Genomic DNA, 72,089 nt, shown 5'->3' with positions numbered 1-72,089 from the left:
AGTAATGCAAACTCAGTCAGAGACATAGATTTTCACTTGCAACTTGCTTTAACATGTTTAACAGTGCATGAAATGTTGTCTAAAACAAAAAGAAAATGCTTTTTAGTGGCTGGATCTGGTTTTATCACATTCTGAATTGAACGTTGAAAATGAGCTTTTCAGAGCCAGCAGAGGTCAAAATAAGCAGTAATGCAAACTCAGTCAGAGACATAGATTTTCACTTGCAACTTGCTTTAACATGTTTAACAGTGCATGAAATGTTGTCTAAAACAAAAAGAATGATGCATTTTTGTGAATGGATCTGGTTTTATCACATTCTGAATTGAACGCTGAAAATGAGCTTTTCAGAGCCAGCAGAGGTCAAAATAAGCAGTAATGCAAACTCAGTCAGAGACATAGATTTTCACTTGCAACTTGCTTTAACATGTTTAACAGTGCATGAAATGTTGTCTAAAACAAAAAGAAAATGCTTTTTAGTGGCTGGATCTGGTTTTATCACATTCTGAATTGAACGTTGAAAATGAGCTTTTCAGAGCCAGCAGAGGTCAAAATAAGCAGTAATGCAAACTCAGTCAGGGACATAGATTTTCACTTGCAACTTGCTTTAACATGTTTAACAGTGCATGAAATATTGTCTAAAACAAAAAGAATGATGCATTTTAGTAGCTGGATCAGGTTTTATAACATTCTGCATTGGATGTTGAAAATGAGCTTTACTCAGCCAGCAGAGGTCAAAACAAGCAGTAATGCAAACTCAGTCAGAGACATAGATTTTCACTTGCAACTTTCTTAAACATATTTAACAGTGCATGAAATGTTGTCTAAAGCAAAAAGAAAATGCTTTTTAGTGGCTGGATCTGGTTTTATCACATTCTGAATTGAACGTTGAAAATGAGCTTGTCAGAGCCAGCAGAGGTCAAAATAAGCAGTAATGCAAACTCAGTCATAGACATAGATTTTCACTTGCAACTTTCTTAAACATATTTAACAGTGCATGAAATGTTGTCTAAAACAAAAAGAATGATGCATTTTAGTAGCTGGATCTGGTTTTATCACATTCTGCATTGGACGTTGAAAATGAGCTTTACTCAGCCAGCAGAGGTCAAAACAAGCAGTAATGCAAACTCAGTCAGAGACATAGATTTTCACTTGCAACTTGCTTTAACATGTTTAACAGAGCATGAAATGTTGTCTAAAACAAAAAGAATGATGCATTTTAGAAGCTGGATCTGGTTTTATCACATTCTGCATTGGACGTTGAAAATGAGCTTTACTCAGCCAGCAGAGGTCAAAATAAGCAGTAATGCAAACTCAGTCAGAGACATAGATTTTCACTTGCAACTTGCTTTAACATGTTTAACAGTGCATGAAATGTTGTCTAAAACAAAAAGAATGATGCATTTTAGTAGCTGGATCTGGTTTTATCACATTCTGAATTGAACGTTGAAAATGAGCTTTTCAGAGCCAGCAGAGGTCAAAATAAGCAGTAATGCAAACTCAGTCATAGACATAGATTTTCACTTGCAACTTGCTTTAACAAGTTTAACAGTGCATGAAATGTTGTCTAAAACAAAAAGAATGATGCATTTTTGTGGCTGGATCTGGTTTTATCACATTCTGAATTGAATGTTGAAAATGAGCTGTTCTCAGCCAGCAGAGGTCAAAATAAGCAGTAATGCAAACTCAGTCAGAGACATAGATTTTCACTTGCAACTTGCTTTAACATGTTTAACAGTGCATGAAATGTTGTCTAAAACAAAAAGAATGATGCATTTTAGTAGCTGGATCTGGTTTTATCACATTCTGCATTGGACGTTGAAAATGAGCTTTACTCAGCCAGCAGAGGTCAAAACAAGCAGTAATGCAAACTCAGTCAGAGACATAGATTTTCACTTGCAACTTTCTTAGACATATTTAACAGTGCATGAAATGTTGTCTAAAGCAAAAAGAAAATGCTTTTTAGTGGCTGGATCTGGTTTTATCACATTCTGAATTGAACGTTGAAAATGAGCTTTTCAGAGCCAGCAGAGGTCAAAATAAGCAGTAATGCAAACTCAGTCATAGACATAGATTTTCACTTGCAACTTTCTTAAACATATTTAACAGTGCATGAAATGTTGTCTAAAACAAAAAGAATGATGCATTTTAGTAGCTGGATCTGGTTTTATCACATTCTGCATTGGACGTTGAAAATGAGCTTTACTCAGCCAGCAGAGGTCAAAACAAGCAGTAATGCAAACTCAGTCAGAGACATAGATTTTCACTTGCAACTTTCTTAAACATATTTAACAGTGCATGAAATGTTGTCTAAAGCAAAAAGAAAATGCTTTTTAGTGGCTGGATCTGGTTTTATCACATTCTGAATTGAACGTTGAAAATGAGCTTTTCAGAGCCAGCAGAGGTCAAAATAAGCAGTAATGCAAACTCAGTCATAGACATAGATTTTCACTTGCAACTTGCTTTAACAAGTTTAACAGTGCATGAAATGTTGTCTAAAACAAAAAGAATGATGCATTTTTGTGGCTGGATCTGGTTTTATCACATTCTGAATTGAACGTTGAAAATGAGCTGTTCTCAGCCAGCAGAGGTCAAAATAAGCAGTAATGCAAACTCAGTCAGAGACATAGATTTTCACTTGCAACTTGCTTTAACATGTTTAACAGTGCATGAAATGTTGTCTAAAACAAAAAGAATGATGCATTTTTGTGGCTGGATCTGGTTTTATCACATTCTGAATTGAACGTTGAAAATGAGCTGTTCTCAGCCAGCAGAGGTCAAAATAAGCAGTAATGCAAACTCAGTCAGAGACATAGATTTTCACTTGCAACTTGCTTTAACATGTTTAACAGTGCATGAAATGTTGTCTAAAACAAAAAGAATGATGCATTTTAGTAGCTGGATGTGTTTTTATCACATTCTGCATTGGACGTTGAAAATGAGCTTTACTCAGCCAGCAGAGGTCAAATCACAGTAATGCAAACTCAGTCAGAGACATAGATTTTCACTTGCAACTTTCTTTAACATGTTTAACAGTGCATGAAATGTTGTCTAAAACAAAAATAATGATGCATTTTAGTAGCTGGATCTGGTTTTATCACATTCTGCATTGGACGTTGAAAATGAGCTTTACTAAGCCAGCAGAGGTCAAAACAAGCTGTAATGCAAACTCAGTCAGAGACATAGATTTTCACTTGCAACTTTCTTAAACATATTTAACAGTGCATAAGATGTTGTCTAAAGCAAAAAGAAAATGCTTTTTAGTGGCTGGATCTGGTTTTATCACATTCTGAATTGAACGTTGAAAATGAGCTTTTCAGAGCCAGCAGAGGTCAAAATAAGCAGTAATGCAAACTCAGTCATAGACATAGATTTTCACTTGCAACTTGCTTTAACAAGTTTAACAGTGCATGAAATGTTGTCTAAAACAAAAAGAATGATGCATTTTTGTGGCTGGATCTGGTTTTATCACATTCTGAATTGAACGTTGAAAATGAGCTGTTCTCAGCCAGCAGAGGTCAAAATAAGCAGTAATGCAAACTCAGTCAGAGACATAGATTTTCACTTGCAACTTGCTTTAACATGTTTAACAGTGCATGAAATGTTGTCTAAAACAAAAAGAATGATGCATTTTAGTAGCTGGATATGGTTTTATCACATTCTGAATTGAACGTTGAAAATGAGCTGTTCTCAGCCAGCAGAGGTCAAAATAAGCAGTAATGCAAACTCAGTCAGAGACATAGATTTTCACTTGCAACTTGCTTTAACATGTCTAACAGTGCATGAAATGTTGTCTAAAACAAAAAGAATGATGCATTTTAGTAGCTGGATTTGGTTTTATCACATTCTGCATTGGACGTTGAAAATGAGCTTTGCTCAGCCAGCAGAGGTCAAAATAAGCAGTAATGCAAACTGAGTAATAGACATAGATTTTCACTTGCAAATTTCTTAAACATATTTAACAGTGCATGAAATGTTGTCTAAAACAAAAAGAAAATGCTTTTTAGTGGCTGGATCTGGTTTTATCACATTCTGAATTGAACGTTGAAAATGAGCTTTTCAGAGCCAGCAGAGGTCAAAATAAGCAGTAATGCAAACTCAGTCAGAGACATAGATTTTCACTTGCAACTTGCTTTAACATGTTTAACAGTGCATGAAATGTTGTCTAAAACAAAAAGAATGATGCATTTTAGTAGCTGGATCTGGTTTTATTACATTCTGCATTGGACGTTGAAAATGAGCTTTACTCAGCCAGCAGAGGTCAAAACAAGCAGTAATGCAAACTCAGTCAGAGACATAGATTTTCACTTGCAACTTGCTTTAACATGTTTAACAGTGCATGAAATGTTGTCTAAAATAAAAAGAATGATGCATTTTAGTAGCTGGATCTGGTTTTATCACATTCTGCATTGGACGTTGAAAATGAGCTTTACTCAGCCAGCAGAGGTCAAAACAAGCAGTAATGCAAACTCAGTCAGAGACATAGATTTTCACTTGCAACTTGCTTTAACATGTTTAACAGTGCATGAAATATTGTCTAAAACAAAAAGAATAATGCATTTTTGTGGCTGGATCTGGTTTTATCACATTCTGAATTGAACGTTGAAAATGAGCTGTTCTCAGCCAGCAGAGGTCAAAATAAGCAGTAATGCAAACTCAGTCATAGACATAGATTTTCACTTGCAACTTTCTTAAACATATTTAATAGTGCATGAAATGTTGTCTAAAACAAAAAGAAAATGCTTTTTAGTGGCTGGATCTGGTTTTATCACATTCTGAATTGAACGTTGAAAATGAGCTTTTCAGAGCCAGCAGAGGTCAAAATATGCAGTAATGCAAACTCAGTCAGAGACATAGATTTTCACTTGCAACTTGCTTTAACATGTTTAACAGTGCATGAAATGTTGTCTAAAACAAAAAGAATGATGCATTTTTGTGGCTGGATCTGGTTTTATCACATTCTGAATTGAACGTTGAAAATGAACTGTTCTCAGCCAGCAGAGGTCAAAATAAGCAGTATTGCAAACTCAGTCAGAGACATAGATTTTCACTTGCAACTTGCTTTAACATGTTTAACAGTGCATGAAATGTTGTCTAAAACAAAAAGAATGATGCATTTTAGTAGCTGGATCTAGTTTTATCACATTCTGCATTGGACGTTGAAAATGAGCTTTACTCAGCCAGCAGAGGTCAAAACAAGCAGTAATGCAAACTCAATCAGAGACATAGATTTTCACTTGCAACTTTCTTAAACATATTTAACAGTGCATGAAATGTTGTCTAAAGCAAAAAGAAAATGCTTTTTAGTGGCTGGATCTGGTTTTATCACATTCTGAATTGAACGTTGAAAATGAGCTTTTCAGGGCCAGCAGAGGTCAAAATAAGCAGTAATGCAAACTCAGTCATAGACATAGATTTTCACTTGCAACTTTCTTAAACATATTTAACAGTATATGAAATGTTGTCTAAATCAAAAAGAAAATGCTTTTTAGTGGCTGGATCTGGTTTTATCACATTCTGAATTGAACGTTGAAAATGAGCTTTTCAGAGCCAGCAGAGGTCAAATCACAGTAATGCAAACTCAGTCAGAGACATAGATTTTCACTTGCAACTTGCTTTAACATGTTTAACAGTGCATGAAATGTTGTCTAAAACAAAAAGAATGATGCGTTTTAGTAGCTGGATCTGGTTTTATCACATTCTGCATTGGACGTTGAAAATGAGCTTTGCTCAGCCAGCAGAGGTCAAAACAAGCAGTAATGCAAACTCAGTCAGAGACATAGATTTTCACTTGCAACTTTCTTAAACATATTTAACAGTGCATGAAATGTTGTCTAAAACAAAAAGAATGATGCATTTTAGTAGCTGGATCTGGTTTTATCACATTCTGCATTGGACGTTGAAAATGAGCTTTACTCAGCCAGCAGAGGTCAAAACAAGCAGTAATGCAAACTCAGTCAGAGACATAGATTTTCACTTGCAACTTGCTTTAACATGTTTAACAGAGCATGAAATGTTGTCTAAAACAAAAAGAATGATGCATTTTAGTAGCTGGATCTGGTTTTATCACATTCTGCATTGGACGTTGAAAATGAGCTTTACTCAGCCAGCAGAGGTCAAAATAAGCAGTAATGCAAACTCAGTCAGAGACATAGATTTTCACTTGCAACTTGCTTTAACATGTTTAACAGTGCATGAAATGTTGTCTAAAACAAAAAGAATGATGCATTTTAGTAGCTGGATCTGGTTTTATCACATTCTGCATTGGACGTTGAAAATGAGCTTTACTCAGCCAGCAGAGGTCAAAACAAGCAGTAATGCAAACTCAGTCAGAGACATAGATTTTCACTTGCAACTTTCTTAAACATATTTAACAGTGCATGAAATGTTGTCTAAAGCAAAAAGAAAATGCTTTTTAGTGGCTGGATCTGGTTTTATCACATTCTGAATTGAACGTTGAAAATGAGCTTTTCAGAGCCAGCACAGGTCAAAATAAGCAGTAATGCAAACTCAGTCAGAGACATAGATTTTCACTTGCAACTTGCTTTAACATGTTTAACAGTGCATGAAATGTTGTCTAAAACAAAAAGAATGATGCATTTTAGTAGCTGGATCTGGTTTTATCACATTCTGCATTGGACGTTGAAAATGAGCTTTACTCAGCCAGCAGAGGTCAAAACAAGCAGTAATGCAAACTCAGTCAGAGACATAGATTTTCACTTGCAACTTGCTTTAACATGTTTAACAGAGCATGAAATGTTGTCTAAAACAAAAAGAATGATGCATTTTAGAAGCTGGATCTGGTTTTATCACATTCTGCATTGGACGTTGAAAATGAGCTTTACTCAGCCAGCAGAGGTCAAAATAAGCAGTAATGCAAACTCAGTCAGAGACATAGATTTTCACTTGCAACTTGCTTTAACATGTTTAACAGTGCATGAAATGTTGTCTAAAACAAAAAGAATGATGCATTTTAGTAGCTGGATCTGGTTTTATCACATTCTGAATTGAACGTTGAAAATGAGCTTTTCAGAGCCAGCAGAGGTCAAAATAAGCAGTAATGCAAACTCAGTCATAGACATAGATTTTCACTTGCAACTTGCTTTAACAAGTTTAACAGTGCATGAAATGTTGTCTAAAACAAAAAGAATGATGCATTTTTGTGGCTGGATCTGGTTTTATCACATTCTGAATTGAATGTTGAAAATGAGCTGTTCTCAGCCAGCAGAGGTCAAAATAAGCAGTAATGCAAACTCAGTCAGAGACATAGATTTTCACTTGCAACTTGCTTTAACATGTTTAACAGTGCATGAAATGTTGTCTAAAACAAAAAGAATGATGCATTTTAGTAGCTGGATCTGGTTTTATCACATTCTGCATTAGACGTTGAAAATGAGCTTTACTCAGCCAGCAGAGGTCAAAACAAGCAGTAATGCAAACTCAGTCAGAGACATAGATTTTCACTTGCAACTTTCTTAGACATATTTAACAGTGCATGAAATGTTGTCTAAAGCAAAAAGAAAATGCTTTTTAGTGGCTGGATCTGGTTTTATCACATTCTGAATTGAACGTTGAAAATGAGCTTTTCAGAGCCAGCAGAGGTCAAAATAAGCAGTAATGCAAACTCAGTCATAGACATAGATTTTCACTTGCAACTTTCTTAAACATATTTAACAGTGCATGAAATGTTGTCTAAAACAAAAAGAATGATGCATTTTAGTAGCTGGATCTGGTTTTATCACATTCTGCATTGGACGTTGAAAATGAGCTTTACTCAGCCAGCAGAGGTCAAAACAAGCAGTAATGCAAACTCAGTCAGAGACATAGATTTTCACTTGCAACTTTCTTAAACATATTTAACAGTGCATGAAATGTTGTCTAAAGCAAAAAGAAAATGCTTTTTAGTGGCTGGATCTGGTTTTATCACATTCTGAATTGAACGTTGAAAATGAGCTTTTCAGAGCCAGCAGAGGTCAAAATAAGCAGTAATGCAAACTCAGTCATAGACATAGATTTTCACTTGCAACTTGCTTTAACAAGTTTAACAGTGCATGAAATGTTGTCTAAAACAAAAAGAATGATGCATTTTTGTGGCTGGATCTGGTTTTATCACATTCTGAATTGAACGTTGAAAATGAGCTGTTCTCAGCCAGCAGAGGTCAAAATAAGCAGTAATGCAAACTCAGTCAGAGACATAGATTTTCACTTGCAACTTGCTTTAACATGTTTAACAGTGCATGAAATGTTGTCTAAAACAAAAAGAATGATGCATTTTTGTGGCTGGATCTGGTTTTATCACATTCTGAATTGAACGTTGAAAATGAGCTGTTCTCAGCCAGCAGAGGTCAAAATAAGCAGTAATGCAAACTCAGTCAGAGACATAGATTTTCACTTGCAACTTGCTTTAACATGTTTAACAGTGCATGAAATGTTGTCTAAAACAAAAAGAATGATGCATTTTAGTAGCTGGATGTGTTTTTATCACATTCTGCATTGGACGTTGAAAATGAGCTTTACTCAGCCAGCAGAGGTCAAATCACAGTAATGCAAACTCAGTCAGAGACATAGATTTTCACTTGCAACTTGCTTTAACATGTTTAACAGTGCATGAAATGTTGTCTAAAACAAAAATAATGATGCATTTTAGTAGCTGGATCTGGTTTTATCACATTCTGCATTGGACGTTGAAAATGAGCTTTACTCAGCCAGCAGAGGTCAAAACAAGCAGTAATGCAAACTCAGTCAGAGACATAGATTTTCACTTGCAACTTTCTTAAACATATTTAACAGTGCATGAGATGTTGTCTAAAGCAAAAAGAAAATGCTTTTTAGTGGCTGGATCTGGTTTTATCACATTCTGAATTGAACGTTGAAAATGAGCTTTTCAGAGCCAGCAGAGGTCAAAATAAGCAGTAATGCAAACTCAGTCATAGACATAGATTTTCACTTGCAACTTGCTTTAACAAGTTTAACAGTGCATGAAATGTTGTCTAAAACAAAAAGAATGATGCATTTTTGTGGCTGGATCTGGTTTTATCACATTCTGAATTGAACGTTGAAAATGAGCTGTTCTCAGCCAGCAGAGGTCAAAATAAGCAGTAATGCAAACTCAGTCAGAGACATAGATTTTCACTTGCAACTTGCTTTAACATGTTTAACAGTGCATGAAATGTTGTCTAAAACAAAAAGAATGATGCATTTTAGTAGCTGGATATGGTTTTATCACATTCTGAATTGAACGTTGAAAATGAGCTGTTCTCAGCCAGCAGAGGTCAAAATAAGCAGTAATGCAAACTCAGTCAGAGACATAGATTTTCACTTGCAACTTGCTTTAACATGTCTAACAGTGCATGAAATGTTGTCTAAAACAAAAAGAATGATGCATTTTAGTAGCTGGATTTGGTTTTATCACATTCTGCATTGGACGTTGAAAATGAGCTTTGCTCAGCCAGCAGAGGTCAAAATAAGCAGTAATGCAAACTGAGTAATAGACATAGATTTTCACTTGCAAATTTCTTAAACATATTTAACAGTGCATGAAATGTTGTCTAAAACAAAAAGAAAATGCTTTTTAGTGGCTGGATCTGGTTTTATCACATTCTGAATTGAACGTTGAAAATGAGCTTTTCAGAGCCAGCAGAGGTCAAAATAAGCAGTAATGCAAACTCAGTCAGAGACATAGATTTTCACTTGCAACTTGCTTTAACATGTTTAACAGTGCATGAAATGTTGTCTAAAACAAAAAGAATGATGCATTTTAGTAGCTGGATCTGGTTTTATTACATTCTGCATTGGACGTTGAAAATGAGCTTTACTCAGCCAGCAGAGGTCAAAACAAGCAGTAATGCAAACTCAGTCAGAGACATAGATTTTCACTTGCAACTTGCTTTAACATGTTTAACAGTGCATGAAATGTTGTCTAAAATAAAAAGAATGATGCATTTTAGTAGCTGGATCTGATTTTATCACATTCTGCATTGGACGTTGAAAATGAGCTTTACTCAGCCAGCAGAGGTCAAAACAAGCAGTAATGCAAACTCAATCAGAGACATAGATTTTCACTTGCAACTTTCTTAAACATATTTAACAGTGCATGAAATGTTGTCTAAAGCAAAAAGAAAATGCTTTTTAGTGGCTGGATCTGGTTTTATCACATTCTGAATTGAACGTTGAAAATGAACTGTTCTCAGCCAGCAGAGGTCAAAATAAGCAGTATTGCAAACTCAGTCAGAGACATAGATTTTCACTTGCAACTTGCTTTAACATGTTTAACAGTGCATGAAATGTTGTCTAAAACAAAAAGAATGATGCATTTTAGTAGCTGGATCTAGTTTTATCACATTCTGCATTGGACGTTGAAAATGAGCTTTACTCAGCCAGCAGAGGTCAAAACAAGCAGTAATGCAAACTCAATCAGAGACATAGATTTTCACTTGCAACTTTCTTAAACATATTTAACAGTGCATGAAATGTTGTCTAAAGCAAAAAGAAAATGCTTTTTAGTGGCTGGATCTGGTTTTATCACATTCTGAATTGAACGTTGAAAATGAGCTTTTCAGGGCCAGCAGAGGTCAAAATAAGCAGTAATGCAAACTCAGTCATAGACATAGATTTTCACTTGCAACTTTCTTAAACATATTTAACAGTATATGAAATGTTGTCTAAATCAAAAAGAAAATGCTTTTTAGTGGCTGGATCTGGTTTTATCACATTCTGAATTGAACGTTGAAAATGAGCTTTTCAGAGCCAGCAGAGGTCAAATCACAGTAATGCAAACTCAGTCAGAGACATAGATTTTCACTTGCAACTTGCTTTAACATGTTTAACAGTGCATGAAATGTTGTCTAAAACAAAAAGAATGATGCATTTTAGTAGCTGGATCTGGTTTTATCACATTCTGCATTGGACGTTGAAAATGAGCTTTGCTCAGCCAGCAGAGGTCAAAACAAGCAGTAATGCAAACTCAGTCAGAGACATAGATTTTCACTTGCAACTTTCTTAAACATATTTAACAGTGCATGAGATGTTGTCTAAAGCAAAAAGAAAATGCTTTTTAGTGGCTGGATCTGGTTTTATCACATTCTGAATTGAACGTTGAAAATGAGCTTTTCAGAGCCAGCAGAGGTCAAAATAAGCAGTAATGCAAACTCAGTCATAGACATAGATTTTCACTTGCAACTTGCTTTAACATGTTTAACAGTGCATGAAATGTTGTCTAAAACAAAAAGAATGATGCATTTTTGTGGCTGGATCTGGTTTTATCACATTCTGAATTGAACGTTGAAAATGAGCTGTTCTCAGCCAGCAGAGGTCCAAATAAGCAGTAATGCAAACTCAGTCAGAGACATAGATTTTCACTTGCAACTTGCTTTAACATGTTTACCAGTGCATGAAATGTTGTCTAAAACAAAAAGAATGATGCATTTTTGTTGCTGGATCTGGTTTTATCACATTCTGATTTGAAGGTTGAAAATGAGCTTTTCAAAGCCAGCAGAGGTCAAAATAAGCAGTAATGCAAACTCAGTCATAGACATAGTATTTCACTTGCAACTTGCTTTAACATGTTTAACAGTGCATGAAATGTTGTCTAAAACAAAAAGAAAATGCTTTTTAGTGGCTGGATCTGGTTTTATCACATTCTGAATTGAACGTTGAAAATGAGCTTTTCAAAGCCATTAGAGGTCAAAATAAGCAGTAATGCAAACTCAGTCAGAGACATAGATTTTCACTTGCAACTTGCTTAAACATGTTTAACAGTGCATGAAATATTGTCTAAAACAAAAAGAATGATGCATTTTAGTGGCTGGATCTGGTTTTATCACATTCTGAATTGAACGTTGAAAATGAGCTGTTCTCAGCCAGCAGAGGTCAAAATAAGCAGTAATGCAAACTCAGTCAGAGACATAGATTTTCACTTGCAACTTGCTTTAACATGTTTAACAGTGCATGAAATGTTGTCTAAAACAAAAAGAATGATGCATTTTAGTAGCTGGATCTGGTTTTATCACATTCTGTATTGGACGTTGAAAATGAGCTGCACTTAGCCAGCAGAGGTCAAAATAAGCAGTAATGCAAACTCAGTCAGAGACATAGATTTTCACTTGCAACTTGCTTTAACATGTTTAACAGTGCATGAAATGTTGTCTAAAACAAAAAGAATGATGCATTTTTGTGGCTGGATCTGGTTTTATCACATTCTGAATTGAACGTTGAAAATGAGCTGTTCTCAGCCAGCAGAGGTCAAAATAAGCAATAATGCAAACTCAGTCAGAGACATAGATTTTCACTTGCAACTTGCTTTAACATGTTTAACAGTGCATGAAATGTTGTCTAAAACAAAAAGAATGATGCCTTTTTGTGGTTGGATCTGGTTTTATCACATTCTGAATTGAACGTTGAAAATGAACTGTTCTCAGCCAGCAGAGGTCAAAATAAGCAGTATTGCAAACTCAGTCAGAGACATAGATTTTCACTTGCAACTTTCTTAAACATATTTAACAGTGCATGAAATGTTGTCTAATGCAAAAAGAATGATGCATTTTAGTGGCTGGATCTGGTTTTATCACATTCTGAAATGAACGTTGAAAATGAGCTGTTGTCAGCCAGCAGAGGTCAAAATAAGCAGTAATGCAAACTCAGTCAGAGACATAGATTTTAACTTGCAACTTGCTTTAACATGTTTAACAGTGCATGAAATGTTGTCTAAAACAAAAAGAATGATGTATTTTAGTAGCTGGATCTGGTTTTATCACATTCTGCATTGGACGTTGAAAATGAGCTTTACTCAGCCAGCAAAGGTCAAAACAAGCAGTAATGCAAACTCAGTCAGAGACATAGATTTTCACTTGCAACTTTCTTAAACAAGTTTAACAGTGCATGAAATGTTGTCTAAAACAAAAAGAATGATGCATTTTTGTGGCTGGATCTGGTTTTATCACATTCTGAATTGAACGTTGAAAATGAGCTGTTCTCAGCCAGCAGAGGTCAAAATAAGCAGTAATTCAAACTCAGTCAGAGACATAGATTTTCACTTGCAACTTGCTTTAACATGTTTAACAGTGCATGAAATGTTGTCTAAAACAAAAAGAATGATGCATTTTAGTAGCTGGATCTAGTTTTATCACATTCTGCATTGGACGTTGAAAATGAGCTTTACTCAGCCAGCAGAGGTCAAAACAAGCAGTAATGCAAACTCAGTCAGAGACATAGATTTTCACTTGCAACTTTCTTAAACATATTTAACAGTGCATGAAATGTTGTCTAAAGCAAAAAGAAAATGCTTTTTAGTGGCTGGATCTGGTTTTATCACATTCTGAATTGAACGGTGAAAATGAGCTTTTCAGAGCCAGCAGAGGTCAAAATAAGCAGTAATGCAAACTCAGTCATAGACATAGATTTTCACTTGCAACTTTCTTAAACATATTTAACAGTATATGAAATGTTGTCTAAATCAAAAAGAAAATGCTTTTTAGTGGCTGGATCTGGTTTTATCACATTCTGATTTGAACGTTGAAAATGAGCTTTTCAGAGCCAGCAGAGGTCAAAACAAGCAGTAATGCAAACTCAGTCAGAGACATAGATTTTCACTTGCAACTTTCTTAAACATATTTAACAGTGCATGAAATGTTTTCTAAAGCAAAAAGAAAATGCTTTTTAGTGGCTGGATCTGGTTTTATCACATTCTGAATTGAACGTTGAAAATGAGCTTTTCAGAGCCAGCAGAGGACAAAATAAGCAGTAATGCAAACTCAGTCATAGACATAGATTTTCACTTGCAACTTTCTTAAACATATTTAACAGTGCATGAAATGTTGTCTAAAACAAAAAGAAAATGCTTTTTAGTGGCAGGATCTGGTTTTATCACATTCTGAATTGAACGTTGAAAATGAGCTTTTCAGAGCCAGCAGAGGTCAAAATAAGCAGTAATGCAAACTCAGTCAGAGACATAGATTTTCACTTGCAACTTGCTTTAACATGTTTAACAGTGCATGAAATGTTGTCTAAAACAAAAAGAATGATGCATTTTTGTGGCTGGATCTGGTTTTATCACATTCTGAATTGAACGTTGAAAATGAGCTGTTCTCAGCCAGCAGAGGTCAAAATAAGCAGTAATGCAAACTCAGTCAGAGACATAGATTTTCACTTGCAACTTGCTTTAACATGTTTAACAGTGCATGAAATGTTGTCTAAAACAAAAAGAATGATGCATTTTAGTAGCTGGATCTGGTTTTATCACATTCTGCATTGGACGTTGAAAATGAGCTTTACTCAGCCAGCAGAGGTCAAAACAAGCAGTAATGCAAACTCAGTCAGAGACATAGATTTTCACTTGCACCTTTCTTAAACATATTTAACAGTGCATGAAATGTTGTCTAAAACAAAAAGAAAATGCTTTTTAGTGGCTGGATCTGGTTTTATCACATTCTGAATTGAACGTTGAAAATGAGCTTTTCAGAGCCAGCAGAGGTCAAAATAAGCAGTAATGCAAACTCAGTCAGAGACATAGATTTTCACTTGCAACTTGCTTTAACATGTTTAACAGTGCATGAAATGTTGTCTAAAACAAAACGAATGATGCATTTTTGTGGCTGGATCTGGTTTTATCACATTCTGAATTGAACGTTGAAAATGAGCTGTTCTCAGCCAGCAGAGGTCAAAATAAGCAGTATTGCAAACTCAGTCAGAGACATAGATTTTCACTTGCAACTTGCTTTAACATGTTTAACAGTGCATGAAATGTTGTCTAAAACAAAAAGAATGATGCATTTTTGTGGCTGGATCTGGTTTTATCACATTCTGAATTGAACGTTGAAAATTAGCTGTTCTCAGCCAGCAGAGGTCAAAATAAGCAGTAATGCAAACTCAGTCAGAGACATAGATTTTCACTTGCAACTTGCTTTAACATGTTTAACAGTGCATGAAATGTTGTCTAAAACAAAAAGAATGATGCATTTTAGTAGCTGGATCTGGTTTTATCACATTCTGCATTGGACGTTGAAAATGAGCTTTACTCAGCCAGCAGAGGTCAAAACAAGCAGTAATGCAAACTCAGTCAGAGACATAGATTTTCACTTGCAACTTGCTTTAACATGTTTAACAGTGCATGAAATGTTGTCTAAAACAAAAAGAATGATGCATTTTAGTAGCTGGATCTGGTTTTATCACATTCTGCATTGGACGTTGAAAATGAGCTTTACTCAGCCAGCAGAGGTCAAAACAAGCAGTAATGCAAACTCAGTCAGAGACATAGATTTTCACTTGCAACTTGCTTTAACATGTTTAACAGTGCATGAAATGTTGTCTAAAACAAAAAGAATAATGCATTTTAGTAGCTGGATCTGGTTTTATCACATTCTGAATTGAACGTTGAAAATTAGCTTTTCAGAGCCAGCAGAGGTCAAAATAAGCAGTAATGCAAACTCAGTCATAGACATAGATTTTCACTTGCAACTTTCTTAAACATATTTAACAGTGCATGAAATGTTGTCTAAAACAAAAAGAAAATGCTTTTTAGTGGCTGGATCTGGTTTTATCACATTCTGAAATGAACGTTGAAAATGAGCTTTTCAGAGCCAGCAGAGGTCAAAATAAGCAGTAATGCAAACTCAGTCAGAGACATAGATTTTCACTTGCAACTTGCTTTAACATGTTTAACAGTGCATGAAATGTTGTCTAAAACAAAAAGAATGATGCATTTTTGTGGCTGGATCTGGGTTGATCACATTCTGCATTGGACGTTGAAAATGAGCTTTACTCAGCCAGCAGAGGTCAAAATAAGCAGTAATGCAAACTCAGTCAGAGACATAGATTTTCACTTGCAACTTTCTTACACATATTTAACAGTGCATGAAATGTTGTCTAAAACAAAAAGAATGATGCATTTTTGTGGCTGGATCTGGTTTTATCACATTCTGAATTGAACGTTGAAAATGAGCTGTTCTCAGCCAGCAGAGGTCCAAATAAGCAGTAATGCAAACTCAGTCAGAGACATAGATTTTCACTTGCAACTTGCTTTAACATGTTTACCAGTGCATGAAATGTTGTCTAAAACAAAAAGAATGATGCATTTTTGTTGCTGGATCTGGTTTTATCACATTCTGATTTGAAGGTTGAAAATGAGCTTTTCAAAGCCAGCAGAGGTCAAAATAAGCAGTAATGCAAACTCAGTCATAGACATAGTATTTCACTTGCAACTTGCTTTAACATGTTTAACAGTGCATGAAATGTTGTCTAAAACAAAAAGAAAATGCTTTTTAGTGGCTGGATCTGGTTTTATCACATTCTGAATTGAACGTTGAAAATGAGCTTTTCAAAGCCATTAGAGGTCAAAATAAGCAGTAATGCAAACTCAGTCAGAGACATAGATTTTCACTTGCAACTTGCTTAAACATGTTTAACAGTGCATGAAATATTGTCTAAAACAAAAAGAATGATGCATTTTAGTGGCTGGATCTGGTTTTATCACATTCTGAATTGAACGTTGAAAATGAGCTGTTCTCAGCCAGCAGAGGTCAAAATAAGCAGTAATGCAAACTCAGTCAGAGACATAGATTTTCACTTGCAACTTGCTTTAACATGTTTAACAGTGCATGAAATGTTGTCTAAAACAAAAAGAATGATGCATTTTAGTAGCTGGATCTGGTTTTATCACATTCTGTATTGGACGTTGAAAATGAGCTGCACTCAGCCAGCAGAGGTCAAAATAAGCAGTAATGCAAACTCAGTCAGAGACATAGATTTTCACTTGCAACTTGCTTTAACATGTTTAACAGTGCATGAAATGTTGTCTAAAACAAAAAGAATGATGCATTTTTGTGGCTGGATCTGGTTTTATCACATTCTGAATTGAACGTTGAAAATGAGCTGTTCTCAGCCAGCAGAGGTCAAAATAAGCAATAATGCAAACTCAGTCAGAGACATAGATTTTCACTTGCAACTTGCTTTAACATGTTTAACAGTGCATGAAATGTTGTCTAAAACAAAAAGAATGATGCCTTTTTGTGGTTGGATCTGGTTTTATCACATTCTGAATTGAACGTTGAAAATGAACTGTTCTCAGCCAGCAGAGGTCAAAATAAGCAGTATTGCAAACTCAGTCAGAGACATAGATTTTCACTTGCAACTTTCTTAAACATATTTAACAGTGCATGAAATGTTGTCTAATGCAAAAAGAATGATGCATTTTAGTGGCTGGATCTGGTTTTATCACATTCTGAATTGAACGATGAAAATGAGCTGTTGTCAGCCAGCAGAGGTCAAAATAAGCAGTAATGCAAACTCAGTCAGAGACATAGATTTTAACTTGCAACTTGCTTTAACATGTTTAACAGTGCATGAAATGTTGTCTAAAACAAAAAGAATGATGTATTTTAGTAGCTGGATCTGGTTTTATCACATTCTGTATTGGACGTTGAAAATGAGCTTCACTCAGCCAGCAGAGGTCAAAATAAGCAGTAATGCAAACTCAGTCAGAGACATAGATTTTCACTTGCAACTTGCTTTAACATGTTTAACAGTGCATGAAATGTTGTCTAAAACAAAAAGAATGATGCCTTTTTGTGGCTGGATCTGGTTTTATCACATTCTGAATTGAACGTTGAAAATGAACTGTTCTCAGCCAGCAGAGGTCAAAATAAGCAGTATTGCAAACTCAGTCAGAGACATAGATTTTCGCTTGCAACTTGCTTTAACATGTTTAACAGTGCATGAAATGTTGTCTAAAACAAAAAGAATGATGCATTTTAGTAGCTGGATCTGGTTTTATCACATTCTGCATTGGACGTTGAAAATGAGCTTTACTCAGCTAGCAGAGGTCAAAACAAGCAGTAATGCAAACTCAGTCAGAGACATAGATTTTCACTTGCAACTTTCTTAAACATATTTAACAGTGCATGAAATGTTGTCTAAAACAAAAAGAAAGATGCATTTTAGTGGCTGGATCTGGTTTTATCACATTCGGTATTGGACGTTGAAAATGAGCTTTACTCAGCCAGCAGAGGTCAAAATAAGCAGTAATGCAAACTCAGTCAGAGACATAGATTTTCACTTGCAACTTGCTTTAACATGTTTAACAGTGCATGAAATGTTGTCTAAAACAAAAAGAATGATGCATTTTAGTGGCTGGATCTGGTTTTATCACATTCTGATTTGAACGTTGAAAATGAGCTTTTCAAAGCCAGCAGATGTCAAAATAAGCAGTAATGCAAACTCAGTCATAGACATAGATTTTCACTTGCAACTTGCTTTAACATGTTTAACAGTGCATGAAATGTTGTCTAAAACAAAAAGAAAATGTTTTTTAGTGGCTGGATCTGGTTTTATCACATTCTGAATTGAACGTTGAAAATGAGCTGTTCTCAGCCAGCAGAGGTCAAAATAAGCAGTAATGCAAACTCAGTCAGAGACATAGATTTTCACTAGCAACTTGCTTAAACATATTTAACAGTGCATGAAATGTTGTCTAAAACAAAAAGAATGATGCATTTTAGTAGCTGGATCTGGTTTTATTACATTCTGCATTGGACGTTGAAAATGAGCTTTACTCAGCCAGCAGAGGTCAAAACAAGCAGTAATGCAAACTCAGTCAGAGACATAGATTTTCACTTGCAACTTGCTTTAACATGTTTAACAGTGCATGAAATGTTGTCTAAAATAAAAAGAATGATGCATTTTAGTAGCTGGATCTGGTTTTATCACATTCTGCATTGGACGTTGAAAATGAGCTTTACTCAGCCAGCAGAGGTCAAAACAAGCAGTAATGCAAACTCAGTCAGAGACATAGATTTTCACTTGCAACTTTCTTAAACATATTTAACAGTGCATGAAATGTTGTCTAAAGCAAAACGAAAATGCTTTTTAGTGGCTGGATCTGGTTTTATCACATTCTGAATTGAACGTTGAAAATGAGCTTTTCAGAGCCAGCAGAGGTCAAAATAAGCAGTAATGCAAACTCAGTAATAGACATAGATTTTCACTTGCAACTTTCTTAAACATATTTAACAGTGCATGAAATGTTGTCTAAAACAAAAAGAAAATGCTTTTTAGTGGCTGGATCTGGTTTTATCACATTCTGAATTGAACGTTGAAAATGAGCTTTTCAGAGCCAGCAGAGGTCAAAATAAGCAGTAATGCAAACTCAGTCAGAGACATAGATTTTCACTTGCAACTTGCAAGCATGTTTAACAGTGCATGAAATGTTGTCTAAAACAAAAAGAATGATGCATTTTAGTAGCTGGATCTGGTTTTATCACATTCTGCATTGGACGTTGAAAATGAGCTTTACTCAGCCAGCAGAGGTCAAAACAAGCAGTAATGCAAACTCAGTCAGAGACATAGATTTTCACTTGCAACTTTCTTAAACATATTTAACAGTGCATGAAATGTTGTCTAAAGCAAAAAGAAAATGCTTTTTAGTAGCTGGATCTGGTTTTATCACATTCTGAATTGAACGTTGAAAATGAGCTTTACTCAGCCAGCAGAGGTCAAAATAAGCAGTAATGCAAACTCAGTCAGAGACATAGATTTTCACTTGCAACTTTCTTAAACATATTTAAAAGTGCATGAAATGTTGTCTAAAACAAAAAGAAAATGCTTTTTAGTGGCTGGATCTGGTTTTATCACATTCTGAATTGAACGTTGAAAATGAGCTTTTCAGAGCCAGCAGAGGTCAAAATAAGCAGTAATGCAAACTCAGTCAGAGACATAGATTTTCAATTGCAACTTGCTTTAACATGTTTAACAGTGCATGAAATGTTGTCTAAAACAAAAAGAATGATGCATTTTAGTAGCTGGATCTAGTTTTATCACATTCTGCATTAGACGTTGAAAATGAGCTTTACTCAGCCAGCAGAGGTCAAAACAAGCAGTAATGCAAACTCAGTCAGAGACATAGATTTTCACTTGCAACTTTCTTAAACATATTTAACAGTGCATGAAATGTTGTCTAAAGCAAAAAGAAAATGTTTTTTAGTGGCTGGATCTGGTTTTATCACATTCTGAATTGAACGTTGAAAATGAGCTTTTCAGAGCCAGCAGAGGTCAAAATAAGCAGTAATGCAAACTCAGTCAGAGACATAGATTTTCACTTGCAACTTGCTTTAACATGTTTAACAGTGCATGAAATGTTGTCTAAAACAAAAAGAAAATGCTTTTTAGTGGCTGGATCTGGTTTTATCACATTCTGAATTGAACGTTGAAAATGAGCTTTTCAGAGCCAGCAGAGGTCAAAATAAGCAGTAATGCAAACTCAGTCAGAGACATAGATTTTCACTTGCAACTTGCTTTAACATGTTTAACAGTGCATGAAATGTTGTCTAAAACAAAAAGAATGATGCATTTTTGTGAATGGATCTGGTTTTATCACATTCTGAATTGAACATTGAAAATGAGCTTTTCAGAGCCAGCAGAGGTCAAAATAAGCAGTAATGCAAACTCAGTCAGAGACATAGATTTTCACTTGCAACTTGCTTTAACATGTTTAACAGTGCATGAAATGTTGTCTAAAACAAAAAGAAAATGCTTTTTAGTGGCTGGATCTGGTTTTATCACATTCTGAATTGAACGTTGAAAATGAGCTTTTCAGAGCCAGCAGAGGTCAAAATAAGCAGTAATGCAAACTCAGTCAGAGACATAGATTTTCACTTGCAACTTGCTTTAACATGTTTAACAGTGCATGAAATGTTGTCTAAAACAAAAAGAATGATGCATTTTTGTGAATGGATCTGGTTTTATCACATTCTGAATTGAACGTTGAAAATGAGCTGTTCTCAGCCAGCAGAGGTCAAAATAAGCAGTACTGCAAACTCAGTCAGAGACATAGATTTTCACTTGCAACTTGCTTTAACATGTTTAACAGTGCATGAAATATTGTCTAAAACAAAAAGAATGATGCATTTTAGTAGCTGGATCTGGTTTTATCACATTCTGCATTGGATGTTGAAAATGAGCTTTACTCAGCCAGCAGAGGTCAAAACAAGCAGTAATGCAAACTCAGTCAGAGACATAGATTTTCACTTGCAACTTTCTTAAACATATTTAACAGTGCATGAAATGTTGTCTAAAGCAAAAAGAAAATGCTTTTTAGTGGCTGGATCTGGTTTTATCACATTCTGAATTGAACGTTGAAAATGAGCTTTTCAGAGCCAGCAGAGGTCAAAATAAGCAGTAATGCAAACTCAGTAATAGACATAGATTTTCACTTGCAACTTTCTTAAACATATTTAAAAGTGCATGAAATGTTGTCTAAAACAAAAAGAAAATGCTTTTTAGTGGCTGGATCTGGTTTTATCACATTCTGAATTGAACGTTGAAAATGAGCTTTTCAGAGCCAGCAGAGGTCAAAATAAGCAGTAATGCAAACTCAGTCAGAGACATAGATTTTCACTTGCAACTTGCTTTAACATGTTTAACAGTGCATGAAATGTTGTCTAAAACAAAAAGAATGATGCATTTTAGTAGCTGGATCTGGTTTTATCACATTCTGCATTAGACGTTGAAAATGAGCTTTACTCAGCCAGCAGAGGTCAAAACAAGCAGTAATGCAAACTCAGTCAGAGACATAGATTTTCACTTGCAACTTTCTTAAACATATTTAACAGTGCATGAAATGTTGTCTAAAGCAAAAAGAAAATGTTTTTTAGTGGCTGGATCTGGTTTTATCACATTCTGAATTGAACGTTGAAAATGAGCTTTTCAGAGCCAGCAGAGGTCAAAATAAGCAGTAATGCAAACTCAGTCAGAGACATAGATTTTCACTTGCAACTTGCTTTAACATGTTTAACAGTGCATGAAATGTTGTCTAAAACAAAAAGAAAATGTTTTTTAGTGGCTGGATCTGGTTTTATCACATTCTGAATTGAACGTTGAAAATGAGCTTTTCAAAGCCAGCAGAGGTCAAAATAAGCAGTAATGCAAACTCAGTCAGAGACATAGATTTTCACTTGCAACTTGCTTTAACATGTTTAACAGTGCATGAAATGTTGTCTAAAACAAAAAGAATGATGCATTTTTGTGGCTGGATCTGGTTTTATCACATTCTGAATTGAACGTTGAAAATGAGCTGTTCTCAGCCAGCAGAGGTCAAAATAAGCAGTAATGCAAACTCAGTCAGAGACATAGATTTTCACTAGCAACTTGCTTAAACATATTTAACAGTGCATGAAATGTTGTCTAAAACAAAAAGAATGATGCATTTTAGTAGCTGGATCTGGTTTTATTACATTCTGCATTGGACGTTGAAAATGAGCTTTACTCAGCCAGCAGAGGTCAAAACAAGCAGTAATGCAAACTCAGTCAGAGACATAGATTTTCACTTGCAACTTGCTTTAACATGTTTAACAGTGCATGAAATGTTGTCTAAAATAAAAAGAATGATGCATTTTAGTAGCTGGATCTGGTTTTATCACATTCTGCATTGGACGTTGAAAATGAGCTTTACTCAGCCAGCAGAGGTCAAAACAAGCAGTAATGCAAACTCAGTCAGAGACATAGATTTTCACTTGCAACTTTCTTAAACATATTTAACAGTGCATGAAATGTTGTCTAAAGCAAAACGAAAATGCTTTTTAGTGGCTGGATCTGGTTTTATCACATTCTGAATTGAACGTTGAAAATGAGCTTTTCAGAGCCAGCAGAGGTCAAAATAAGCAGTAATGCAAACTCAGTAATAGACATAGATTTTCACTTGCAACTTTCTTAAACATATTTAACAGTGCATGAAATGTTGTCTAAAACAAAAAGAAAATGCTTTTTAGTGGCTGGATCTGGTTTTATCACATTCTGAATTGAACGTTGAAAATGAGCTTTTCAGAGCCAGCAGAGGTCAAAATAAGCAGTAATGCAAACTCAGTCAGAGACATAGATTTTCACTTGCAACTTGCAAGCATGTTTAACAGTGCATGAAATGTTGTCTAAAACAAAAAGAATGATGCATTTTAGTAGCTGGATCTGGTTTTATCACATTCTGCATTGGACGTTGAAAATGAGCTTTACTCAGCCAGCAGAGGTCAAAACAAGCAGTAATGCAAACTCAGTCAGAGACATAGATTTTCACTTGCAACTTTCTTAAACATATTTAACAGTGCATGAAATGTTGTCTAAAGCAAAAAGAAAATGCTTTTTAGTAGCTGGATCTGGTTTTATCACATTCTGAATTGAACGTTGAAAATGAGCTTTACTCAGCCAGCAGAGGTCAAAATAAGCAGTAATGCAAACTCAGTCAGAGACATAGATTTTCACTTGCAACTTTCTTAAACATATTTAAAAGTGCATGAAATGTTGTCTAAAACAAAAAGAAAATGCTTTTTAGTGGCTGGATCTGGTTTTATCACATTCTGAATTGAACGTTGAAAATGAGCTTTTCAGAGCCAGCAGAGGTCAAAATAAGCAGTAATGCAAACTCAGTCAGAGACATAGATTTTCAATTGCAACTTGCTTTAACATGTTTAACAGTGCATGAAATGTTGTCTAAAACAAAAAGAATGATGCATTTTAGTAGCTGGATCTAGTTTTATCACATTCTGCATTAGACGTTGAAAATGAGCTTTACTCAGCCAGCAGAGGTCAAAACAAGCAGTAATGCAAACTCAGTCAGAGACATAGATTTTCACTTGCAACTTTCTTAAACATATTTAACAGTGCATGAAATGTTGTCTAAAGCAAAAAGAAAATGTTTTTTAGTGGCTGGATCTGGTTTTATCACATTCTGAATTGAACGTTGAAAATGAGCTTTTCAGAGCCAGCAGAGGTCAAAATAAGCAGTAATGCAAACTCAGTCAGAGACATAGATTTTCACTTGCAACTTGCTTTAACATGTTTAACAGTGCATGAAATGTTGTCTAAAACAAAAAGAAAATGCTTTTTAGTGGCTGGATCTGGTTTTATCACATTCTGAATTGAACGTTGAAAATGAGCTTTTCAGAGCCAGCAGAGGTCAAAATAAGCAGTAATGCAAACTCAGTCAGAGACATAGATTTTCACTTGCAACTTGCTTTAACATGTTTAACAGTGCATGAAATGTTGTCTAAAACAAAAAGAATGATGCATTTTTGTGAATGGATCTGGTTTTATCACATTCTGAATTGAACATTGAAAATGAGCTTTTCAGAGCCAGCAGAGGTCAAAATAAGCAGTAATGCAAACTCAGTCAGAGACATAGATTTTCACTTGCAACTTGCTTTAACATGTTTAACAGTGCATGAAATGTTGTCTAAAACAAAAAGAAAATGCTTTTTAGTGGCTGGATCTGGTTTTATCACATTCTGAATTGAACGTTGAAAATGAGCTTTTCAGAGCCAGCAGAGGTCAAAATAAGCAGTAATGCAAACTCAGTCAGAGACATAGATTTTCACTTGCAACTTGCTTTAACATGTTTAACAGTGCATGAAATGTTGTCTAAAACAAAAAGAATGATGCATTTTTGTGAATGGATCTGGTTTTATCACATTCTGAATTGAACGTTGAAAATGAGCTGTTCTCAGCCAGCAGAGGTCAAAATAAGCAGTACTGCAAACTCAGTCAGAGACATAGATTTTCACTTGCAACTTGCTTTAACATGTTTAACAGTGCATGAAATGTTGTCTAAAACAAAAAGAAAATGCTTTTTAGTGGCTGGATCTGGTTTTATCACATTCTGAATTGAACGTTGAAAATGAGCTTTTCAGAGCCAGCAGAGGTCAAAATAAGCAGTAATGCAAACTCAGTCAGAGACATAGATTTTCACTTGCAACTTGCTTTAACATGTTTAACAGTGCATGAAATGTTGTCTAAAACAAAAAGAATGATGCATTTTTGTGAATGGATCTGGTTTTATCACATTCTGAATTGAACGTTGAAAATGAGCTGTTCTCAGCCAGCAGAGGTCAAAATAAGCAGTACTGCAAACTCAGTCAGAGACATAGATTTTCACTTGCAACTTGCTTTAACATGTTTAACAGTGCATGAAATATTGTCTAAAACAAAAAGAATGATGCATTTTAGTAGCTGGATCTGGTTTTATCACATTCTGCATTGGATGTTGAAAATGAGCTTTACTCAGCCAGCAGAGGTCAAAACAAGCAGTAATGCAAACTCAGTCAGAGACATAGATTTTCACTTGCAACTTTCTTAAACATATTTAACAGTGCATGAAATGTTGTCTAAAGCAAAAAGAAAATGCTTTTTAGTGGCTGGATCTGGTTTTATCACATTCTGAATTGAACGTTGAAAATGAGCTTTTCAGAGCCAGCAGAGGTCAAAATAAGCAGTAATGCAAACTCAGTAATAGACATAGATTTTCACTTGCAACTTTCTTAAACATATTTAAAAGTGCATGAAATGTTGTCTAAAACAAAAAGAAAATGCTTTTTAGTGGCTGGATCTGGTTTTATCACATTCTGAATTGAACGTTGAAAATGAGCTTTTCAGAGCCAGCAGAGGTCAAAATAAGCAGTAATGCAAACTCAGTCAGAGACATAGATTTTCACTTGCAACTTGCTTTAACATGTTTAACAGTGCATGAAATGTTGTCTAAAACAAAAAGAATGATGCATTTTAGTAGCTGGATCTGGTTTTATCACATTCTGCATTAGACGTTGAAAATGAGCTTTACTCAGCCAGCAGAGGTCAAAACAAGCAGTAATGCAAACTCAGTCAGAGACATAGATTTTCACTTGCAACTTTCTTAAACATATTTAACAGTGCATGAAATGTTGTCTAAAGCAAAAAGAAAATGTTTTTTAGTGGCTGGATCTGGTTTTATCACATTCTGAATTGAACGTTGAAAATGAGCTTTTCAGAGCCAGCAGAGGTCAAAATAAGCAGTAATGCAAACTCAGTCAGAGACATAGATTTTCACTTGCAACTTGCTTTAACATGTTTAACAGTGCATGAAATGTTGTCTAAAACAAAAAGAAAATGTTTTTTAGTGGCTGGATCTGGTTTTATCACATTCTGAATTGAACGTTGAAAATGAGCTTTTCAAAGCCAGCAGAGGTCAAAATAAGCAGTAATGCAAACTCAGTCAGAGACATAGATTTTCACTTGCAACTTGCTTTAACATGTTTAACAGTGCATGAAATGTTGTCTAAAACAAAAAGAATGATGCATTTTTGTGGCTGGATCTGGTTTTATCACATTCTGAATTGAACGTTGAAAATGAGCTGTTCTCAGCCAGCAGAGGTCAAAATAAGCAGTAATGCAAACTCAGTCAGAGACATAGATTTTCACTAGCAACTTGCTTAAACATATTTAACAGTGCATGAAATGTTGTCTAAAACAAAAAGAATGATGCATTTTAGTAGCTGGATCTGGTTTTATTACATTCTGCATTGGACGTTGAAAATGAGCTTTACTCAGCCAGCAGAGGTCAAAACAAGCAGTAATGCAAACTCAGTCAGAGACATAGATTTTCACTTGCAACTTGCTTTAACATGTTTAACAGTGCATGAAATGTTGTCTAAAATAAAAAGAATGATGCATTTTAGTAGCTGGATCTGGTTTTATCACATTCTGCATTGGACGTTGAAAATGAGCTTTACTCAGCCAGCAGAGGTCAAAACAAGCAGTAATGCAAACTCAGTCAGAGACATAGATTTTCACTTGCAACTTTCTTAAACATATTTAACAGTGCATGAAATGTTGTCTAAAGCAAAACGAAAATGCTTTTTAGTGGCTGGATCTGGTTTTATCACATTCTGAATTGAACGTTGAAAATGAGCTTTTCAGAGCCAGCAGAGGTCAAAATAAGCAGTAATGCAAACTCAGTAATAGACATAGATTTTCACTTGCAACTTTCTTAAACATATTTAACAGTGCATGAAATGTTGTCTAAAACAAAAAGAAAATGCTTTTTAGTGGCTGGATCTGGTTTTATCACATTCTGAATTGAACGTTGAAAATGAGCTTTTCAGAGCCAGCAGAGGTCAAAATAAGCAGTAATGCAAACTCAGTCAGAGACATAGATTTTCACTTGCAACTTGCAAGCATGTTTAACAGTGCATGAAATGTTGTCTAAAACAAAAAGAATGATGCATTTTAGTAGCTGGATCTGGTTTTATCACATTCTGCATTGGACGTTGAAAATGAGCTTTACTCAGCCAGCAGAGGTCAAAACAAGCAGTAATGCAAACTCAGTCAGAGACATAGATTTTCACTTGCAACTTTCTTAAACATATTTAACAGTGCATGAAATGTTGTCTAAAGCAAAAAGAAAATGCTTTTTAGTAGCTGGATCTGGTTTTATCACATTCTGAATTGAACGTTGAAAATGAGCTTTACTCAGCCAGCAGAGGTCAAAATAAGCAGTAATGCAAACTCAGTCAGAGACATAGATTTTCACTTGCAACTTTCTTAAACATATTTAAAAGTGCATGAAATGTTGTCTAAAACAAAAAGAAAATGCTTTTTAGTGGCTGGATCTGGTTTTATCACATTCTGAATTGAACGTTGAAAATGAGCTTTTCAGAGCCAGCAGAGGTCAAAATAAGCAGTAATGCAAACTCAGTCAGAGACATAGATTTTCAATTGCAACTTGCTTTAACATGTTTAACAGTGCATGAAATGTTGTCTAAAACAAAAAGAATGATGCATTTTAGTAGCTGGATCTAGTTTTATCACATTCTGCATTAGACGTTGAAAATGAGCTTTACTCAGCCAGCAGAGGTCAAAACAAGCAGTAATGCAAACTCAGTCAGAGACATAGATTTTCACTTGCAACTTTCTTAAACATATTTAACAGTGCATGAAATGTTGTCTAAAGCAAAAAGAAAATGTTTTTTAGTGGCTGGATCTGGTTTTATCACATTCTGAATTGAACGTTGAAAATGAGCTTTTCAGAGCCAGCAGAGGTCAAAATAAGCAGTAATGCAAACTCAGTCAGAGACATAGATTTTCACTTGCAACTTGCTTTAACATGTTTAACAGTGCATGAAATGTTGTCTAAAACAAAAAGAAAATGCTTTTTAGTGGCTGGATCTGGTTTTATCACATTCTGAATTGAACGTTGAAAATGAGCTTTTCAGAGCCAGCAGAGGTCAAAATAAGCAGTAATGCAAACTCAGTCAGAGACATAGATTTTCACTTGCAACTTGCTTTAACATGTTTAACAGTGCATGAAATGTTGTCTAAAACAAAAAGAATGATGCATTTTTGTGAATGGATCTGGTTTTATCACATTCTGAATTGAACATTGAAAATGAGCTTTTCAGAGCCAGCAGAGGTCAAAATAAGCAGTAATGCAAACTCAGTCAGAGACATAGATTTTCACTTGCAACTTGCTTTAACATGTTTAACAGTGCATGAAATGTTGTCTAAAACAAAAAGAAAATGCTTTTTAGTGGCTGGATCTGGTTTTATCACATTCTGAATTGAACGTTGAAAATGAGCTTTTCAGAGCCAGCAGAGGTCAAAATAAGCAGTAATGCAAACTCAGTCAGAGACATAGATTTTCACTTGCAACTTGCTTTAACATGTTTAACAGTGCATGAAATGTTGTCTAAAACAAAAAGAATGATGCATTTTTGTGAATGGATCTGGTTTTATCACATTCTGAATTGAACGTTGAAAATGAGCTGTTCTCAGCCAGCAGAGGTCAAAATAAGCAGTACTGCAAACTCAGTCAGAGACATAGATTTTCACTTGCAACTTGCTTTAACATGTTTAACAGTGCATGAAATATTGTCTAAAACAAAAAGAATGATGCATTTTAGTAGCTGGATCTGGTTTTATCACATTCTGCATTGGATGTTGAAAATGAGCTTTACTCAGCCAGCAGAGGTCAAAACAAGCAGTAATGCAAACTCAGTCAGAGACATAGATTTTCACTTGCAACTTTCTTAAACATATTTAACAGTGCATGAAATGTTGTCTAAAGCAAAAAGAAAATGCTTTTTAGTGGCTGGATCTGGTTTTATCACATTCTGAATTGAACGTTGAAAATGAGCTTTTCAGAGCCAGCAGAGGTCAAAATAAGCAGTAATGCAAACTCAGTAATAGACATAGATTTTCACTTGCAACTTTCTTAAACATATTTAAAAGTGCATGAAATGTTGTCTAAAACAAAAAGAAAATGCTTTTTAGTGGCTGGATCTGGTTTTATCACATTCTGAATTGAACGTTGAAAATGAGCTTTTCAGAGCCAGCAGAGGTCAAAATAAGCAGTAATGCAAACTCAGTCAGAGACATAGATTTTCACTTGCAACTTGCTTTAACATGTTTAACAGTGCATGAAATGTTGTCTAAAACAAAAAGAATGATGCATTTTAGTAGCTGGATCTGGTTTTATCACATTCTGCATTAGACGTTGAAAATGAGCTTTACTCAGCCAGCAGAGGTCAAAACAAGCAGTAATGCAAACTCAGTCAGAGACATAGATTTTCACTTGCAACTTTCTTAAACATATTTAACAGTGCATGAAATGTTGTCTAAAGCAAAAAGAAAATGTTTTTTAGTGGCTGGATCTGGTTTTATCACATTCTGAATTGAACGTTGAAAATGAGCTTTTCAGAGCCAGCAGAGGTCAAAATAAGCAGTAATGCAAACTCAGTCAGAGACATAGATTTTCACTTGCAACTTGCTTTAACATGTTTAACAGTGCATGAAATGTTGTCTAAAAGAAAAAGAAAATGCTTTTTAGTGGCTGGATCTGGTTTTATCACATTCTGAATTGAACGTTGAAAATGAGCTTTTCAGAGCCAGCAGAGGTCAAAATAAGCTGTAATGCAAACTCAGTCAGAGACAGATTTTCACTTGCAACTTGCTTTAACATGTTTAACAGTGCATGAAATGTTGTCTAAAACAAAAAGAATGATGCATTTTTGTGAATGGATCTGGTTTTATCACATTCTGAATTGAACGTTGAAAATGAGCTGTTCTCAGCCAGCAGAGACGTCAAAATAAGCAGTTCTGCAAACTCAGTCAGAGACATAGATTTTCACTTGCAACTTGCTTTAACATGTTTAACAGTGCATGAAATATTGTCTAAAACAAAAAGAATGATGCATTTTAGTAGCTGGATCTGGTTTAATCACATTCTGCATTGGATGTTAAAAATGAGCTTTACTCAGCCAGCAGAGGTCAAAATAAGCAGTACTGCAAACTCAGTCAGAGACATAGATTTTCACTTGCAACTTGCTTTAACATGTTTAACAGTGCATGAAATATTGTCTAAAACAAAAAGAATGATGCATTTTAGTAGCTGGATCTGGTTTAATCACATTCTGCATTGGATGTTGAAAATGAGCTTTACTCAGCCAGCAGAGGTCAAAACAAGCAGTAATGCAAACTCAGTCAGAGACATAGATTTTCACTTGCAACTTTCTTAAACATATTTAACAGTGTATGAAATGTTGTCTAAAACAAAAAGAAAATGCTTTTTAGTGGCTGGATCTGGTTTTATCACATTCTGAATTGAACGTTGAAAATGAGCTTTTCAGAGCCAGCAGAGGTCAAAACAAGCAGTAATGCAAACTCAGTCAGAGACATAGATTTTCACTTGCAACTTGCTTTAACATGTTTAACAGTGCATGAAATGTTGTCTAAAACAAAAAGAAAATGCTTTTTAGTGGCTGGATCTGGTTTTATCACATTCTGAATTGAACGTTGAAAATGAGCTGTTCTCAGCCAGCAGAGGTCAAAATAAGCAGTAATGCAAACTCAGTCAGAGACATAGATTTTCACTTGCACCTTTCTTAAACATATTTAACAGTGCATGAAATGTTGTCTAAAACAAAAAGAAAATGCTTTTTAGTGGCTGGATCTGGTTTTATCACATTCTGAATTGAACGTTGAAAACGAGCTTTTCAGAGCCAGCAGAGGTCAAAATAAGCAGTAATGCAAACTCAGTCATAGACATAGATTTTCACTTGCAACTTGCTTTAACATGTTTAACAGTGCATGAAATGTTGTCTAAAACAAAAAGAAGGCTGGATCTGGTTTTATCACATTCTGAATTGAACGTTGAAAATGAGCTGTTCTCAGCCAGCAGAGGTCAAAATAAGCAGTAATGCAAACTCAGTCAGAGACATAGATTTTCACTTGCAACTTGCTTTAACATGTTTAACAGTGCATGAAATGTTGTCTAAAACAAAAAGAATGATGCATTTTAGTAGCTGGATCTGGTTTTATCACATTCTGCATTGGACGTTGAAAATGAGCTTTACTCAGCCAGCAGAGGTCAAAACAAGCAGTAATGCAAACTCAGTCAGAGACATAGATTTTCGCTTGCAACTTTCTTAAACATATTTAACAGTGCATGAAATGTTGTCTAAAGCAAAAAAAAAAATGCTTTTTAGTGGCTGGATCTGGTTTTATCACATTCTGAATTGAACGTTGAAAACGAGCTTTTCAGAGCCAGCAGAGGTCAAAATAAGCAGTAATGCAAACTCAGTCATAGACATAGATTTTCACTTGCAACTTGATTTAACAAGTTTAACAGTGCATGAAATGTTGTCTAAAACAAAAAGAATGATGTATTTTAGTAGCTGGATCTGGTTTTATCACATTCTGAATTGATCGTTGAAAATGAGCTTTTCAGAGCCAGCAGAGGTCAAAATAAGTAGTAATGGAAACTCAGTCATAGACATAGATTTTCACTTGCAACTTGCTTTAACATGTTTAACAGTGCATGAAATGTTGTCTAAAACAAAAAGAATGATGTATTTTAGTAGCTGGATCTCGCTTTATCACATTCTGTATTGGACGTTGAAAATGAGCTTTACTCAGCCAGCAGAGGTCAAAATTAGCAGTAATGCAAACTCAGTCATAGACATAGATTTTCACTCTCAACTTGCTTTAACATGTTTAACAGTGCATGAAATGTTGTCTAAAACAAAAAGAATGATGCATTTTAGTAGCTGGATCTGGTTTTATCACATTCTGCATTGGACGTTAAAAATGAGCTTTTCAGAGCCAGCAGAGGTCAAAACAAGCAGTAATGCAAACTCAGTCAGAGACATAGATTTTCACTTGCAACTTTTTTAAACATATTTAACAGTGCATGAAATGTTGTGTAAAACAAAAAGAAAATGCTTTTTAGTGGCTGGATCTGGTTTTATCACATTCTGAATTGAACGTTGAAAATGAGCTTTACTCAGCCAGCAGAGGTCAAAATTAGCAGTAATGCAAACTCAGTCATAGACATAGATTTTCACTCTCAACTTGCTTTAACATGTTTAACAGTGCATGAAATGTTGTCTAAAACAAAAAGATTGATGCATTTTAGTGGCTGGATCTGGTTTTATCACATTCTGATTTGAACGTTGAAAATGAGCTTTTCAAAGCCAGCAGAGGTCAAAATAAGCAGTAATGCAAACTCAGTCAGAGATATAGATTTTCACTTGCAACTTGCTTAAACATGTTTAACAGTGCATGAAATATTGTTTAAAACAAAAAGAACAATGCATTTTAGTGGCTGGATCTGGTTTTATCACATTCTGAATTGAACGTTGAAAATTAGCTTTTTAAAGCCAGCAGAGGTCAAAATAAGCAGTAATGCAAACTCAGTCAGAGACATAGATTTTCACTTGCAACTTGCTTTAACATGTTTAACAGTGCATGAAATGTTGTCTAAAACAAAAGAATGATGCCTTTTTGTGGTTGGATCTGGTTTTATCACATTCTGAATTGAACGTTGAAAATGAACTGTTCTCAGCCAGCAGAGGTCCAAATAAGCAGTATTGCAAACTCAGTCAGAGACATAGATTTTCACTTGCAACTTGCTTTAACATGTTTAACAGTGCATGAAATGTTGTCTAAAACAAAAAGAATGATGCATTTTAGTAGCTGGATCTGGTTTTATCACATTCTGCATTGGACGTTGAAAATGAGCTTTACTCAGCCAGCAGACGTCAAAACAAGCAGTAATGCAAACTCAGTCAGAGACATAGATTTTCACTTGCAACTTTCTTAAACATATTTAACAGTGCATGAAATCTTGTCTAAAACAAAAAGAAAGATGCATTTTTGTGGCTGGATCTGGTTTTATCACATTCTGAATTGAACGTTGAAAATGAGCTGTTCTCAGCCAGCAGAGGTCAAAATAAGCAGTAATGCAAACTCAGTCAGAGACATAGATTTTCACTTGCAACTTGCTTAAACATGTTTAACAGTGCATGAAATGTTTCTAAAACAAAAAGAATGATGCCTTTTTGTGGTTGGATGTGGTTTTATCACATTCTGAATTGAACGTTGAAAATGAACTGTTCTCAGCCAGCAGAGGTCAAAATAAGCAGTATTGCAAACTCAGTCATAGACATAGATTTTCACTTGCAACTTGCTTTAACATGTTTAACAGTGCATGAAATGTTGTCTAAAACAAAAAGAATGATGCATTTTAGTAGCTGGATCTGGTTTTATCACATTCTGCATTGGACGTTGAAAATGAGCTTTTCAGAGCCAGCAGAGGTCAAAACAAGCAGTCATGCAAACTCAGTCAGAGACATAGATTTTCACTTGCAACTTTTTTTAAACATATTTAACAGTGCATGAAATGTTGTGTAAAACAAAAAGAAAATGCTTTTTAGTGGCTGGATCTGGTTTTATCACATTCTGAATTGGACGTTGAAAATGAGCTTTTCAGAGCCAGCAGAGGTCAAAACAAGCAGTAATGCAAACTCAGTCAGAGACATAGATTTTCACTTGCAACTTGCTTTAACATGTTTAACAGTGCATGCAATGTTGTCTAAAACAAAAAGAATGATGCATTTTTGTGGCTGGATCTGGTTTTATCACATTCTGAATTGAACGTTGAAAATGACTTGTTCTCAGCCAGCAGAGGTCAAAATAAGCAGTAATGCAAACTCAGTCAGAGACATAGATTTTCACTTGCAACTTGCTTTAACATGTTTAACAGTGCATGAAATGTTGTCTAAAACAAAAAAAATGATGCATTTTAGTAGCTGGATCTGGTTTTATCACATTCTGAATTGAACGTTGAAAATGAGCTTTTCAGAGCCAGCAGAGGTCAAAATAAGCAGTAATGCAAACTCAGTCATAGACATAGATTTTCAGTTGCAACTTGCTTTAACAAGTTTAACAGTGCATGAAATGTTGTCTAAAACAAAAAGAATGATGCATTTTTGTGGCTGGATCTGGTTTTATCACATTCTGAATTGAACGATGAAAATGAGCTGTTCTCAGCCAGCAGAGGTCAAAATAAGCAGTAATGCAAACTCAGTCAGAGACATAGATTTTCACTTGCAACTTGCTTTAACATGTTTAACAGTGCATGAAATGTTGTCTAAAACAAAAAGAATGATGCATATTTGTGGCTGGATCTGGTTTTATCACATTCTGAATTGAACGTTGAAAATGACCTGTTCTCAGCCAGCAGAGGTCAAACTAAGCAGTAATGCAAACTCAGTCAGAGACATAGATTTTCACTTGCAACTTGCTTTAACATGTTTAACAGTGCATGAAATGTTGTCTAAAACAAAAAGAATGATGCATTTTTGTGGCTGGATCTGGTTTTATCACATTCTGAATTGAACGTTGAAAATGAGCTGTTCTCAGCCAGCAGAGGTCAAAATAAGCAGTAATGCAAACTCAGTCAGAGACATAGATTTTCACTTGCAACTTGCTTTAACATGTTTAACAGTGCATGAAATGTTGTCTAAAACAAAAAGAATTATGCATTTTAGTAGCTGGATCTGGTTTTATCACATTCTGCATTGGACGTTGAAAATGAGCTTTACTCAGCCAGCAGAGGTCAAAACAAGCATTAATGCAAACTCAGTCAGAGACATAGATTTTCACTTGCAACTTTCTTAAACATATTTAACAGTGCATGAAATGTTGTCTAAAGCAAAAAGAAAATGCTTTTTAGTGGCTGGATCTGGTTTTATCACATTCTGAATTGAACGTTGAAAATGAGCTTTTCAGAGCCAGCAGAGGTCAAAATAAGCAGTAATGCAAACTCAGTCATAGACATAGATTTTCACTTGCAACTTGCTTTAACATGTTTAACAGTGCATGAAATGTTGTCTAAAACAAAAAGAATTATGCTTTTTTGTGGCTGGATCTGGTTTTATCACATTCTGCATTGGACGTTGAAAATGAGCTTTACTCAGCCAGCAGAGGTCAAAATAAGCAGTAATGCAAACTCAGTCAGAGACATAGATTTTCACTTGCAACTTTCTTAAACATATTTAACAGTGCATGAAATGCTGTCTAAAACAAAAAGAAAATGCTTTTTAGTGGCTGGATCTGGTTTTATCACATTCTGAATTGAACGTTGAAAATGAGCTTTTCAGAGCCAGCAGAGGTCAAAATAAGCAGTAATGCAAACTCAGTCAGAGACATAGATTTTCACTTGCAACTTGCTTTAACATGTTTAACAGTGCATGAAATGTTGTCTAAAACAAACAGAATGATGCATTTTTGTGGCTGGATCTGGTTTTATCACATTCTGAATTGAACGTTGAAAATGAGCTTTTCAGAGCCAGCAGAGGTCAAAATAAGCAGTAATGCAAACTCAGTAAGAGACATAGATTTTCACTTGCAACTTGCTTTAACATGTTTAACAGTGCATGAAATGTTGTCTAAAACAAAAAGAATGATGCATTTTTGTGGCTGGATCTGGTTTTATCACATTCTGCATTGGACGTTGAAAATGAGCTTTACTCAGCCAGCAGAGGTCAAAATAAGCAGTAATGCAAACTCAGTCAGAGACATAGATTTTCACTTGCAACTTTCTTAAACATATTTAACAGTGCATGAAATCTTGTCTAAAACAAAAAGAAAGATGCATTTTAGTAGCTGGATCTGGTTTCATCACATTCTGTATTGGACGTTGAAAATGAGCTTTACTCAGCCAGCAGAGTTCAAAATAAGCAGTAATGCAAACTCAGTCAGAGACATAGATTTTCACTTGCAACTTGCTTTAACATGTTTAACAGTGCATGAAATGTTGTCTAAAACAAAAAGAATGATGCATTTTAGTGGCTGGATCTGGTTTTATCACATTCTGATTTGAACGTTGAAAATGAGCTTTTCAAAGCCAGCAGAGGTCAAAATAAGCAGTAATGCAAACTCGGTCATAGACATAGATTTTCACTTGCAACTTGCTTTAACATGTTTAACAGTGCATGAAATGTTGTCTAAAGCAAAAAGAAAATGCTTTTTAGTGGCTGGATCTGGTTTTATCACATTCTGAATTGTACGTTGAAAATGAGCTTTTCAGAGCCAGTAGAGGTCAAAATAAGCAGTAATGCAAACTCAGTCATAGACATAGATTTTCACTTGCAACTTTCTTAAACATATTTAACAGTGCATGAAATGTTGTCTAAAACAAAAAGAAAATGCTTTTTAGTGGCTGGATCTGGTTTTATCACATTCTGAATTGAACGTTGAAAATGAGCTTTTCAGAGCCAGCAGAGGTCAAAATAAGCAGTAAAGCAAACTCAGTCAGAGAAATAGATTTTCACTTGCAACTTGCTTTAACATGTTTAACAGTGCATGAAATGTTGTCTAAAACAAAAAAGAATGATGCATTTTAGTAGCTGGATCTGGTTTTATCACATTCTGCATTGGACGTTGAAAATGAGCTTTACTCAGCCAGCAGAGTTCAAAATAAGCAGTAATGCAAACTCAGTCAGAGACATAGATTTTCACTTGCACCTTTCTTAAACATGTTTAACAGTGCATGAAATGTTGTCTAAAACAAAAAGAAAATGCTTTTTAGTGGCTGGATCTGGTTTTATCACAATCTGAATTGAACGTTGAAAATGAGCTTTTCAGAGCCAGCAGAGGTCAAAATAAGCAGTAATGCAAACTCAGTAAGAGACATAGATTTTCACTTGCAACTTGCTTTAACATGTTTAACAGTGCATGAAATGTTGTCTAAAACAAACAGAATGATGCATTTTTGTGGCTGGATCTGGTTTTATCACATTCTGAATTGAACGTTGAAAATGAGCTGTTGTCAGCCAGCAGAGGTCAAAATAAGCAGTAATGCAAACTCAGTCAGAGACATAGATTTTCACTTGCAACTTGCTTTAACATGTTTAACAGTGCATGAAATGTTGTCTAAAACAAAAAGAATGATGCATTTTTTTGGCTGGATCTGGTTTTATCACATTCTGAATTGAACGTTGAAAATGAGCTGTTCAGAGCCAGCAGAGGTCAAAATAAGCAGTAATGCAAACTCAGTCAGAGACATAGATTTTCACTTGCAACTTGCTTTAACATGTTTAACAGTGCATGAAATGTTGTCTAAAACAAAAAGAATGATGCATTTTAGAAGCTGGATCCTGTTTTATCACATTCTGCATTGGACGTTGAAAATGAGCTTTACTCAGGCAGCAGAGGTCAAAATAAGCAGTAATGCAAACTCAGTCAGAGAAATAGATTTTCATTTGCACCTTTCTAAAACATATTTAACAGTGCATGAAATGTTGTCTTAAACAAAACGAAAATGCTTTTTAGTGGCTGGATCTGGTTTTATCACATTCTGAATTGAACGTTGAAAATTAGCTGTTCTCAGCCAGCAGAGGTCAAAATAAGCAGTAATGCAAACTCAGTCAGAGACATAGATTTTCACTTGCAACTTGCTTTAACATGTTTAACAGTGCATGAAATGTTGTCTAAAACAAAAAGAATGATGCATTTTAGTAGCTGGATCTGGTTTTATCACATTCTGCATTGGACGTTGAAAATGAGCTTTACTCAGCCAGCAGAGGTCAAAATAAGCAGTAATGCAAACTCAGTCAGAGACATAGATTTTCACTTGCACCTTTCTTAAACATATTTAACAGTGCATGAAATGTTGTCTAAAACAAAAAGAAAATGCTTTTTAGTGGCTGGATCTGGTTTTATCACATTCTGAATTGAACGTTGAAAATGAGCTTTTCAGAGCCAGCAGAGGTCAAAATAAGCAGTAATGCAAACTCAGTCAGAGACATAGATTTTCACTTGCAACTTGCTTTAACATGTTTAACAGTGCATGAAATGTTGTCTAAAACAAAAAGAATGATGCATTTTTGTGGCTGGATCTGGTTTTATCACATTCTGAATTGAACGTTGAAAATGAGCTGTTCTCAGCCAGCAGAGGTCAAAATAAGCAGTAATGCAAACTCAGTCAGAGACATAGATTTTCACTTGCAACTTGCTTTAACATGTTTAACAGTGCATGAAATGTTGTCTAAAACAAAAAGAATGATGCATTTTTGTGGCTGGATCTGGTTTTATCACATTCTGAATTGAACGTTGAAAATGAGCTGTTCTTAGCCAGCAGAGGTCAAAATAAGCAGTAATGCAAACTCAGTCAGAGACATAGATTTTCACTTGCAACTTGCTTTAACATGTTTAACAGTGCATGAAATGTTGTCTAAAACAAAAAGAATGATGCATTTTAGTAGCTGGATCTGGTTTTATCACATTCTGCATTGGACGTTGAAAATGAGCTTTACTCAGCCAGCAGAGGTCAAAACAAGCAAAAATGCAAACTCAGTCAGAGACATAGATTTTCACTTGCAACTTTCTTAAACATATTTAACAGTGCATGAAATGTTGTCTAAAGCAAAAAGAAAATGCTTTTTAGTGGCTGGATCTGGTTTTATCACATTCTGAATTGAACGTTGAAAATGAGCTTTTCAGAGCCAGCAGAGGTCAAAATAAGCAGTAATGCAAACTCAGTCATAGACATAGATTTTCACTTGCAACTTGCTTTAACATGTTTAACAGTACATGAAATATTGTCTAAAACAAAAAGAATGATGCATTTTAGTAGCTGGATCTGGTTTTATCACATTCTGCATTGGACGTTGAAAATGAGCTTTTCAGAGCCAGCAGAGGTCAAAACAAGCAGTAATGCAAACTCAGTCAGAGACATAGATTTTCACTTGCACCTTTCTTAAACATATTTAACAGTGCATGAAATGTTGTCTAAAACAAAAAGAAAATGCTTTTTAGTGGCTGGATCTGGTTTTATCACATTCTGAATTGAACGTTGAAATGAACTTTTCAGAGCCAGCAGAGGTCAAAATAAGCAGTAATGCAAACTCAGTCAGAGACATAGATATTCACTTGCAACTTGCTTTAACATGTTTAACAGTGCATGAAATGTTGTCTAAAACAAAAAGAATGATGCATTTTTGTGGCTGGATCTGGTTTTATCACATTCTGAATTGAACGTTGAAAATGAGCTGTTCTCAGCCAGCAGAGGTCAAAATAAGCAGTAATGCAAACTCAGTCAGAGACATAGATTTTCACTTGCAACTTGCTTTAACATGTTTAACAGTGCATGAAATGTTGTCTAAAACAAAAAGAATGATGCATTTTAGTAGCTGGATCTGGTTTTATCACATTCTGCATTGGACGTTGAAAATGAGCTTTACTCAGCCAGCAGAGGTCAAAACAAGCAGTAATGCAAACTCAGTCAGAGACATAGATTTTCACTTGCAACTTTCTTAAACATATTTAACAGTGCATGAAATGTTGTCTAAAGCAAAAAGAAAATGCTTTTTAGTAGCTGGATCTGGTTTTATCACATTCTGTATTGGACGTTGAAAATGAGCTTTACTCAGCCAGCAGAGGTCAAAATAAGCAGTAATGCAAACTCAGTCATAGACATAGATTTTCACTTGCAACTTGCTTTAACAAGTTTAACAGTGCATGAAATGTTGTCTAAAACAAAAAGAATGATGCATTTTAGTGGCTGGATCTGGTTTTATCACATTCTGAATTGAACGTTGAAAATTAGCTTTTCAGAGCCAGCAGAGGTCAAAATAAGCAGTAATGGAAACTCAGTCAGAGACATAGATTTTCACTTGCAACTTGCTTTAACATGTTTAACAGTGCATGAAATGTTGTCTAAAACAAAAAGAATGATGTATTTTAGTAGCTGGATCTGGTTTTATCACATTCTGTATTGGACGTTGAAAATGAGCTTTACTCAGCCAGCAGAGGTCAAAATAAGCAGTAATGCAAACTCAGTCAGAGACATAGATTTTCACTTGCAACTTGCTTTAACATGTTTAACAGTGCATGAAATGTTGTCTAAAACAAAAAGAATGATGCATTTTTGTGGCTGGATCTGGTTTTATCACATTCTGCATTGGACGTTGAAAATGAGCTTTACTCAGGCAGCAGAGGTCAAAATAAGCAGTAATGCAAACTCAGTCAGAGAAATAGATTTTCACGTGCACCTTTCTAAAATATATTTAACAGTGCATGAAATGTTGTCTTAAACAAAACGAAAATGCTTTTTAGTGGCTGCATCTGGTTTTATCACATTCTGAATTGAACGTTGAAAATGAGCTTTTCAGAGCCAGCAGAGGTCAAAATAAGCAGTAATGCAAACTCAGTCAGAGACATAGATTTTCACTTGCAACTTGCTTTAACATGTTTAACAGTGCATGAAATGTTGTCTAAAACAAAAAGAATGATGCATTTTTGTGGCTGGATCTGGTTTTATCACATTCTGCATTGGACGTTGAAAATGAGCTTTACTCAGCCAGCAGAGGTCAAAATAAGCAGTAATGCAAACTCAGTCAGAGACATAGATTTTCACTTGCAACTTTCTTAAACATATTTAACAGTGCATGAAATGTTGTCTAAAACAAAAAGAAAATGCTTTTTAGTGGCTGGATCCTGTTTTATCACATTCTGAATTGAACGTTGAAAATGAGCTTTTCAGAGCCAGCAGAGGTCAAAATAAGCAGTAATGCAAACTCAGTCAGAGACATAGATTTTCACTTGCAACTTGCTTTAACATGTTTAACAGTGCATGAAATGTTGTCTAAAACAAACAGAATGATGCATTTTTGTGGCTGGATCTGGTTTTATCACATTCTGAATTGAACGTTGAAAATGAACTGTTGTCAGCCAGCAGAGGTCAAAATAAGCAGTAATGCAAACTCAGTCAGAGACATAGATTTTCACTTGCAACTTGCTTTAACATGTTTAACAGTGCATGAAATGTTGTCTAAAACAAAAAGAATGATGCATTTTTGTGGCTGGATCTGGTTTTATTACATTCTGAATTGAACGTTGAAAATGAGCTGTTCAGAGCCAGCAGAGGTCAAAATAAGCAGTAATGCAAACTCAGTCAGAGACATAGATTTTCACTTGCAACTTGCTTTAACATGTTTAACAGTGCATGAAATGTTGTCTAAAACAAAAAGAATGATGCATTTTAGTAGCTGGATCCTGTTTTATCACATTCTGCATTGGACGTTGAAAATGAGCTTTACTCAGGCAGCAGAGGTCAAAATAAGCAGTAATGCAAACTCAGTCAGAGAAATAGATTTTCACTTGCACCTTTCTAAAACATATTTAACAGTGCATGAAATGTTGTCTTAAACAAAACGAAAATGCTTTTTAGTGGCTGGATCTGGTTTTATCACATTCTGAATTGAACGTTGAAAATTAGCTGTTCTCAGCCAGCAGAGGTCAAAATAAGCAGTAATGCAAACTCAGTCAGAGACATAGATTTTCACTTGCAACTTGCTTTAACATGTTTAACAGTGCATGAAATGTTGTCTAAAACAAAAAGAATGATGCATTTTTGTGGCTGGATCTGGTTTTATCACATTCTGAATTGAACGTTGAAAATGAGCTGTTCTCAGCCAGCAGAGGTCAAAATAAGCAGTAATGCAAACTCAGTCAGAGACATAGATTTTCACTTGCAACTTGCTTTAACATGTTTAACAGTGCATGAAATGTTGTCTAAAACAAAAAGAATGATGCAGTTTTGTGGCTGGATCTGGTTTTATCACATTCTGAATTGAACGTTGAAAATGAGCTGTTCTCAGCCAGCAGAGGTCAAAATAAGCATTAATGCAAACTCAGTCAGAGACATAGATTTTCACTTGCAACTTGCTTTAACATGTTTAACAGTGCATGAAATGTTGTCTAAAACAAAAAGAATGATGCATTTTTGTGGCTGGATCTGGTTTTATCACATTCTGAATTGAACGTTGAAAATGAGCTGTTCTCAGCCAGCAGAGGTCAAAATAAGCAGTAATGCAAACTCAGTCAGAGACATAGATTTTCACTTGCAACTTGCTTTAACATGTTTAACAGTGCATGAAATGTTGTCTAAAACAAAAAGAATGATGCATTTTAGTAGCTGGATCTGGTTTTATCACATTCTGCATTGGACGTTGAAAATGAGCTTTACTCAGCCAGCAGAGGTCAAAACAAGCAGTAATGCAAACTCAGTCAGAGACATAGATTTTCACTTGCAACTTTCTTAAACATATTTAACAGTGCATGAAATGTTGTCTAAAGCAAAAAGAAAATGCTTTTTAGTAGCTGGATCTGGTTTTATCACATTCTGTATTGGACGTTGAAAATGAGCTTTACTCAGCCAGCAGAGGTCAAAATTAGCAGTAATGCAAACTCAGTCATAGACATAGATTTTCACTTGCAACTTGCTTTAACAAGTTTAACAGTGCATGAAATGTTGTCTAAAACAAAAAGAATGATGCATTTTAGTGGCTGGATCTGGTTTTATCACATTCTGAATTGAACGTTGAAAATTAGCTTTTCAGAGCCAGCAGAGGTCAAAATAAGCAGTAATGGAAACTCAGTCAGAGACATAGATTTTCACTTGCAACTTGCTTTAACATGTTTAACAGTGCATGAAATGTTGTCTAAAACAAAAAGAATGATGTATTTTAGTAGCTGGATCTGGTTTTATCACATTCTGTATTGGACGTTGAAAATGAGCTTTACTCAGCCAGCAGAGGTCAAAATAAGCAGTAATGCAAACTCAGTCAGAGACATAGATTTTCACTTGCAACTTGCTTTAACATGTTTAACAGTGCATGAAATGTTGTCTAAAACAAAAAGAATGATGCATTTTTGTGGCTGGATCTGGTTTTATCACATTCTGAATTGAACGTTGTTCTCAGCCAGCAGAGGTCAAAATAAGCAGTAATGCAAACTCAGTCAGAGAAATAGATTTTCACTTGCAACTTGCTTTAACATGTTTAACAGTGCATGAAATGTTGTCTAAAACAAAAAAGAATGATGCATTTTAGTAGCTGGATCTGGTTTTATCACATTCTGCATTGGACGTTGAAAATGAGCTTTACTCAGCCAGCAGAGTTCAAAATAAGCAGTAATGCAAACTCAGTCAGAGACATAGATTTTCATTTGCACCTTTCTTAAACATGTTTAACAGTGCATGAAATGTTGTCTAAAGCAAAAAGAAAATGCTTTTTAGTGGCTGGATCTGGTTTTATCACATTCTGAATTGAACATTGAAAATGTGCTTTTCAGAGCCAGCAGAGGTCAAAATAAGCAGTAATGCAAACTCAGTCATAGACATAGATTTTCACTTGCAACTTGCTTTAACATGTTTAACAGTGCATGAAATGTTGTCTAAAACAAAAAGAATAATGTATTTTAGGAGCTGGATCTGGTTTTATCACATTCTGTATTGGACGTTGAAAATGAGCTTTACTCAGCCAGCAGAGGTCAAAATTAGCAGTAATGCAAACTCAGTCATAGACATAGATTTTCACTTGCAACTTGCTTTAACAAGTTAAACAGTGCATGAAATGTTGTCTAAAACAAAAAGAATGATGCATTTTAGTGGCTGGATCTGGTTTTATCACATTCTGAATTAAACGTTGAAAATTAGCTTTTCAGAGCCAGCAGAGGTCAAAATAAGCAGTAATGCAAACTCAGTCAGAGACATAGATTTTCACTTGCAACTTGCTTTAACATGTTTAACAGTGCATGAAATGTTGTCTAAAACAAAAAGAATGATGCATTTTTGTGGCTGGATCTGGTTTTATCACATTCTGAATTGAACGTTGAAAATGAGCTGTTCTCAGCCAGCAGAGGTCACAATAAGCAGTAATGCAAACTCAGTCAGAGACATAGATTTTCACTTGCAACTTGCTTTAACATGTTTAACAGTGCATGAAATGTTGTCTAAAACAAAAAGAATGATGCATTTTAGTAGCTGGATCTGGTTTTATCACATTCTGCATTGGACGTTGAAAATGAGCTTTACTCAGCCAGCAGAGGTCAAAATAAGCAGTAATGCAAACTCAGTCAGAGACATAGATTTTCACTTGCAACTTGCTTTAACATGTTTAACAGTGCATGAAATGTTGTCTAAAACAAAAAGAATGATGCATTTTAGTAGCTGGATCTGGTTTTATCACATTCTGAATTGAACGTTAAAAATGAGCTTTTCAGAGCCAGCAGAGGTCAAAATAAGCAGTAATGCAAACTCAGTCATAGACATAGATTTTCACTTGCAACTTGCTTTAACAAGTTTAACAGTGCATGAAATGTTGTCTAAAACAAAAAGAATGATGCATTTTTGTGGCTGGATCTGGTTTTATCACATTCTGAATTGAATGTTGAAAATGAGCTGTTCTCAGCCAGCAGAGGTCAAAATAAGCAGTAATGCAAACTCAGTCAGAGACATAGATTTTCACTTGCAACTTGCTTTAACATGTTTAACAGTGCATGAAATGTTGTCTAAAACAAAAAGAATGATGCATTTTAGTAGCTGGATCTGGTTTTATCACATTCTGCATTGGACGTTGAAAATGAGCTTTACTCAGCCAGCAGAGGTCAAAACAAGCAGTAATGCAAACTCAGTCAGAGACATAGATTTTCACTTGCAACTTTCTTAGACATATTTAACAGTGCATGAAATGTTGTCTAAAGCAAAAAGAAAATGCTTTTTAGTGGCTGGATCTGGTTTTATCACATTCTGAATTGAACGTTGAAAATGAGCTTTTCAGAGCCAGCAGAGGTCAAAATAAGCAGTAATGCAAACTCAGTCATAGACATAGATTTTCACTTGCAACTTTCTTAAACATATTTAACAGTGCATGAAATGTTGTCTAAAACAAAAAGAATGATGCATTTTAGTAGCTGGATCTGGTTTTATCACATTCTGCATTGGACGTTGAAAATGAGCTTTACTCAGCCAGCAGAGGTCAAAACAAGCAGTAATGCAAACTCAGTCAGAGACATAGATTTTCACTTGCAACTTTCTTAAACATATTTAACAGTGCATGAAATGTTGTCTAAAGCAAAAAGAAAATGCTTTTTAGTGGCTGGATCTGGTTTTATCACATTCTGAATTGAACGTTGAAAATGAGCTTTTCAGAGCCAGCAGAGGTCAAAATAAGCAGTAATGCAAACTCAGTCAGAGACATAGATTTTCACTTGCAACTTGCTTTAACATGTTTAACAGTGCATGAAATGTTTTCTAAAACAAAAAGAATGATGCATTTTTGTGGCTGGATCTGGTTTTATCACATTCTGAATTGAACGTTGAAAATGAGCTGTTCTCAGCCAGCAGAGGTCAAAATAAGCAGTAATGCAAACTCAGTCAGAGACATAGATTTTCACTTGCAACTTGCTTTAACATGTTTAACAGTGCATGAAATGTTGTCTGAAACAAAAAGAATGATGCATTTTAGTAGCTGGATCTGGTTTTATCACATTCTGCATTGGACGTTGAAAATGAGCTTTACTCAGCCAGCAGAGTTCAAAACAAGCAGTAATGCAAACTCAGTCAGAGACATAGATTTTCACTTGCAACTTTCTTAAACATATTTAACAGTGCATGAAATGTTGTCTAAAGCAAAAAGAAATTGTTTTTTAGTGGCGGGATCTGGTTTTATCACATTCTGAATTGAACGTTGAAAATGAGCTTTTCAGAGCCAGCAGAGGTCAAAATAAGCAGTAATGCAAACTCAGTCAGAGACATAGATTTTCACTTGCAACTTGCTTTAACATGTTTAACAGTGCATGAAATGTTGTCTAAAACAAAAAGAAAATGCTTTTTAGTGGCTGGATCTGGTTTTATCACATTCTGAATTGAACGTTGAAAATGAGCTTTTCAGAGCCAGCAGAGGTCAAAATAAGCAGTAATGCAAACTCAGTCAGAGACATAGATTTTCACTTGCAACTTGCTTTAACATGTTTAACAGTGCATGAAATGTTGTCTAAAACAAAAAGAATGATGCATTTTTGTGAATGGATCTGGTTTTATCACATTCTGAATTGAACGCTGAAAATGAGCTTTTCAGAGCCAGCAGAGGTCAAAATAAGCAGTAATGCAAACTCAGTCAGAGACATAGATTTTCACTTGCAACTTGCTTTAACATGTTTAACAGTGCATGAAATGTTGTCTAAAACAAAAAGAAAATGCTTTTTAGTGGCTGGATCTGGTTTTATCACATTCTGAATTGAACGTTGAAAATGAGCTTTTCAGAGCCAGCAGAGGTCAAAATAAGCAGTAATGCAAACTCAGTCAGGGACATAGATTTTCACTTGCAACTTGCTTTAACATGTTTAACAGTGCATGAAATATTGTCTAAAACAAAAAGAATGATGCATTTTAGTAGCTGGATCAGGTTTTATAACATTCTGCATTGGATGTTGAAAATGAGCTTTACTCAGCCAGCAGAGGTCAAAACAAGCAGTAATGCAAACTCAGTCAGAGACATAGATTTTCACTTGCAACTTTCTTAAACATATTTAACAGTGCATGAAATGTTGTCTAAAGCAAAAAGAAAATGCTTTTTAGTGGCTGGATCTGGTTTTATCACATTCTGAATTGAACGTTGAAAATGAGCTTGTCAGAGCCAGCAGAGGTCAAAATAAGCAGTAATGCAAACTCAGTCATAGACATAGATTTTCACTTGCAACTTTCTTAAACATATTTAACAGTGCATGAAATGTTGTCTAAAACAAAAAGAATGATGCATTTTAGTAGCTGGATCTGGTTTTATCACATTCTGCATTGGACGTTGAAAATGAGCTTTACTCAGCCAGCAGAGGTCAAAACAAGCAGTAATGCAAACTCAGTCAGAGACATAGATTTTCACTTGCAACTTGCTTTAACATGTTTAACAGAGCATGAAATGTTGTCTAAAACAAAAAGAATGATGCATTTTAGAAGCTGGATCTGGTTTTATCACATTCTGCATTGGACGTTGAAAATGAGCTTTACTCAGCCAGCAGAGGTCAAAATAAGCAGTAATGCAAACTCAGTCAGAGACATAGATTTTCACTTGCAACTTGCTTTAACATGTTTAACAGTGCATGAAATGTTGTCTAAAACAAAAAGAATGATGCATTTTAGTAGCTGGATCTGGTTTTATCACATTCTGAATTGAACGTTGAAAATGAGCTTTTCAGAGCCAGCAGAGGTCAAAATAAGCAGTAATGCAAACTCAGTCATAGACATAGATTTTCACTTGCAACTTGCTTTAACAAGTTTAACAGTGCATGAAATGTTGTCTAAAACAAAAAGAATGATGCATTTTTGTGGCTGGATCTGGTTTTATCACATTCTGAATTGAATGTTGAAAATGAGCTGTTCTCAGCCAGCAGAGGTCAAAATAAGCAGTAATGCAAACTCAGTCAGAGACATAGATTTTCACTTGCAACTTGCTTTAACATGTTTAACAGTGCATGAAATGTTGTCTAAAACAAAAAGAATGATGCATTTTAGTAGCTGGATCTGGTTTTATCACATTCTGCATTGGACGTTGAAAATGAGCTTTACTCAGCCAGCAGAGGTCAAAACAAGCAGTAATGCAAACTCAGTCAGAGACATAGATTTTCACTTGCAACTTTCTTAGACATATTTAACAGTGCATGAAATGTTGTCTAAAGCAAAAAGAAAATGCTTTTTAGTGGCTGGATCTGGTTTTATCACATTCTGAATTGAACGTTGAAAATGAGCTTTTCAGAGCCAGCAGAGGTCAAAATAAGCAGTAATGCAAACTCAGTCATAGACATAGATTTTCACTTGCAACTTTCTTAAACATATTTAACAGTGCATGAAATGTTGTCTAAAACAAAAAGAATGATGCATTTTAGTAGCTGGATCTGGTTTTATCACATTCTGCATTGGACGTTGAAAATGAGCTTTACTCAGCCAGCAGAGGTCAAAACAAGCAGTAATGCAAACTCAGTCAGAGACATAGATTTTCACTTGCAACTTTCTTAAACATATTTAACAGTGCATGAAATGTTGTCTAAAGCAAAAAGAAAATGCTTTTTAGTGGCTGGATCTGGTTTTATCACATTCTGAATTGAACGTTGAAAATGAGCTTTTCAGAGCCAGCAGAGGTCAAAATAAGCAGTAATGCAAACTCAGTCATAGACATAGATTTTCACTTGCAACTTGCTTTAACAAGTTTAACAGTGCATGAAATGTTGTCTAAAACAAAAAGAATGATGCATTTTTGTGGCTGGATCTGGTTTTATCACATTCTGAATTGAACGTTGAAAATGAGCTGTTCTCAGCCAGCAGAGGTCAAAATAAGCAGTAATGCAAACTCAGTCAGAGACATAGATTTTCACTTGCAACTTGCTTTAACATGTTTAACAGTGCATGAAATGTTGTCTAAAACAAAAAGAATGATGCATTTTTGTGGCTGGATCTGGTTTTATCACATTCTGAATTGAACGTTGAAAATGAGCTGTTCTCAGCCAGCAGAGGTCAAAATAAGCAGTAATGCAAACTCAGTCAGAGACATAGATTTTCACTTGCAACTTGCTTTAACATGTTTAACAGTGCATGAAATGTTGTCTAAAACAAAAAGAATGATGCATTTTAGTAGCTGGATGTGTTTTTATCACATTCTGCATTGGACGTTGAAAATGAGCTTTACTCAGCCAGCAGAGGTCAAATCACAGTAATGCAAACTCAGTCAGAGACATAGATTTTCACTTGCAACTTTCTTTAACATGTTTAACAGTGCATGAAATGTTGTCTAAAACAAAAATAATGATGCATTTTAGTAGCTGGATCTGGTTTTATCACATTCTGCATTGGACGTTGAAAATGAGCTTTACTAAGCCAGCAGAGGTCAAAACAAGCTGTAATGCAAACTCAGTCAGAGACATAGATTTTCACTTGCAACTTTCTTAAACATATTTAACAGTGCATAAGATGTTGTCTAAAGCAAAAAGAAAATGCTTTTTAGTGGCTGGATCTGGTTTTATCACATTCTGAATTGAACGTTGAAAATGAGCTTTTCAGAGCCAGCAGAGGTCAAAATAAGCAGTAATGCAAACTCAGTCATAGACATAGATTTTCACTTGCAACTTGCTTTAACAAGTTTAACAGTGCATGAAATGTTGTCTAAAACAAAAAGAATGATGCATTTTTGTGGCTGGATCTGGTTTTATCACATTCTGAATTGAACGTTGAAAATGAGCTGTTCTCAGCCAGCAGAGGTCAAAATAAGCAGTAATGCAAACTCAGTCAGAGACATAGATTTTCACTTGCAACTTGCTTTAACATGTTTAACAGTGCATGAAATGTTGTCTAAAACAAAAAGAATGATGCATTTTAGTAGCTGGATATGGTTTTATCACATTCTGAATTGAACGTTGAAAATGAGCTGTTCTCAGCCAGCAGAGGTCAAAATAAGCAGTAATGCAAACTCAGTCAGAGACATAGATTTTCACTTGCAACTTGCTTTAACATGTCTAACAGTGCATGAAATGTTGTCTAAAACAAAAAGAATGATGCATTTTAGTAGCTGGATTTGGTTTTATCACATTCTGCATTGGACGTTGAAAATGAGCTTTGCTCAGCCAGCAGAGGTCAAAATAAGCAGTAATGCAAACTGAGTAATAGACATAGATTTTCACTTGCAAATTTCTTAAACATATTTAACAGTGCATGAAATGTTGTCTAAAACAAAAAGAAAATGCTTTTTAGTGGCTGGATCTGGTTTTATCACATTCTGAATTGAACGTTGAAAATGAGCTTTTCAGAGCCAGCAGAGGTCAAAATAAGCAGTAATGCAAACTCAGTCAGAGACATAGATTTTCACTTGCAACTTGCTTTAACATGTTTAACAGTGCATGAAATGTTGTCTAAAACAAAAAGAATGATGCATTTTAGTAGCTGGATCTGGTTTTATTACATTCTGCATTGGACGTTGAAAATGAGCTTTACTCAGCCAGCAGAGGTCAAAACAAGCAGTAATGCAAACTCAGTCAGAGACATAGATTTTCACTTGCAACTTGCTTTAACATGTTTAACAGTGCATGAAATGTTGTCTAAAATAAAAAGAATGATGCATTTTAGTAGCTGGATCTGGTTTTATCACATTCTGCATTGGACGTTGAAAATGAGCTTTACTCAGCCAGCAGAGGTCAAAACAAGCAGTAATGCAAACTCAGTCAGAGACATAGATTTTCACTTGCAACTTGCTTTAACATGTTTAACAGTGCATGAAATATTGTCTAAAACAAAAAGAATAATGCATTTTTGTGGCTGGATCTGGTTTTATCACATTCTGAATTGAACGTTGAAAATGAGCTGTTCTCAGCCAGCAGAGGTCAAAATAAGCAGTAATGCAAACTCAGTCATAGACATAGATTTTCACTTGCAACTTTCTTAAACATATTTAATAGTGCATGAAATGTTGTCTAAAACAAAAAGAAAATGCTTTTTAGTGGCTGGATCTGGTTTTATCACATTCTGAATTGAACGTTGAAAATGAGCTTTTCAGAGCCAGCAGAGGTCAAAATATGCAGTAATGCAAACTCAGTCAGAGACATAGATTTTCACTTGCAACTTGCTTTAACATGTTTAACAGTGCATGAAATGTTGTCTAAAACAAAAAGAATGATGCATTTTTGTGGCTGGATCTGGTTTTATCACATTCTGAATTGAACGTTGAAAATGAACTGTTCTCAGCCAGCAGAGGTCAAAATAAGCAGTATTGCAAACTCAGTCAGAGACATAGATTTTCACTTGCAACTTGCTTTAACATGTTTAACAGTGCATGAAATGTTGTCTAAAACAAAAAGAATGATGCATTTTAGTAGCTGGATCTAGTTTTATCACATTCTGCATTGGACGTTGAAAATGAGCTTTACTCAGCCAGCAGAGGTCAAAACAAGCAGTAATGCAAACTCAATCAGAGACATAGATTTTCACTTGCAACTTTCTTAAACATATTTAACAGTGCATGAAATGTTGTCTAAAGCAAAAAGAAAATGCTTTTTAGTGGCTGGATCTGGTTTTATCACATTCTGAATTGAACGTTGAAAATGAGCTTTTCAGGGCCAGCAGAGGTCAAAATAAGCAGTAATGCAAACTCAGTCATAGACATAGATTTTCACTTGCAACTTTCTTAAACATATTTAACAGTATATGAAATGTTGTCTAAATCAAAAAGAAAATGCTTTTTAGTGGCTGGATCTGGTTTTATCACATTCTGAATTGAACGTTGAAAATGAGCTTTTCAGAGCCAGCAGAGGTCAAATCACAGTAATGCAAACTCAGTCAGAGACATAGATTTTCACTTGCAACTTGCTTTAACATGTTTAACAGTGCATGAAATGTTGTCTAAAACAAAAAGAATGATGCGTTTTAGTAGCTGGATCTGGTTTTATCACATTCTGCATTGGACGTTGAAAATGAGCTTTGCTCAGCCAGCAGAGGTCAAAACAAGCAGTAATGCAAACTCAGTCAGAGACATAGATTTTCACTTGCAACTTTCTTAAACATATTTAACAGTGCATGAAATGTTGTCTAAAACAAAAAGAATGATGCATTTTAGTAGCTGGATCTGGTTTTATCACATTCTGCATTGGACGTTGAAAATGAGCTTTACTCAGCCAGCAGAGGTCAAAACAAGCAGTAATGCAAACTCAGTCAGAGACATAGATTTTCACTTGCAACTTGCTTTAACATGTTTAACAGAGCATGAAATGTTGTCTAAAACAAAAAGAATGATGCATTTTAGTAGCTGGATCTGGTTTTATCACATTCTGCATTGGACGTTGAAAATGAGCTTTACTCAGCCAGCAGAGGTCAAAATAAGCAGTAATGCAAACTCAGTCAGAGACATAGATTTTCACTTGCAACTTGCTTTAACATGTTTAACAGTGCATGAAATGTTGTCTAAAACAAAAAGAATGATGCATTTTAGTAGCTGGATCTGGTTTTATCACATTCTGCATTGGACGTTGAAAATGAGCTTTACTCAGCCAGCAGAGGTCAAAACAAGCAGTAATGCAAACTCAGTCAGAGACATAGATTTTCACTTGCAACTTTCTTAAACATATTTAACAGTGCATGAAATGTTGTCTAAAGCAAAAAGAAAATGCTTTTTAGTGGCTGGATCTGGTTTTATCACATTCTGAATTGAACGTTGAAAATGAGCTTTTCAGAGCCAGCACAGGTCAAAATAAGCAGTAATGCAAACTCAGTCAGAGACATAGATTTTCACTTGCAACTTGCTTTAACATGTTTAACAGTGCATGAAATGTTGTCTAAAACAAAAAGAATGATGCATTTTAGTAGCTGGATCTGGTTTTATCACATTCTGCATTGGACGTTGAAAATGAGCTTTACTCAGCCAGCAGAGGTCAAAACAAGCAGTAATGCAAACTCAGTCAGAGACATAGATTTTCACTTGCAACTTGCTTTAACATGTTTAACAGAGCATGAAATGTTGTCTAAAACAAAAAGAATGATGCATTTTAGAAGCTGGATCTGGTTTTATCACATTCTGCATTGGACGTTGAAAATGAGCTTTACTCAGCCAGCAGAGGTCAAAATAAGCAGTAATGCAAACTCAGTCAGAGACATAGATTTTCACTTGCAACTTGCTTTAACATGTTTAACAGTGCATGAAATGTTGTCTAAAACAAAAAGAATGATGCATTTTAGTAGCTGGATCTGGTTTTATCACATTCTGAATTGAACGTTGAAAATGAGCTTTTCAGAGCCAGCAGAGGTCAAAATAAGCAGTAATGCAAACTCAGTCATAGACATAGATTTTCACTTGCAACTTGCTTTAACAAGTTTAACAGTGCATGAAATGTTGTCTAAAACAAAAAGAATGATGCATTTTTGTGGCTGGATCTGGTTTTATCACATTCTGAATTGAATGTTGAAAATGAGCTGTTCTCAGCCAGCAGAGGTCAAAATAAGCAGTAATGCAAACTCAGTCAGAGACATAGATTTTCACTTGCAACTTGCTTTAACATGTTTAACAGTGCATGAAATGTTGTCTAAAACAAAAAGAATGATGCATTTTAGTAGCTGGATCTGGTTTTATCACATTCTGCATTAGACGTTGAAAATGAGCTTTACTCAGCCAGCAGAGGTCAAAACAAGCAGTAATGCAAACTCAGTCAGAGACATAGATTTTCACTTGCAACTTTCTTAGACATATTTAACAGTGCATGAAATGTTGTCTAAAGCAAAAAGAAAATGCTTTTTAGTGGCTGGATCTGGTTTTATCACATTCTGAATTGAACGTTGAAAATGAGCTTTTCAGAGCCAGCAGAGGTCAAAATAAGCAGTAATGCAAACTCAGTCATAGACATAGATTTTCACTTGCAACTTTCTTAAACATATTTAACAGTGCATGAAATGTTGTCTAAAACAAAAAGAATGATGCATTTTAGTAGCTGGATCTGGTTTTATCACATTCTGCATTGGACGTTGAAAATGAGCTTTACTCAGCCAGCAGAGGTCAAAACAAGCAGTAATGCAAACTCAGTCAGAGACATAGATTTTCACTTGCAACTTTCTTAAACATATTTAACAGTGCATGAAATGTTGTCTAAAGCAAAAAGAAAATGCTTTTTAGTGGCTGGATCTGGTTTTATCACATTCTGAATTGAACGTTGAAAATGAGCTTTTCAGAGCCAGCAGAGGTCAAAATAAGCAGTAATGCAAACTCAGTCATAGACATAGATTTTCACTTGCAACTTGCTTTAACAAGTTTAACAGTGCATGAAATGTTGTCTAAAACAAAAAGAATGATGCATTTTTGTGGCTGGATCTGGTTTTATCACATTCTGAATTGAACGTTGAAAATGAGCTGTTCTCAGCCAGCAGAGGTCAAAATAAGCAGTAATGCAAACTCAGTCAGAGACATAGATTTTCACTTGCAACTTGCTTTAACATGTTTAACAGTGCATGAAATGTTGTCTAAAACAAAAAGAATGATGCATTTTTGTGGCTGGATCTGGTTTTATCACATTCTGAATTGAACGTTGAAAATGAGCTGTTCTCAGCCAGCAGAGGTCAAAATAAGCAGTAATGCAAACTCAGTCAGAGACATAGATTTTCACTTGCAACTTGCTTTAACATGTTTAACAGTGCATGAAATGTTGTCTAAAACAAAAAGAATGATGCATTTTAGTAGCTGGATGTGTTTTTATCACATTCTGCATTGGACGTTGAAAATGAGCTTTACTCAGCCAGCAGAGGTCAAATCACAGTAATGCAAACTCAGTCAGAGACATAGATTTTCACTTGCAACTTGCTTTAACATGTTTAACAGTGCATGAAATGTTGTCTAAAACAAAAATAATGATGCATTTTAGTAGCTGGATCTGGTTTTATCACATTCTGCATTGGACGTTGAAAATGAGCTTTACTCAGCCAGCAGAGGTCAAAACAAGCAGTAATGCAAACTCAGTCAGAGACATAGATTTTCACTTGCAACTTTCTTAAACATATTTAACAGTGCATGAGATGTTGTCTAAAGCAAAAAGAAAATGCTTTTTAGTGGCTGGATCTGGTTTTATCACATTCTGAATTGAACGTTGAAAATGAGCTTTTCAGAGCCAGCAGAGGTCAAAATAAGCAGTAATGCAAACTCAGTCATAGACATAGATTTTCACTTGCAACTTGCTTTAACAAGTTTAACAGTGCATGAAATGTTGTCTAAAACAAAAAGAATGATGCATTTTTGTGGCTGGATCTGGTTTTATCACATTCTGAATTGAACGTTGAAAATGAGCTGTTCTCAGCCAGCAGAGGTCAAAATAAGCAGTAATGCAAACTCAGTCAGAGACATAGATTTTCACTTGCAACTTGCTTTAACATGTTTAACAGTGCATGAAATGTTGTCTAAAACAAAAAGAATGATGCATTTTAGTAGCTGGATATGGTTTTATCACATTCTGAATTGAACGTTGAAAATGAGCTGTTCTCAGCCAGCAGAGGTCAAAATAAGCAGTAATGCAAACTCAGTCAGAGACATAGATTTTCACTTGCAACTTGCTTTAACATGTCTAACAGTGCATGAAATGTTGTCTAAAACAAAAAGAATGATGCATTTTAGTAGCTGGATTTGGTTTTATCACATTCTGCATTGGACGTTGAAAATGAGCTTTGCTCAGCCAGCAGAGGTCAAAATAAGCAGTAATGCAAACTGAGTAATAGACATAGATTTTCACTTGCAAATTTCTTAAACATATTTAACAGTGCATGAAATGTTGTCTAAAACAAAAAGAAAATGCTTTTTAGTGGCTGGATCTGGTTTTATCACATTCTGAATTGAACGTTGAAAATGAGCTTTTCAGAGCCAGCAGAGGTCAAAATAAGCAGTAATGCAAACTCAGTCAGAGACATAGATTTTCACTTGCAACTTGCTTTAACATGTTTAACAGTGCATGAAATGTTGTCTAAAACAAAAAGAATGATGCATTTTAGTAGCTGGATCTGGTTTTATTACATTCTGCATTGGACGTTGAAAATGAGCTTTACTCAGCCAGCAGAGGTCAAAACAAGCAGTAATGCAAACTCAGTCAGAGACATAGATTTTCACTTGCAACTTGCTTTAACATGTTTAACAGTGCATGAAATGTTGTCTAAAATAAAAAGAATGATGCATTTTAGTAGCTGGATCTGATTTTATCACATTCTGCATTGGACGTTGAAAATGAGCTTTACTCAGCCAGCAGAGGTCAAAACAAGCAGTAATGCAAACTCAATCAGAGACATAGATTTTCACTTGCAACTTTCTTAAACATATTTAACAGTGCATGAAATGTTGTCTAAAGCAAAAAGAAAATGCTTTTTAGTGGCTGGATCTGGTTTTATCACATTCTGAATTGAACGTTGAAAATGAACTGTTCTCAGCCAGCAGAGGTCAAAATAAGCAGTATTGCAAACTCAGTCAGAGACATAGATTTTCACTTGCAACTTGCTTTAACATGTTTAACAGTGCATGAAATGTTGTCTAAAACAAAAAGAATGATGCATTTTAGTAGCTGGATCTAGTTTTATCACATTCTGCATTGGACGTTGAAAATGAGCTTTACTCAGCCAGCAGAGGTCAAAACAAGCAGTAATGCAAACTCAATCAGAGACATAGATTTTCACTTGCAACTTTCTTAAACATATTTAACAGTGCATGAAATGTTGTCTAAAGCAAAAAGAAAATGCTTTTTAGTGGCTGGATCTGGTTTTATCACATTCTGAATTGAACGTTGAAAATGAGCTTTTCAGGGCCAGCAGAGGTCAAAATAAGCAGTAATGCAAACTCAGTCATAGACATAGATTTTCACTTGCAACTTTCTTAAACATATTTAACAGTATATGAAATGTTGTCTAAATCAAAAAGAAAATGCTTTTTAGTGGCTGGATCTGGTTTTATCACATTCTGAATTGAACGTTGAAAATGAGCTTTTCAGAGCCAGCAGAGGTCAAATCACAGTAATGCAAACTCAGTCAGAGACATAGATTTTCACTTGCAACTTGCTTTAACATGTTTAACAGTGCATGAAATGTTGTCTAAAACAAAAAGAATGATGCATTTTAGTAGCTGGATCTGGTTTTATCACATTCTGCATTGGACGTTGAAAATGAGCTTTGCTCAGCCAGCAGAGGTCAAAACAAGCAGTAATGCAAACTCAGTCAGAGACATAGATTTTCACTTGCAACTTTCTTAAACATATTTAACAGTGCATGAGATGTTGTCTAAAGCAAAAAGAAAATGCTTTTTAGTGGCTGGATCTGGTTTTATCACATTCTGAATTGAACGTTGAAAATGAGCTTTTCAGAGCCAGCAGAGGTCAAAATAAGCAGTAATGCAAACTCAGTCATAGACATAGATTTTCACTTGCAACTTGCTTTAACATGTTTAACAGTGCATGAAATGTTGTCTAAAACAAAAAGAATGATGCATTTTTGTGGCTGGATCTGGTTTTATCACATTCTGAATTGAACGTTGAAAATGAGCTGTTCTCAGCCAGCAGAGGTCAAAATAAGCAGTAATGCAAACTCAGTCAGAGACATAGATTTTCACTTGCAACTTGCTTTAACATGTTTAACAGTGCATGAAATGTTGTCTAAAACAAAAAGAATGATGCATTTTAGTAGCTGGATATGGTTTTATCACATTCTGAATTGAACGTTGAAAATGAGCTGTTCTCAGCCAGCAGAGGTCAAAATAAGCAGTAATGCAAACTCAGTCAGAGACATAGATTTTCACTTGCAACTTGCTTTAACATGTCTAACAGTGCATGAAATGTTGTCTAAAACAAAAAGAATGATGCATTTTAGTAGCTGGATTTGGTTTTATCACATTCTGCATTGGACGTTGAAAATGAGCTTTGCTCAGCCAGCAGAGGTCAAAATAAGCAGTAATGCAAACTGAGTAATAGACATAGATTTTCACTTGCAAATTTCTTAAACATATTTAACAGTGCATGAAATGTTGTCTAAAACAAAAAGAAAATGCTTTTTAGTGGCTGGATCTGGTTTTATCACATTCTGAATTGAACGTTGAAAATGAGCTTTTCAGAGCCAGCAGAGGTCAAAATAAGCAGTAATGCAAACTCAGTCAGAGACATAGATTTTCACTTGCAACTTGCTTTAACATGTTTAACAGTGCATGAAATGTTGTCTAAAACAAAAAGAATGATGCATTTTAGTAGCTGGATCTGGTTTTATTACATTCTGCATTGGACGTTGAAAATGAGCTTTACTCAGCCAGCAGAGGTCAAAACAAGCAGTAATGCAAACTCAGTCAGAGACATAGATTTTCACTTGCAACTTGCTTTAACATGTTTAACAGTGCATGAAATGTTGTCTAAAATAAAAAGAATGATGCATTTTAGTAGCTGGATCTGATTTTATCACATTCTGCATTGGACGTTGAAAATGAGCTTTACTCAGCCAGCAGAGGTCAAAACAAGCAGTAATGCAAACTCAATCAGAGACATAGATTTTCACTTGCAACTTTCTTAAACATATTTAACAGTGCATGAAATGTTGTCTAAAGCAAAAAGAAAATGCTTTTTAGTGGCTGGATCTGGTTTTATCACATTCTGAATTGAACGTTGAAAATGAACTGTTCTCAGCCAGCAGAGGTCAAAATAAGCAGTATTGCAAACTCAGTCAGAGACATAGATTTTCACTTGCAACTTGCTTTAACATGTTTAACAGTGCATGAAATGTTGTCTAAAACAAAAAGAATGATGCATTTTAGTAGCTGGATCTAGTTTTATCACATTCTGCATTGGACGTTGAAAATGAGCTTTACTCAGCCAGCAGAGGTCAAAACAAGCAGTAATGCAAACTCAATCAGAGACATAGATTTTCACTTGCAACTTTCTTAAACATATTTAACAGTGCATGAAATGTTGTCTAAAGCAAAAAGAAAATGCTTTTTAGTGGCTGGATCTGGTTTTATCACATTCTGAATTGAACGTTGAAAATGAGCTTTTCAGGGCCAGCAGAGGTCAAAATAAGCAGTAATGCAAACTCAGTCATAGACATAGATTTTCACTTGCAACTTTCTTAAACATATTTAACAGTATATGAAATGTTGTCTAAATCAAAAAGAAAATGCTTTTTAGTGGCTGGATCTGGTTTTATCACATTCTGAATTGAACGTTGAAAATGAGCTTTTCAGAGCCAGCAGAGGTCAAATCACAGTAATGCAAACTCAGTCAGAGACATAGATTTTCACTTGCAACTTGCTTTAACATGTTTAACAGTGCATGAAATGTTGTCTAAAACAAAAAGAATGATGCATTTTAGTAGCTGGATCTGGTTTTATCACATTCTGCATTGGACGTTGAAAATGAGCTTTGCTCAGCCAGCAGAGGTCAAAACAAGCAGTAATGCAAACTCAGTCAGAGACATAGATTTTCACTTGCAACTTTCTTAAACATATTTAACAGTGCATGAGATGTTGTCTAAAGCAAAAAGAAAATGCTTTTTAGTGGCTGGATCTGGTTTTATCACATTCTGAATTGAACGTTGAAAATGAGCTTTTCAGAGCCAGCAGAGGTCAAAATAAGCAGTAATGCAAACTCAGTCAGAGACATAGATTTTCACTTGCAACTTGCTTTAACATGTTTAACAGTGCATGAAATGTTTTCTAAAACAAAAAGAATAATGCATTTTTGTGGCTGGATCTGGTTTTATCACATTCTGAATTGAACGTTGAAAATGAGCTGTTCTCAGCCAGCAGAGGTCAAAATAAGCAGTAATGCAAACTCAGTCAGAGACATAGATTTTCACTTGCAACTTGCTTTAACATGTTTAACAGTGCATGAAATGTTGTCTAAAACAAAAAGAATGATGCATTTTAGTAGCTGGATCTGGTTTTATCACATTCTGAATTGAACGTTGAAAATGAGCTGTTCTCAGCCAGCAGAGGTCAAAATAAGCAGTAATGCAAACTCAGTCAGAGACATAGATTTTCACTTGCAACTTGCTTTAACATGTTTAACAGTGCATGAAATGTTGTCTAAAACAAAACGAATGATGCATTTTTGTGGCTGGATCTGGTTTTATCACATTCTGAATTGAACGTTGAAAATGAGCTTTTCAGAGCCAGCAGAGGTCAAAATAAGCAGTAATGCAAACTCAGTCAGAGACATAGATTTTCACTTGCAACTTGCTTTAACATGTTTAACAGTGCATGAAATGTTGTCTAAAACAAAAAGAATGATGCATTTTAGTAGCTGGATCTGGTTTTATCACATTCTGCATTGGACGTTGAAAATGAGCTTTACTCAGCCAGCAGAGGTCAAAATAAGCAGTAATGCAAACTCAGTCAGAGACATAGATTTTCAATTGCACCTTTCTTAAACATATTTAACAGTGCATGAAATGTTGTCTAAAACAAAAAGAAAATGCTTTTTAGTGGCTGGATCTGGTTTTATCACATTCTGAATTGAACGTTGAAAATGAGCTTTTCAGAGCCAGCAGAGGTCAAAATAAGCAGTAATGCAAACTCAGTCAGAGACATAGATTTTCACTTGCAACTTGCTTTAACATGTTTAACAGTGCATGAAATGTTGTCTAAAACAAAAAGAATGATGCATTTTAGTAGCTGGATCTGGTTTTATTACATTCTGCATTGGACGTTGAAAATGAGCTTTACTCAGCCAGCAGAGGTCAAAACAAGCAGTAATGCAAACTCAGTCAGAGACATAGATTTTCACTTGCAACTTGCTTTAACATGTTTAACAGTGCATGAAATGTTGTCTAAAATAAAAAGAATGATGCATTTTAGTAGCTGGATCTGATTTTATCACATTCTGCATTGGACGTTGAAAATGAGCTTTACTCAGCCAGCAGAGGTCAAAACAAGCAGTAATGCAAACTCAATCAGAGACATAGATTTTCACTTGCAACTTTCTTAAACATATTTAACAGTGCATGAAATGTTGTCTAAAGCAAAAAGAAAATGCTTTTTAGTGGCTGGATCTGGTTTTATCACATTCTGAATTGAACGTTGAAAATGAACTGTTCTCAGCCAGCAGAGGTCAAAATAAGCAGTATTGCAAACTCAGTCAGAGACATAGATTTTCACTTGCAACTTGCTTTAACATGTTTAACAGTGCATGAAATGTTGTCTAAAACAAAAAGAATGATGCATTTTAGTAGCTGGATCTAGTTTTATCACATTCTGCATTGGACGTTGAAAATGAGCTTTACTCAGCCAGCAGAGGTCAAAACAAGCAGTAATGCAAACTCAATCAGAGACATAGATTTTCACTTGCAACTTTCTTAAACATATTTAACAGTGCATGAAATGTTGTCTAAAGCAAAAAGAAAATGCTTTTTAGTGGCTGGATCTGGTTTTATCACATTCTGAATTGAACGTTGAAAATGAGCTTTTCAGGGCCAGCAGAGGTCAAAATAAGCAGTAATGCAAACTCAGTCATAGACATAGATTTTCACTTGCAACTTTCTTAAACATATTTAACAGTATATGAAATGTTGTCTAAATCAAAAAGAAAATGCTTTTTAGTGGCTGGATCTGGTTTTATCACATTCTGAATTGAACGTTGAAAATGAGCTTTTCAGAGCCAGCAGAGGTCAAATCACAGTAATGCAAACTCAGTCAGAGACATAGATTTTCACTTGCAACTTGCTTTAACATGTTTAACAGTGCATGAAATGTTGTCTAAAACAAAAAGAATGATGCATTTTAGTAGCTGGATCTGGTTTTATCACATTCTGCATTGGACGTTGAAAATGAGCTTTGCTCAGCCAGCAGAGGTCAAAACAAGCAGTAATGCAAACTCAGTCAGAGACATAGATTTTCACTTGCAACTTTCTTAAACATATTTAACAGTGCATGAGATGTTGTCTAAAGCAAAAAGAAAATGCTTTTTAGTGGCTGGATCTGGTTTTATCACATTCTGAATTGAACGTTGAAAATGAGCTTTTCAGAGCCAGCAGAGGTCAAAATAAGCAGTAATGCAAACTCAGTCAGAGACATAGATTTTCACTTGCAACTTGCTTTAACATGTTTAACAGTGCATGAAATGTTTTCTAAAACAAAAAGAATAATGCATTTTTGTGGCTGGATCTGGTTTTATCACATTCTGAATTGAACGTTGAAAATGAGCTGTTCTCAGCCAGCAGAGGTCAAAATAAGCAGTAATGCAAACTCAGTCAGAGACATAGATTTTCACTTGCAACTTGCTTTAACATGTTTAACAGTGCATGAAATGTTGTCTAAAACAAAAAGAATGATGCATTTTAGTAGCTGGATCTGGTTTTATCACATTCTGAATTGAACGTTGAAAATGAGCTGTTCTCAGCCAGCAGAGGTCAAAATAAGCAGTAATGCAAACTCAGTCAGAGACATAGATTTTCACTTGCAACTTGCTTTAACATGTTTAACAGTGCATGAAATGTTGTCTAAAACAAAACGAATGATGCATTTTTGTGGCTGGATCTGGTTTTATCACATTCTGAATTGAACGTTGAAAATGAGCTTTTCAGAGCCAGCAGAGGTCAAAATAAGCAGTAATGCAAACTCAGTCAGAGACATAGATTTTCACTTGCAACTTGCTTTAACATGTTTAACAGTGCATGAAATGTTGTCTAAAACAAAAAGAATGATGCATTTTAGTAGCTGGATCTGGTTTTATCACATTCTGCATTGGACGTTGAAAATGAGCTTTACTCAGCCAGCAGAGGTCAAAATAAGCAGTAATGCAAACTCAGTCAGAGACATAGATTTTCAATTGCACCTTTCTTAAACATATTTAACAGTGCATGAAATGTTGTCTAAAACAAAAAGAAAATGCTTTTTAGTGGCTGGATCTGGTTTTATCACATTCTGAATTGAACGTTGAAAATGAGCTTTTCAGAGCCAGCAGAGGTCAAAATAAGCAGTAATGCAAACTCAGTCAGAGACATAGATTTTCACTTGCAACTTGCTTTAACATGTTTAACAGTGCATGAAATGTTGTCTAAAACAAAACGAATGATGCATTTTTGTGGCTGGATCTGGTTTTATCACATTCTGAATTGAACGTTGAAAATGAGCTTTTCAGAGCCAGCAGAGGTCAAAATAAGCAGTAATGCAAACTCAGTCAGAGACATAGATTTTCACTTGCAACTTGCTTTAACATGTTTAACAGTGCATGAAATGTTGTCTAAAACAAAACGAATGATGCATTTTTGTGGCTGGATCTGGTTTTATCACATTCTGAATTGAACGTTGAAAATGAGCTGTTCTCAGCCAGCAGAGGTCAAAATAAGCAGTAATGCAAACTCAGTCAGAGACATAGATTTTCACTTGCAACTTGCTTTAACATGTTTAACAGTGCATGAAATGTTGTGTAAAACAAAAAGAATTATGCATTTTTGTGGCTGGATCTGGTTTTATCACATTCTGAATTGAACGTTGAAAATGAGCTTTTCAGAGCCAGCAGAGGACAAAATAAGCAGTAATGCAAACTCAGTCAGAGACATAGATTTTCACTTGCAACTTGCTTTAACATGTTTAACAGGGCATGAAATGTTGTCTAAAACAAAAAGAATGATGCATTTTAGTAGCTGGATCTGGTTTTATCACATTCTGCATTGGACGTTGAAAATGAGCTTTACTCAGCCAGCAAAGGTCAAAACAAGCAGTAATGCAAACTCAGTCAGAGACATAGATTTTCACTTGCAACTTTCTTAAACAAGTTTAACAGTGCATGAAATGTTGTCTAAAACAAAAAGAATGATGCATTTTTGTGGCTGGATCTGGTTTTATCACATTCTGAATTGAACGTTGAAAATGAGCTGTTCTCAGCCAGCAGAGGTCAAAATAAGCAGTAATTCAAACTCAGTCAGAGACATAGATTTTCACTTGCAACTTGCTTTAACATGTTTAACAGTGCATGAAATGTTGTCTAAAACAAAAAGAATGATGCATTTTAGTAGCTGGATCTAGTTTTATCACATTCTGCATTGGACGTTGAAAATGAGCTTTACTCAGCCAGCAGAGGTCAAAACAAGCAGTAATGCAAACTCAGTCAGAGACATAGATTTTCACTTGCAACTTTCTTAAACATATTTAACAGTGCATGAAATGTTGTCTAAAGCAAAAAGAAAATGCTTTTTAGTGGCTGGATCTGGTTTTATCACATTCTGAATTGAACGGTGAAAATGAGCTTTACAGAGCCAGCAGAGGTCAAAATAAGCAGTAATGCAAACTCAGTCATAGACATAGATTTTCACTTGCAACTTTCTTAAACATATTTAACAGTATATGAAATGTTGTCTAAATCAAAAAGAAAATGCTTTTTAGTGTCTGGATCTGGTTTTATCACATTCTGATTTGAACGTTGAAAATGAGCTTTTCAGAGCCAGCAGAGGTCAAAACAAGCAGTAATGCAAACTCAGTCAGAGACATAGATTTTCACTTGCAACTTTCTTAAACATATTTAACAGTGCATGAAATGTTGTCTAAAGCAAAAAGAAAATGCTTTTTAGTGGCTGGATCTGGTTTTATCACATTCTGAATTGAACGTTGAAAATGAGCTTTTCAGAGCCAGCAGAGGTCAAAATAAGCAGTAATGCAAACTCAGTCATAGACATAGATTTTCACTTGCAACTTTCTTAAACATATTTAACAGTGCATGAAATGTTGTCTAAAACAAAAAGAAAATGCTTTTTAGTGGCAGGATCTGGTTTTATCACATTCTGAATTGAACGTTGAAAATGAGCTTTTCAGAGCCAGCAGAGGTCAAAATAAGCAGTAATGCAAACTCAGTCAGAGACATAGATTTTCACTTGCAACTTGCTTTAACATGTTTAACAGTGCATGAAATGTTGTCTAAAACAAAAAGAATGATGCATTTTTGTGGCTGGATCTGGTTTTATCACATTCTGAATTGAACGTTGAAAATGAGCTGTTCTCAGCCAGCAGAGGTCAAAATAAGCAGTAATGCAAACTCAGTCAGAGACATAGATTTTCACTTGCAACTTGCTTTAACATGTTTAACAGTGCATGAAATGTTGTCTAAAACAAAAAGAATGATGCATTTTAGTAGCTGGATCTGGTTTTATCACATTCTGCATTGGACGTTGAAAATGAGCTTTACTCAGCCAGCAGAGGTCAAAACAAGCAGTAATGCAAACTCAGTCAGAGACATAGATTTTCACTTGCACCTTTCTTAAACATATTTAACAGTGCATGAAATGTTGTCTAAAACAAAAAGAAAATGCTTTTTAGTGGCTGGATCTGGTTTTATCACATTCTGAATTGAACGTTGAAAATGAGCTTTTCAGAGCCAGCAGAGGTCAAAATAAGCAGTAATGCAAACTCAGTCAGAGACATAGATTTTCACTTGCAACTTGCTTTAACATGTTTAACAGTGCATGAAATGTTGTCTAAAACAAAACGAATGATGCATTTTTGTGGCTGGATCTGGTTTTATCACATTCTGAATTGAACGTTGAAAATGAGCTTTTCAGAGCCAGCAGAGGTCAAAATAAGCAGTAATGCAAACTCAGTCAGAGACATAGATTTTCACTTGCAACTTGCTTTAACATGTTTAACAGTGCATGAAATGTTGTCTAAAACAAAAAGAATGATGCATTTTAGTAGCTGGATCTGGTTTTATCACATTCTGCATTGGACGTTGAAAATGAGCTTTACTCAGCCAGCAGAGGTCAAAACAAGCAGTAATGCAAACTCAGTCAGAGACATAGATTTTCACTTGCAACTTGCTTTAACATGTTTAACAGTGCATGAAATGTTGTCTAAAACAAAAAGAATGATGCATTTTAGTAGCTGGATCTGGTTTTATCACATTCTGCATTGGACGTTGAAAATGAGCTTTACTCAGCCAGCAGAGGTCAAAACAAGCAGTAATGCAAACTCAGTCAGAGACATAGATTTTCACTTGCAACTTGCTTTAACATGTTTAACAGTGCATGAAATGTTGTCTAAAACAAAAAGAATAATGCATTTTAGTAGCTGGATCTGGTTTTATCACATTCTGCATTGGACGTTGAAAATGAGCTTTACTCAGCCAGCAGAGGTCAAAACAAGCAGTAATGCAAACTCAGTCAGAGACATAGATTTTCACTTGCAACTTTCTTAAACATATTTAACAGTGCATGAAATGTTGTCTAAAACAAAACGAATGATGCATTTTTGTGGCTGGATCTGGTTTTATCACATTCTGAATTGAACGTTGAAAATGAGCTTTTCAGAGCCAGCAGAGGTCAAAATAAGCAGTAATGCAAACTCAGTCAGAGACATAGATTTTCACTTGCAACTTGCTTTAACATGTTTAACAGTGCATAAAATGTTGTCTAAAACAAAAAGAATGATGCATTTTAGTAGCTGGATCTGGTTTTATCACATTCTGCATTGGACGTTGAAAATGAGCTTTACTCAGCCAGCAGAGGTCAAAATAAGCAGTAATGCAAACTCAGTCAGAGACATAGATTTTCAATTGCACCTTTCTTAAACATATTTAACAGTGCATGAAATGTTGTCTAAAACAAAAAGAAAATGCTTTTTAGTGGCTGGATCTGGTTTTATCACATTCTGAATTGAACGTTGAAAATGAGCTTTTCAGAGCCAGCAGAGGTCAAAATAAGCAGTAATGCAAACTCAGTCAGAGACATAGATTTTCACTTGCAACTTGCTTTAACATGTTTAACAGTGCATGAAATGTTGTCTAAAACAAAACGAATGATGCATTTTTGTGGCTGGATCTGGTTTTATCACATTCTGAATTGAACGTTGAAAATGAGCTTTTCAGAGCCAGCAGAGGTCAAAATAAGCAGTAATGCAAACTCAGTCAGAGACATAGATTTTCACTTGCAACTTGCTTTAACATGTTTAACAGTGCATGAAATGTTGTCTAAAACAAAACGAATGATGCATTTTTGTGGCTGGATCTGGTTTTATCACATTCTGAATTGAACGTTGAAAATGAGCTGTTCTCAGCCAGCAGAGGTCAAAATAAGCAGTAATGCAAACTCAGTCAGAGACATAGATTTTCACTTGCAACTTGCTTTAACATGTTTAACAGTGCATGAAATGTTGTCTAAAACAAAAAGAATGATGCATTTTAGTAGCTGGATCTGGTTTTATCACATTCTGCATTGGACGTTGAAAATGAGCTTTACTCAGCCAGCAAAGGTCAAAACAAGCAGTAATGCAAACTCAGTCAGAGACATAGATTTTCACTTGCAACTTTCTTAAACAAGTTTAACAGTGCATGAAATGTTGTCTAAAACAAAAAGAATGATGCATTTTAGTAGCTGGATCTAGTTTTATCACATTCTGCATTGGACGTTGAAAATGAGCTTTACTCAGCCAGCAGAGGTCAAAACAAGCAGTAATGCAAACTCAGTCAGAGACATAGATTTTCACTTGCAACTTTCTTAAACATATTTAACAGTGCATGAAATGTTGTCTAAAGCAAAAAGAAAATGCTTTTTAGTGGCTGGATCTGGTTTTATCACATTCTGAATTGAACGGTGAAAATGAGCTTTTCAGAGCCAGCAGAGGTCAAAATAAGCAGTAATGCAAACTCAGTCATAGACATAGATTTTCACTTGCAACTTTCTTAAACATATTTAACAGTATATGAAATGTTGTCTAAATCAAAAAGAAAATGCTTTTTAGTGGCTGGATCTGGTTTTATCACATTCTGATTTGAACGTTGAAAATGAGCTTTTCAGAGCCAGCAGAGGTCAAAACAAGCAGTAATGCAAACTCAGTCAGAGACATAGATTTTCACTTGCAACTTTCTTAAACATATTTAACAGTGCATGAAATGTTGTCTAAAGCAAAAAGAAAATGCTTTTTAGTGGCTGGATCTGGTTTTATCACATTCTGAATTGAACGTTGAAAATGAGCTTTTCAGAGCCAGCAGAGGTCAAAATAAGCAGTAATGCAAACTCAGTCAGAGACATAGATTTTCACTTGCAACTTGCTTTAACATGTTTAACAGTGCATGAAATGTTGTCTAAAACAAAAAGAATGATGTATTTTTGTGGCTGGATCTGGTTTTATCACATTCTGAATTGAACGTTGAAAATGAGCTGTTCTCAGCCAGCAGAGGTCAAAATAAGCAGTAATGCAAACTCAGTCAGAGACATAGATTTTCACTTGCAACTTGCTTTAACATGTTTAACAGTGCATGAAATGTTGTCTAAAACAAAAAGAATGATGCATTTTAGTAGCTGGATCTGGTTTTATCACATTCTGCATTGGACGTTGAAAATGAGCTTTACTCAGCCAGCAGAGGTCAAAACAAGCAGTAATGCAAACTCAGTCAGAGACATAGATTTTCACTTGCACCTTTCTTAAACATATTTAACAGTGCATGAAATGTTGTCTAAAACAAAAAGAAAATGCTTTTTAGTGGCTGGATCTGGTTTTATCACATTCTGAATTGAACGTTGAAAATGAGCTTTTCAGAGCCAGCAGAGGTCAAAATAAGCAGTAATGCAAACTCAGTCAGAGACATAGATTTTCACTTGCAACTTGCTTTAACATGTTTAACAGTGCATGAAATGTTGTCTAAAACAAAACGAATGATGCATTTTTGTGGCTGGATCTGGTTTTATCACATTCTGAATTGAACGTTGAAAATGAGCTTTTCAGAGCCAGCAGAGGTCAAAATAAGCAGTAATGCAAACTCAGTCAGAGACATAGATTTTCACTTGCAACTTGCTTTAACATGTTTAACAGTGCATGAAATGTTGTCTAAAACAAAAAGAATGATGCATTTTAGTAGCTGGATCTGGTTTTATCACATTCTGCATTGGACGTTGAAAATGAGCTTTACTCAGCCAGCAGAGGTCAAAACAAGCAGTAATGCAAACTCAGTCAGAGACATAGATTTTCACTTGCAACTTGCTTTAACATGTTTAACAGTGCATGAAATGTTGTCTAAAACAAAAAGAATGATGCATTTTAGTAGCTGGATCTGGTTTTATCACATTCTGCATTGGACGTTGAAAATGAGCTTTACTCAGCCAGCAGAGGTCAAAACAAGCAGTAATGCAAACTCAGTCAGAGACATAGATTTTCACTTGCAACTTGCTTTAACATGTTTAACAGTGCATGAAATGTTGTCTAAAACAAAAAGAATAATGCGATTTAGTAGCTGGATCTGGTTTTATCACATTCTGCATTGGACGTTGAAAATGAGCTTTACTCAGCCAGCAGAGGTCAAAACAAGCAGTAATGCAAACTCAGTCAGAGACATAGATTTTCACTTGCAACTTTCTTAAACATATTTAACAGTGCATGAAATGTTGTCTAAAACAAAACGAATGATGCATTTTTGTGGCTGGATCTGGTTTTATCACATTCTGAATTGAACGTTGAAAATGAGCTTTTCAGAGCCAGCAGAGGTCAAAATAAGCAGTAATGCAAACTCAGTCAGAGACATAGATTTTCACTTGCAACTTGCTTTAACATGTTTAACAGTGCATGAAATGTTGTCTAAAACAAAAAGAATGATGCATTTTAGTAGCTGGATCTGGTTTTATCACATTCTGCATTGGACGTTGAAAATGAGCTTTACTCAGCCAGCAGAGGTCAAAATAAGCAGTAATGCAAACTCAGTCAGAGACATAGATTTTCAATTGCACCTTTCTTAAACATATTTAACAGTGCATGAAATGTTGTCTAAAACAAAAAGAAAATGCTTTTTAGTGGCTGGATCTGGTTTTATCACATTCTGAATTGAACGTTGAAAATGAGCTTTTCAGAGCCAGCAGAGGTCAAAATAAGCAGTAATGCAAACTCAGTCAGAGACATAGATTTTCACTTGCAACTTGCTTTAACATGTTTAACAGTGCATGAAATGTTGTCTAAAACAAAACGAATGATGCATTTTTGTGGCTGGATCTGGTTTTATCACATTCTGAATTGAACGTTGAAAATGAGCTTTTCAGAGCCAGCAGAGGTCAAAATAAGCAGTAATGCAAACTCAGTCAGAGACATAGATTTTCACTTGCAACTTTCTTAAACAAGTTTAACAGTGCATGAAATGTTGTCTAAAACAAAAAGAATGATGCATTTTAGTAGCTGGATCTAGTTTTATCACATTCTGCATTGGACGTTGAAAATGAGCTTTACTCAGCCAGCAGAGGTCAAAACAAGCAGTAATGCAAACTCAGTCAGAGACATAGATTTTCACTTGCAACTTTCTTAAACATATTTAACAGTGCATGAAATGTTGTCTAAAGCAAAAAGAAAATGCTTTTTAGTGGCTGGATCTGGTTTTATCACATTCTGAATTGAACGGTGAAAATGAGCTTTTCAGAGCCAGCAGAGGTCAAAATAAGCAGTAATGCAAACTCAGTCATAGACATAGATTTTCACTTGCAACTTTCTTAAACATATTTAACAGTATATGAAATGTTGTCTAAATCAAAAAGAAAATGCTTTTTAGTGGCTGGATCTGGTTTTATCACATTCTGATTTGAACGTTGAAAATGAGCTTTTCAGAGCCAGCAGAGGTCAAAACAAGCAGTAATGCAAACTCAGTCAGAGACATAGATTTTCACTTGCAACTTTCTTAAACATATTTAACAGTGCATGAAATGTTGTCTAAAGCAAAAAGAAAATGCTTTTTAGTGGCTGGATCTGGTTTTATCACATTCTGAATTAAACGTTGAAAATGAGCTTTTCAGAGCCAGCAGAGGTCAAAATAAGCAGTAATGCAAACTCAGTCATAGACATAGATTTTCACTTGCAACTTTCTTAAACATATTTAACAGTGCATGAAATGTTGTCTAAAACAAAAAGAAAATGCTTTTTAGTGGCAGGATCTGGTTTTATCACATTCTGAATTGAACGTTGAAAATAAGCTTTTCAGAGCCAGCAGAGGTCAAAATAAGCAGTAATGCAAACTCAGTCAGAGACATAGATTTTCACTTGCAACTTGCTTTAACATGTTTAACAGTGCATGAAATGTTGTCTAAAACAAAAAGAATGATGTATTTTTGTGGCTGGATCTGGTTTTATCACATTCTGAATTGAACGTTGAAAATGAGCTGTTCTCAGCCAGCAGAGGTCAAAATAAGCAGTAATGCAAACTCAGTCAGAGACATAGATTTTCACTTGCAACTTGCTTTAACATGTTTAACAGTGCATGAAATGTTGTCTAAAACAAAAAGAATGATGCATTTTAGTAGCTGGATCTGGTTTTATCACATTCTGCATTGGACGTTGAAAATGAGCTTTACTCAGCCAGCAGAGGTCAAAACAAGCAGTAATGCAAACTCAGTCAGAGACATAGATTTTCACTTGCACCTTTCTTAAACATATTTAACAGTGCATGAAATGTTGTCTAAAACAAAAAGAAAATGCTTTTTAGTGGCTGGATCTGGTTTTATCACATTCTGAATTGAACGTTGAAAATGAGCTTTTCAGAGCCAGCAGAGGTCAAAATAAGCAGTAATGCAAACTCAGTCAGAGACATAGATTTTCACTTGCAACTTGCTTTAACATGTTTAACAGTGCATGAAATGTTGTCTAAAACAAAACGAATGATGCATTTTTGTGGCTGGATCTGGTTTTATCACATTCTGAATTGAACGTTGAAAATGAGCTTTTCAGAGCCAGCAGAGGTCAAAATAAGCAGTAATGCAAACTCAGTCAGAGATATAGATTTTCACTTGCAACTTGCTTTAACATGTTTAACAGTGCATGAAATGTTGTCTAAAACAAAACGAATGATGCATTTTTGTGGCTGGATCTGGTTTTATCACATTTTGAATTGAACGTTGAAAATGAGCTGTTCTCAGCCAGCAGAGGTCAAAATAAGCAGTAATGCAAACTCAGTCAGAGACATAGATTTTCACTTGCAACTTGCTTTAACATGTTTAACAGTGCATGAAATGTTGTCTAAAACAAAAAGAATGATGCATTTTAGTAGCTGGATCTGGTTTTATCACATTCTGCATTGGACGTTGAAAATGAGCTTTACTCAGCCAGCAGAGGTCAAAACAAGCAGTAATGCAAACTCAGTCAGAGACATAGATTTTCACTTGCAACTTGCTTTAACATGTTTAACAGTGCATGAAATGTTGTCTAAAACAAAAAGAATGATGCATTTTAGTAGCTGGATCTGGTTTTATCACATTCTGCATTGGACGTTGAAAATGAGCTTTACTCAGCCAGCAGAGGTCAAAACAAGCAGTAATGCAAACTCAGTCAGAGACATAGATTTTCACTTGCAACTTGCTTTAACATGTTTAACAGTGCATGAAATGTTGTCTAAAACAAAAAGAATAATGCATTTTAGTAGCTGGATCTGGTTTTATCACATTCTGAATTGAACGTTGAAAATGAGCTGTTCTCAGCCAGCAGAGGTCCAAATAAGCAGTAATGCAAACTCAGTCAGAGACATAGATTTTCACTTGCAACTTGCTTTAACATGTTTACCAGTGCATGAAATGTTGTCTAAAACAAAAAGAATGATGCATTTTTGTTGCTGGATCTGGTTTTATCACATTCTGATTTGAAGGTTGAAAATGAGCTTTTCAAAGCCAGCAGAGGTCAAAATAAGCAGTAATGCAAACTCAGTCATAGACATAGATATTCACTTGCAACTTGCTTTAACATGTTTAACAGTGCATGAAATGTTGTCTAAAACAAAAAGAAAATGCTTTT

At 35.2% G+C, this 72,089-nt stretch overlaps 1 long non-coding RNA gene across 1 annotated transcript; it reads left to right on the top strand.

Annotated features, from left to right (window-relative positions):
- The first annotated feature begins 64,542 nt into the window (after positions 1–64,542).
- LOC147839777 (uncharacterized) lies at positions 64,543–71,695 on the top strand. Its single transcript, XR_015515110.1, has 3 exons — positions 64,543–67,344; positions 70,131–71,057; positions 71,245–71,695. It is a non-coding gene; the product is annotated as an uncharacterized LOC147839777 (long non-coding RNA).
- Positions 71,696–72,089: the final 394 nt, after the last annotated feature.

The sequence above is a fragment of the Danio rerio genome, chromosome 18, assembly GCF_052040795.2.
Source record: "Danio rerio strain M-AB ecotype USA chromosome 18, GRCz13ab, whole genome shotgun sequence".
Classification (NCBI taxonomy): Eukaryota; Metazoa; Chordata; class Actinopteri; order Cypriniformes; family Danionidae; genus Danio; species Danio rerio.
This window is presented reverse-complemented; position numbering and strand designations above follow the sequence as displayed.